This window comes from Sycon ciliatum, chromosome 13, assembly GCF_964019385.1.
Source record: "Sycon ciliatum chromosome 13, ocSycCili1.1, whole genome shotgun sequence".
Classification (NCBI taxonomy): domain Eukaryota; kingdom Metazoa; phylum Porifera; class Calcarea; order Leucosolenida; family Sycettidae; genus Sycon; species Sycon ciliatum.
Genome location: NC_088655.1, coordinates 3,785,999 through 3,858,087, shown reverse-complemented (window position 1 = coordinate 3,858,087; position 72,089 = coordinate 3,785,999). Strand labels below are relative to the sequence as shown.

General features: G+C 47.7%; 1 long non-coding RNA gene across 3 annotated transcripts; it reads right to left on the bottom strand.

Moving 5' to 3' along the window:
* Nucleotides 1-25,608: 25,608 nt before the first annotated feature.
* On the bottom strand, nucleotides 25,609-34,757 carry LOC135830153 (uncharacterized). 3 transcript variants are annotated; one of them, XR_010556002.1, is made up of 6 exons: nucleotides 34,500-34,757; nucleotides 33,118-33,261; nucleotides 31,943-32,070; nucleotides 31,245-31,302; nucleotides 29,067-29,120; nucleotides 25,609-27,370 (listed from the first exon to the last, which is right to left on the bottom strand). It is a non-coding gene; the product is annotated as an uncharacterized LOC135830153 (long non-coding RNA). The 3 variants fall into 3 exon arrangements; XR_010556003.1 differs by having other exon boundaries at nucleotides 31,976-32,070; XR_010556001.1 differs by lacking the exon at nucleotides 31,943-32,070.
* Nucleotides 34,758-72,089: the final 37,332 nt, after the last annotated feature.

Here is a 72,089-nt window from a genome sequence, read left to right as displayed (position 1 = left end):
CGAAGTACCAAAGTGAAGAGTGGGCTCCTGCTTCCGACTGCGTGCCGGGGAAAATCAAACGCTGCTGGTCTTGGGGAATACCCTCCCTTGATTCGTCGCAGGGAGCTGCAGCGGGTTGAGCCATGGGGGTCTGGGGTCGAATCACGTTGTTTTATTTAAAACTACACCGCTGCCACCAATGTAATAGGTAGCCGAGTGGTAGGCGCGGTGAAATCAACAATAATTACTTTTATTCTACTTTCAGGTACACACCTGAGATATAATCGTTCGTGAAAGAAGAAGCGGCAAAATAAATAACTTTCTCTCAGGTGCTCACCTAGAGGCTGAATCCTTATTCTTCGAATTAGCTTTCATTGCTATCCAATCTAATCTAATCTTCTCTTCATCAAAACAGAAATGCGCAGCCGCTTTTATGCAGCAGACGACGTACGCTTACATACGGAGATACACTAAATATACATCAGGCAAGCTCCGTATTAGTTCCGTACTGCTTCCGTATTGGTCGGGCAGGGATACTACAAATACACTCCTGGCAATATGGCGGTCAATACACTCCTGGCAATATGGCGGTAAGTACACTCCTGGCAATATGATGATAAGTACACTCCTGGCAATATGACGGTCAATACACTCCTGGCAATATGGCGGTAAATACACACCTGGCAATATGACGGTCAATACACTCCTGGCAATATGGCGGTAAATACACACCTGGCAATATGGTGGTAAGTACACTCCTGGCACTGTGGCGGTCAATACAGGCCTGCCCACACACGCTGTCTACGCTGCAAAGTAACTCTGGCACAGAGCTCTCCTTCTCACCACCAGCATCATGACCATCACCATCATATTAATCAACATAAGTACAGCCGAGCTAGGGGAGTCTTCAACCTCATTTTTCCTGACTACTGTCTGTGTATTGTAGTATGGCACCAGAACGCGGCTTCTGCCTGTAAAAACAGCTAGCTTGTAATGCACACCTTGAAACTTGAAGCCCGTAACACCCATCCACGATGAAGATGATAGCGGCCCCCCCCCCAACCGCACACCTTGAACCTTGCACCTTGAACACTCATCCACAATCAAGATGGTGTCAGACAGAAGATGCGGGAAGTTCTATTTATACCTCTAGAGCTGCGGACATCAGCCGCACAACTTGAACCTTGAAAACCATCCACACTCAGGATGATTGCGGTGTCAGACAGAGCAGAAGCGGGAAGTTCTCTTTAAACGTTCAGGTCTGAGGCCATCAGCCACACACCTTGAACACCTTGAATCTTGAACACCCATCCAAAATCAGGATAGTGTCCGACAGAAGATGCTAGACATTCTATTTTAAAAATCTCTAGAGCCGAGGACATCTGCCGTACAACTTGAACACCTTGCAACTTGAACCTTGAACATCCATCCACAATTAGGACCTCCTCACTACCCGTTCGCTCTGTTTTTCATCTCTCCAGCCTCCTGCTCACTGCACCTGTGGGGAAATCCCCCGATCTTTTCGTAGAATCCTTCGAGTTAGATGTACAACACTGTAATATGAGCTGGCCAGTGTCATGTACACGATCCATAATGGATGATGGATGAGTGCGTGTAAAGGCGTTTGGGCTATGGATGGGCGGAAAGACGTTTGGGCTATGGATGGGCGGAAAGGCGTTTGGGCTATGGATGGGCGGAAAGGCGGCCTTCTTCTACGTGTATGTCAACGAATTAGCCCTGGGTGGATAATGATCGAAAGATTAGCAAAATCTGCTCGAAAAGCAATGAAATTGCCAGAACCATCCGAACGTTATGGCACAGACTTCCTTGAATTCTGCTCCATTTGTCATCCACATAATAAACATGCAGGAAAAAGACCAGAGAAAGGTTCCTAATTCGGCTAATGTTTCTGCCGGTATTATCCTCAAGCGCTACACCAGATTCCAACCTGAAATCGTTTTCTACGTGTGCTATTGGTGGTTTTAAGTGCTCCGAAGCAGGACTGAAGTTGAACACATCGATGTAGCTGTACTTATGGTTGATAAATATGGTGGTAAACACACACCTGGCAATATGTATTAGTAGGGCTGTGTTTTTTAGTAAAATAAATAAATAAAAAATGGCGGTAAACACACGCCTGCTCACACATACTCTCTAGGCAGGAATGAAAGAATGAAAAAAGAAATTTAAACTCGGATCCTGGGCCAGTAATAAAATGTAGAAAAGAGAAGAAATACATGAGAACGAGTTATGCAGCAACTATCCATGACTGTAACAAGATGATAAACGGTCAGAAAGTGCGCTAATAGGGCACAAAACTGACAGGCTTGTGAGACATTCAGCGACCCGAGACCTAGCTCCAACACATCTCCAGTGCGCAAACCAACAGCCTTCCAACTTGGAAGGTTCATGGTTACGTAGGACCGAAGAGGGGAAGGTGAGCGCAGCAAAAATGTGCACAAGCTAAGTCCCGCGGCAACAAAGAATGCCGACTGTTACAGGACGATGATGAGACCAGTTAATAACATGACAATGCGGTCTGACTACAATTCGAAGCAGCAAAGCAACACACCACCCAACTTGGGTGGGTCAGCAACATCGAAGATAAAGCAAAGGGGAAGCTTTGCGAAAAACGAATTGTACAAAACCGGACGCCAATATCTAACGGTACTCCTCATGCATGACACTATTGTGGACGAGTTGACAACAATAACAAGTAGTTCCACACGACGTACGACTTAGCTTGTGCACATTTTCGCTGCGCTCACCTTCCCCTCTTCGTTCCTACGTAACCATGAACCTTCCAAGTTGGAAGGCTGTTGGTTTGCGCACTGGAGATGCGTTAGAGCTTGGTCTCGGGTCGCTGACAGCCCTTTCCCAAAGGTGCTCTTTTAATTCGCACTTAGTGTTTTTCGCGTCCCTCAAAATATGCTGAAAAAGTGCTCTTTTGTCAGTGAAAACAGGCAAAAAGTGCTCATTTTTCAGTGAAGCATAGCCATGATTCATGTTCAGATATGAACCCAAACTGAGAAATGAATACGCACTCTTCCATTTGTGGGTCCACGAAAGGCAAAACAGGAAGTAAAGTAAAAAAAAACCACTTTTTACAGCATTGTGTAGGGTACAAGTTTCACCAACTAACTTGTTGCCTGCAGAAAAGCGGCGTGCAAGGCCCATGGAGCACTCGGAAACTGAGATCGCATGCATGAGCAAACAGATTTTAGCACTTTTTCAGCTAAAATAGCTAAAAAAAGGCGATATTTCGCCAAAAAACGCAATAAAGAGCGAAAGAAACGGGCTTTTCCAAAAAGGGCCAAAAAGGGCGAAAAAAGGGCGAGCATCGTTGGGAAAGGGCTAGTCGCTGAATGTCTCAGTAGCCTGTCCGTTTTGTGCCTTATTATCGCACTTTCCGACCGTTTATCATCTTGTTACAGTCGTGGATAGTTGCTGCACAACTCGTTCTCATGTGTTTCTTCTCTTTTCTACATTTTGAAAAAAGAAACTTTAAATTTATTAGGAGAGTATTGTAAGCATAGGTTTACCACCATCAATTTGTGCCATGGCGGTTAAATGACACTAAGTAGAATCGTGTCATTATTATTAAAAATATTATTGAACCATCTCAAGACTCAGTGGAAACACCGGACAATATGAAGAGGATGGGTGATAGTCTTTCCCGGTGATAAAGATAAGTAGGGAAAACGAAAGATTCCCTTAATTAAGCAACAGCAAACCGATGAAGAAAGAGGATGGCTGTTGTGAAACCACAAGTTCTCGAGAGTGAAAGGCCTTCTCGCTTGTGACATTGTGTTCGTTCCAATGCAGTTGTATTCCGACTCCGCCGTACCGTTGATGTTTACGACGTAGTATACGCTACATGCGCTATGTGCGGTTTGCTGAGTGCGCTGTAGTTGTATGTTGTATGTGTATGCTTTTCTCATATACGCTGTCATTTTCACGCTATAACTACCTGGTGGTTTTAGTGTTAGTTATTCAGTTCATTCAGTTGTTCCATTCATTGTTCATTGTTATTAGTCGATGGAAGTGAAAGATATTGTTGAGAATAAATAGTTGTCCTCGTGCCGTGTGGGGTCGTTCGTTCCTGACACTTTAGAGAACCAGAGGGTTCACAACATTTGGCGACCACGCCAGGATACGAAGCGAGCATGGCACAGGAACTATGTATCATCGAAGCCAGCTTTATCGCCAACGGAATTCGGTATGGATTTGAAGGCGATAGGTTGAGAGAATACGTGGAGAAGAGGCTCCGACAGAGCGAGGAGTTTGAAGAGCGCAGTGCTAGACGGCAAGAGTGTGCGCTCCGCCCAGAGTTTAACGAAAAGCTCAAGAAGATGGCCGAGCGCATCGCCGTCAGTACATATTATGAGGAAGCAAAGCGAGATTTGCTTGCCTCGCCCGGAAGGACGCCGGACAAGGCGTGTAAGACTTTGCTTACAGACAAGCAGCGGTCAGAAGAGTGCTTGAAGCCAGTGGGAGGATCAGATCCAAGGCCCACTGCGTCGGTACAGAGCATGGCGACATCGGTCGGAGACGCTCAGAAGCAGCTGGAGTCTTGGCCGAACAACGTAGAGGCGCAAGACGTAGAGGCGCAAAACGTCGAGGCGCAAGACGTAGAGGCGCAAGACATAGAGGCGCAAGACGTAGAGGCGCAAGACGTAGAGGCGCAAGACGTAGAGGCGCAAGACGTAGAGGCGCAAGACGTAGAGGCGCAAGACGTCGAGGCGCAAGAGTTAGAGGCGCAAGAGTTAGCGCAAGAGTTGCAGGCGCAAGAGTTGGAGGCGCAAGAGTTGGAGGCGCAAGAGTTGGAGGCGCAAGAGTTGGAGGTGCAAGAGTTGGAGGCGCAAGAGTTAAAGGCGCAAGAGTTAAAGGCGGAAGAGTTAGAGGCGCAAGACTTAGAAACGCAAGGCGTAGAAGCCGAGAAAATGAGAAGGGCGATACTACTGGTTAGCACGGAAGAAGTAAGCGGCGAGACTGTGTGGATCACAGAGATCCGATGTGTGTCCTCGGATTCCGCGCCCGCCGCGGGTCGAAGCAGTGTACCGGTGACCATGTCGTGTGTGACAGCCCACATCGTCGAGCTTTATGACATTATCGGTTGTGTGTTGTCTGGTCCAGCGTCTACCCCATGTCGAAGTGGATCGGTGACAGTGTCGTGTGCGACAGTCCACAGCGGCAATCTTCGCAATGTCGAGTTTTCTGAATTGGTGGGCATTAGTGATATTCTACCATGGCCACCACCGCAGCAGAGGATGACGCGTTGTAAGCCCCAAATCGTTTGACTTGTGAGTTGTTGTACGGCGGTGAGAAGCCCTTTGGTGGGGAGAATGTTGTGAAACCACAAGTTCTCGAGAGTGAAAGGCCTTCTCGCTTGTGACATTGTGTTCGTTCCAATGCAGTTGTATTCCGACTCCGCCGTACCGTTGATGTTTACGACGTAGTATACGCTACATGCGCTATGTGCGGTTTGCTGAGTGCGCTGTAGTTGTATGTTGTATGTGTATGCTTTTCTCATATACGCTGTCATTTTCACGCTATAACTACCTGGTGGTTTTAGTGTTAGTTATTCAGTTCATTCAGTTGTTCCATTCATTGTTCATTGTTATTAGTCGATGGAAGTGAAAGATATTGTTGAGAATAAATAGTTGTCCTCGTGCCGTGTGGGGTCGTTCGTTCCTGACACTTTAGAGAACCAGAGGGTTCACAACAATGGCAGCAGCCAGTCTTGTTCAGGTATCGTGCAGCTTTCCTGCTGACAGGTAGTGGCTGGGGCTAACCTGGTACTTTTGCAGGGTAGGCTACATCTCTCTGGTAAGAAATGCCTGTACTCTGTGCGGCTTCCAATCTCGGTGGCGTGTACTACGTATGGCAAACGAGCGCTTCTCCGTTCCATCAACGGATAGTGAGCTGTCGTCCCCATTTCCGTTAAGTACATGCTATTTTCACTGATAAAGACTAGACCTTCGTCCTCCATCGCTGTTCAAATCGAAGTCACACGTGGAACTCGCACAATGAGGGTACGGGGAATGTACCTCCTGGAGTTAAGGACGCACGCAGGCATACTGCCTATATGCAGCGGCTACATTCCTACTTATTACGTGTAGTCTACTGCGGCCATACGCAAAAATCATATGACGCGCACGCTAGCGCAGAGATGCCACCTGCGATGTCATCATGGAGCCAGAAATCACGAGGGTGGCCCACATGTAGGCCTGGCGCATTGCTACTGGCACTGAGTACTGGGATGCTGCATCGCCCAAACCGGGGCAGGATGTGCTACACCCATGTGGCGTCAAACCCCGACTCCAACCATATGGTTGGTCTGACTCCGCAATGGCGATTACAGGCGTTGTTGCTAGACCTACACGTAAATGTAGCAGCGGATATCCGCTCCAGTAGAAATTTCTTTGTCAACATCTCGCATTTGTGGATTGTTGCGCAAGGACGGAAGCAGGGAACAACACGATATCATCGTTGGTCTAGAAGGAAATTTAGAGGCAAGCAAAACATATCCGAGTACTTTCTTTTCAAACCGTTTTCGAACGATATGATCACCCAACAAATCCGTACAAGCGCACGCAGGCACACACCAGTGCGAATTCAAATTGCTGGGCAAATCAACGCTTCATTAGGCGCTCATAAAGATAGTGCTTGGTGAATGATCTTTGGATACATATCTGGATCAAGTATAAATTACTGTGGCTTTGCTCAAGGCAATATTCAAAGGTCATATCAAGGCAGAACATGCTCAACTGAAGCAGCAGAGGAAACACAATATTCGCAATTGTGTTAAACGTGTATCTACTTTCGATTCTTCGCTCCTTTACAGAGTGAATGATAGGCAGATTGAACGGGGAAAGGAAATAATGATCATGATTGGTTGTTATAATATGATGATGCTCCAAATATCCAGTATAGTTTCTTACTTTGTGTCCGCAGGATGGGCATGCTCCCGCAATCCTCAGTAGAACATGATTGGATGGTGGGTGATAGTGATACGGCATTCTAATAGAAATGGTCACGATCTGCTATGCGCGCTATGCACTAAAAAATGCCCTCACAGTACATGGTTGTGACTCAATGATAGTTGCTGATGGAATATGGAATAAAGCAGTGAGATGTGGTTAGAAATTCTGTCTTCACTAACGATCAAATTCGCTAGTCATCAATAGACATCCGTGTTACCTTCTACGTCGAATACTTAGATGTCAATCCGAGACTCCTACTGGGTAGCTGGCCTTGAGACGGCCGAATTGGCACGTTGTGCTATCGAATTTCGCCTGGCGACCGTCTCCAAAGTCACTGGCATGGTAGACCACGAAAGGCGTTGGCTGGTCGCTGCCTCGATGCTGCACGTAAGGTCCCGGGTTTTTCATGCACGGGCCATTCATTTTGCTGCGCTTTCCTTGCGCCACGATGTGTAGCTTGGTGAGATTGCGATGGCTTTCAAAGCGACTGCCTGTGATATGCAGGAAGTGACCTGTTTTGGAGCTTTGAAGTCCGTGGCACGTTCTTTTGCAGCCGGCGCGCTTGGTAATATCTACTACTTTGAAGTAGGTGTCCACGAATTGATGAGTGTTGGACTTGTTGCGTAGTCTCTGCAGCGTTGCTTCTGGGTTGAGCTTGTTCGCTATGACCGTCTCCAGTGATCCGTTGTAGTCCATTCCCAGGAAGACGGGAGCCTTGTCACCTCCAAACGGCCGGGCATGCAGCGTACACAGGACTGTGCCCACCGTGTTGCAGCGCATCGTCAGCATTTGGCGAGGATGTACTCCAGATCCAACACGAATATCGCCTTCATCGCCAATGAACAACGCTGCGGATAGTCGGAAAAGCCAAAGCCACATTTGCCGCACATTCACTGCGTGACCCTGGGCAGACCCAGCAACGAACGGATCTACGGTTACTGGATCAACGAGAATATCCATGGTTGCCATCGTTCACAAAAGTTGTATCGTCTCTTCTCCTTCGGTTATTCAGCTAACTTGACTGCTGTTCGGAGTGAACTAATACCAAAGTACGTCTTGTAAACCTCATTTTATAGCCACCGGCTAGGCCAAATCACTTAGAATGGCATTTAGCACCGACCCGTGTCTCCTTGCCTTGACGTGCGTTGTCAAATTCTATGGGAATGTCACCCAGCTAAAGTGCCTGACTGCTCCGTAGGGCGCCTGTCATTGTACCCTGCGCACCGACCTCGTGCTGGAGACTAGAGTCCGCATCTCATACTGGACAAGCATTGAGCAGTACGCAGCCGTGATAGCGTCAAATCCAGTACGCAATGTCGCGTCGGCGCATCAAGAGGCCCATCCACCCACCCCAGCAAGGCTGGCATACACCGTTGCCAGCGAAGCAAATATTAATTGCTTAGGGGGTTTCTGTTCGATCCCCAGTATTTTGACAGGTGACAGCCTTACAAAATTCGTACCAATGCATGATTGCCTCAATTAGCGAAACACTGCCCCAGTTACACCGCTCAAGACATCTCTTCCCATGTTGACTATGTTGCTCATGGAGTACGATCAGAACCAGAGAAAGTCCCTAATGCTGGGGGAAATTTCTCCAACCCCAAACCAGGTGAATGTGATCATTGCGAACTACACTATATCGTGCTTAGCACCACATTCGGGCTCATTCAATTGCGGCTTGCAACCAGGCGCCCCAATGCCGTTTCCGTCCTAGTCCTACTCTATCTCGCGAGGTCGCTTGCGTAACTGCCTCACACCTGTGGGATGACCGTGCCTGGACATCTGAACTGCGTAATTCACGCACTTGCACCTGATGTACGTGCGGCGTTCTGTCCGTGTTTACAGTATCTATAGGGTACAATTAACGAGACGAACTGAACAGGACGGAATTGCATGCAGAAACCGTTTGGGGTAACCGATCCGACATGACTCATGCTACCCCATGATTTGTTTACATAAATCTCAGCACACGAATTGTGATACTGATAATAATCTGAAGTGTGTACAGATGATACACGGCCACGCGACAATCCAGGAAAGACCAGTTGAAGCAGAATGTCCTTTCCACCACCAGTAACCCCTGTGTCCAAGATTTGCATGCGTCTGTTGTATGACACATACCGGTACATGTAAGCCAGTCTGTAATTGCAGCTGTCGAGCACCGTTCTCAAACTTCCGTCAATCGAATGCAGAGGCAGTGTATCGGATGATTGGCGAGGTCGATGTTAATGCGATTACCAGAAGTTGGTAGGGTAACAGCATAGGAATGTGGTGCTGAAACGTCTATGATGCCTGGTGACGCAAGGGGGCGAGATGTGCAAATTATGCTTTTGGTGTTTGCATGGACTTGGCTCAATCGGATGTGGACTGGATGGAGGCAACACATAGGCTGATTGCATTACCACATTGAATTATCGCATGGCAAAGAATACCACACACAAATGTGTGACGCCTCAGTGATTACCATAGTCACGGTGTTACGTCATCACAGGGTTCATCTGGAGCTGCAACTGGACCTAAGTTACCCCTCCGTTGCTGCACGCTGTCGTCAAGGACAGAAAGTGCGAATTCTGATCCCACCGAATATGGTGGGGTGAATACCGATGCTACTACGGTACACACCAACGAAATGTCCAGCAACGGCAACGAAATATCCAGACGCCAACACACAACATCTGCATTCTTGCACTATGCAAAGCAATTTATAATAAAGTTTTCTACGTTCGACTACTGAACTAGGATGTCACACTTTGGATTAGCGCGCCTTGCGTGTGTCGCGAAGATTGCATAGGATCGTGCCCATGTAGACTGTACATGTTTTGTATATGAAATTTTAAGTTAAGTTCTAATACGGTACTGTACACTCGTGCCATTCCCTACCAAGAGTTATGTACTCTTGCCTACTCACGTCTCACAGAAGACACCTACCGACATGCACGAAGTTTCCAGAAATTCGACACCTCAAACGTAAGCAGATTAGTCGTATTTCCGTGTTTAGTATCACAATCTCCTGGCCAAGTTAGTCATGCCAATGTGTAACGTGTCTGATGTCCATTTGCTTACCGCAGCATACGTAACCTGTCAATGCATCCACCAAGGTAATTCACGTTTTACAAGACCTTGCGTAGGCCATTGTCATGATATAATATTATTGTCTGTAATCTGAGCACAATTCTCGCTCTCCTTCCTAGCGTCTCATGCCAGGCCAGCCATGTGGCAGCTCCTGTGAGTTGGTAGCTCAACCTTATCCGCATATCAGGTCCTTGGTAGCCGTGCTAATTCCGAGATGGCATTCCGTGCGAATGGCATAGAACAATGCCGCCATGTGAGTGGGTGTATGCATGACATGAGCATTTTACGATATTTTCTCAGCAGCTTGTGATGATAGTAATTTTCTAGGCAGTAATGCGCTTGACGTTCATGGGAAATTGCAGTCATGTCGCACTCCATAAATATACCGCAAGGAACACCTGGAAGAACCTGTACGGATGGGGGAGAGAGTGTGCCCGGCCGTGTGTGGCATGATCATAAAGACGGATTTGCAAGGATGAGACCATACGCAATACATGTACTTAACGGTCACGATATATTAAATTTTATTAATTGAACGAACGTGCTACGACCTACCCTGGTCTGAGCACTTGTCTTCCGATTTTTGTTCCTGATGATACATTTACAATTATCGTTCGTGCTCGTGGAGTTTCTTTCTGCATGATGAAGCTTAAAGGCGAAAGCTTCGGGACACGTATTTAGTAAATTTCAGAGAGTTCTGAAACATTTTGGTCCAAATTTTTTATGTGTTCAAATGCTCAGTCAGAATTGCCCATTGCAGCATGGATTCCATGTTACGGTTTGTTTTTGTATTTCACTGGACATGCATCGTCTTTCGGTGATGTTTACTCCACGTAGCCTCTATAACAGCAATCTCACACTGTGGCTGCACAGTGGAACAGTGGGACAAAGTTAATTGTCTGCTATCCTGAGTTTCGTGCTCGTGCATTGGCGAATAATGCTCGAAAAGCAGGGAAATTGGCAGAACCATACAAACTTTATGGCGAGCAATTCCTCGAATTCTGCTCCATTTCTTTATCCACATACAAAAAATCCATGAAACTTACCAGAAACCGAATTCTGCCAATTTTTCTGCCGGCATAATCCACAAGGGCCTAGTTCGTGCACGTTGATTCAGAGACCTTGGATCGGTAGATTACATCACACCTCACCAGCACATGTCAACTAGCTCCTAACAATCATTGTTTTAATTTTCAACGGTAATTTCTCGTTCTGTTTCCCTCTTTCCATAGATACATACACGTGCCAGCATATGCACTACACACACTTGAAAGAAGGAATCATTATTTTTTGCAGCTGCCTGATGATCAGTAACCTTGACTGTCCAGTTACCATAGTTACAGCAGAAGCGCTTTGATTCCTTCTTTCAAGTATGTGTACTAGGCTCCTCACCTACATGTACATGTAGGTGCATTGGGCACTGTCACAAAGCACCCACAACTCCCCCCGGAGTGTGTACATGTACATGTATGTTCACGGTACTCGAAAGTAAAGACTATCAGTGCAATCATCCGGCAATAGAAATGTTGTCGGCCACCCCAGGATATACTTGTAGGAGACTCTCATGATAAGCATGATAAGCATCTGTTTGCCTTTGGAAATCCATTAAAAAAGTAAACGTATAGAACAACAACACGATTGTATACAACGAAGAATGTGTCGGATGTGTTCATGGTATTCGGGTGTGATGCTATCCTTCGTGTGATGGGTTGGTAGTAAAAGAATTATAGGAGTTGAACTGAAAGCCGTGAGAAAGAATCAGTGTACATTCATGCTGGACTGCCACGGTGCTTATTGTTGTACTACAGTGTATCATTTTGATCATTTAGAGGTTACATCAGTCGTGTATCATAGCCAGACCAGGGTTATCCCCAGATTCCCCACCGACCAGAGTCTTCACTACAGATTACAGCCGTGTACACAATTTGCGGATGGATCATCATTGACATTTCGCGATACTCTAGCCCCCGAATCTAAGGCAACATGGTACCGTGTAACCCGTGCTGGCTTGCTTATCTTATGTTACTGCTCTAAATGTAACCCATCCGCGATCAACAACAACGTATTTGTGAAGTTTCTAAGCTGATACAATCTTGTGGAATGTGTATGACGTGAGATCCTGTCTTACTTGTTTTTCTACCGTTTAGGGCTGTACATACACATGTCACTGACCCCTGATGCGAGTGATGGAACGTGCGATAGATCATTCATGGCACGCAGAAGCCTGAGAAGGTGACGGTAGACTGTTCTCCGTGTCGAATGCTGTGAATCTACATGCCTGTATCGATCACCCAGGCAGCTCCAGGCAGCTCCAGGTAGGGTTTGACGGGAAATCCGTTGTAACTTGTAGTCTTGACATGCGGGAAATCCGTTGTAACTTGTAGTCTTGACATGCGATGCTAGATACCTGCCAATGAGTTGGACATGTTAGCTACAAGTACATTGCTACCAAGCCATCCACTTCATGTAGTCTCATGCAGTAGTAGATAATGACTGTGTGAGATGAGCACGGCGCGGCGCTCGGATCCTACCAACTGTGTCATGCACATGTAGAACAATAAAATGTGTTTGTTTCAGATGATTGATTACAATGTAGTACATGTGCTGCTGTAGCAGTGAGTCAACAATAACGTAGCAGACTGCCTGGGGAGGGAGACAATCACGAGGTATGATGTAACTCTGCCCCGGCTTGTGCGTTTTGGTAACCTGGCAGCGGTCTGGGACTGGGAGTGGCCTGCCCGTGATGGATCTGCACGGGAACCATAGCGTATGATCGCTAGATCAATGCATCAACAATACAATAATTTGAACAGGCATGTAATGAATGAAGAAAGCAAACATTGCAACATCCATCCGTAATCACGATTGAACTATGAATATTCATGTATAGAATTACTAAACTGCTGAACGGTACCTATAATATTATCAGTATCACCTTCTCTGACGAGCCTTTGATAGGCGAAACAGCTGTCAGAAGGAAATGTTTTACCCGTGACCCCTTCGTTGTTTGAAGTTATTGGTGTGAGTATTGCTACCGAGGGTAGCAATGGTCGGCTTTAGAGCGCATGGAGGAGGAGAGTTAGTTTCTTGTAGAATTACTCAATATTCATGTAGAAAATTAAAAATATATTGTGGTCATGATCCCCCCCCCGGACAATTGATTTCACTTTGACCACTTTCTCCAGTACAGGGACAGTCGAGGGCCAGCGGTCGAAAAGGACTTATAGTTATGGTTCTCGGTAGACCGAGGTGTCCGTATCTTCGCGGTGCATGGCATAACAACGATAGAGAACACACCATGCAGATACCATTATTGTTGCGCGAGAAATCATTCCTCACCTAATGGATTTTGCTGAATGCATGCGCTCGTGTACGCTCATGTGCGCTTGTGTACGATACCAAGGTCGAACTAGGTTAACCGGTGCCGCCCGGAGATGGAACCGAAGAATGCAGCCGCTGTGGCCCGGTTCCTCCTGAAACACCCACAGGCATTCGTTTGCCACAGCATGTGCGACCGGAACTGCAAGAACTTCCCGATATTCGAGCGCACCGCCACCCTTTACCCTGACGGCAGGGGACATTTTTTATTGATAACACAGCATGGCGCTGTAACTGTTATTCCCAAAAAACGTCAATTAATAAGTTCAAGAAAATGGAAAAAATTTGAATACAAACAAAACACGATAAGCAACAAACGCACACTCGCACAGGAGGGAAGCGAGAAATGGCAACTAATCTCGCGAGATGTGGGCTTCCGACACTGCCAGAGGGTGGGATGCCTCATTACCAGCAGCACGATGCCTAACACGAGAGCCACGCAAACAAGCAATGCAAGAACGCAGCAGGGCAAGCGAAATCCTACACCGAATGAAAGCAATGGCATGGCTTTTGTGTGTGTAAGGCTCGGACTGTTTTTCTGAGCGCAGGTTAGCTCTACGTTTGTACAAAGCCGCCGCCGCCGCACGGCTGAAGCCTCCGGATGCGGACATCACCTCCGGAACAAATGACGCCTGCCCGACGTGCCTCACGCGCTCTCCATAACGCCTTTTCTTTTCATTCTCATGATTTCGATAGACAGGGGAGAGGCGCAGCATGGTTTGACAACGCACGTGGGTTAAATACCCGTACTTCAATTGCGAGGCGAAGTTCGTCAAACTCCAGCGCAGCGGACGCGCAGCGTTCAGCCAGGCGTACCTGGAGCAGTGGAGGAGAATGGCGAAACGTCATCACGAGGTATCACCCGCTACCTGAAACAAGGACTCAAAGTTATCTTCACCATTGCCGAGATTGACCTGCTGCACGACAGTAGTCCACCACCGCCAGACCCGTCGTCGGAAGAGCACAGCGAGGGCAGTGAAGGCAGCCAGGGAAATAGTCCATTGCCCAGCGAGTCAGTGACACGGATCACAGCTTCGACGAAACACCGCTGTGATTTAATTTTGTTTTCTGGATGTGATTGACTGAACTGTACCAGACTGGGTAACCTGAGCTGGGCTAGGTGACCTGAGCTGGCCTAGGTGACCTGAGGCTGAGAGGACGGCAACGGTTCATCCGTAGATCATGTGACCTGTGCCAAAGAATCAAGGAGTGGGGGCCAAGTCGGGTTTGCTGCAACTCCTACCTGTGCCAACACAACCCTGGGCAGACATTAGCATGGACTTCCGGGGTAATAGTGCCATTCTAACCTTCGTTGATCGTTTGACCAAATATGTTCATAACATTCCCACTACGGTCAACATTAGGCATAATTATGCGGATAATTCCGGCAAAAAAATTGGCAGAATTCGGTACTTTTTCTGGTACGTTTCATGCATGTTTGGTATGTGGATAAAGAAATGGAGCAGAATTCGAGGAATTGCCCGGCATAAGGTTTGTATGGTTCTGCCAATTTCACTGCTTTTCGAGCAGAATCTGCCCCCTTTTCGGGCATCATCCGCCAATGCCTAGTCAACATTGATTCCAAAGAAGCAGCCCGCCATTACGTTGACCATATTTTCTCGGCACACGGCCTGAGTGCTAGCTATCGGTCTGTTTTTCTTGACCCTTGTCGTGTTGTCTATTGTTGGCTGTCCCTTTGGCCTTTCCCATCTCCATTCAGCATATGCGAATCTGTTGGCATTTATCTTTTGGAAATTGCTACTGACTCTGATAGTTTGTGATCAGATTAGAAAACGACTCGGACTTCATGAGACATTGTGAATCCACGTAGGTGTGAAAGCTATCATGTCACCAAAGTCAAAGGCAAAGGAAATATCCAGTGCATGGCGTGCGTGCCGTTTTCATCACATCGAAAAACGGCGTGCTGTGAGCAGAACCGTGGCGTTCCTTTCCATTTTTGAAAGACACTCAGTGTAGGAAGAGCTGTTCCAATTATTTGTTTTTTTTCTAAATCTTGCGAACAAAGCCTGTGTTCGCGAGGTTTCTGGGGAAATTGCCTACAGAAAATGGAAGAGCACTGTGTGGTGTGTAGTATTCTTAGTGAAGGGACAAGACTACTTGTAGAGTGTACGGGGGAGTGAGTTGTCAGTACAGACGGTATTACCTAGGTCAGAAGCAGGGACTTCGGCTGGGTTCTGCTCATCCTGAATTCCAAGCTGCCCATTCGAGTTGCCCTGCTACTGTGTTTGAGCAGGACATCATTTGCCTACTACTGCTCGTGAAGTTCTACTCTAAGGTATCGGTAAGCTTTATGTATAGCTGGGTGTATTGCATTGTAACATACTTGTATCATTAGGGAGGTTTCGCTCTACGGAATTACGTATGAAAATAACGTACGAACTCCACGGAATTTTTATACGTAAAAATCAGAGCTGTTGGGCTTCGCTCTACGTGATTTCTCCACGACGGCTAAACATGCGTTGTTGCTTTGGAGAAGCGTTGGTTGCATGCGCCCACCGCATGCATCATGAACCGAAACCGCGTTTTCCATTAATTAATTATTTATTCTGCACGTGGTGTACAGTGTGTGTACCTTGTGTTTATCGCGGCCTGAACATTGCGCTTCTTCTTTAGTGATCAGTGTGCAATTGAACTGTCTTTTTTCTTTTCTCTGTTTATTCTTTTTACCAGGCGTGGGCCATCCCCTGGACTATAAAAATGGGTGCCTTATTATTTTTCTCTTTTGTCATCATGCATTCATCAAGAAGGATTATGTATGATTTCTATACTAAAATAATAAACATTGCGATGGACAAATGCGTAAAATGCGAAAAATATTTCGACAAGTCCAACGGAGGACCCAACGTAGGAACAAGCTTTCCTACGGAAATCCGTAGAGAGATTTACGTATGAAAGTTGCCCTCGCTCCCCAGCGCGTACGACATACAGATTTTCATGCGTAATTACGTAGAGCGAAACCTCCCCATTTTAAGGTGGCAGACTACCAAAAAATTCGCTGAAAATCGAATTTGTAATTTCATATTGAGTGCTACGTTAGTTGAAAGAGCATGAATAGCTGCAAATTCTCTGAAAATTGTGTCCCGATCTGACCAGCCGTTCAAGAGTTATGGCCGAAAATGTGCCCTTGCAAAGAAAGATTTTTTGTTGCACGCTGTCATTTGTTGGCAGCACTGTATTTGAATGTGAGCAGACCGTGCACAACTTGTCGTATCATGGAAACACGCGAAAGTGTGCAAAATTTTGCTCCAAGTCCAAAAAAGTGAAGAAAAAACAGTTAAAAAACTACGTATTGGGCTGCACGGCGGCGGGCGAAGCCCGTCGCCGTGCAGCAGGACTTCTGCCAGCACCCTCGTGACGTTGCAGATATGTGGCTTGATTATTGTAGTTGACGTTGATTTAGTGACTTTGGCAAGTTTGAGTCGTGTCAAGAAGTCAGGTAGGATTCAGTACTAGGCAGTAGTGGAACGTGAGTGGTAGTCTTTGCCGGTTTCTGAGGGTATCCTGGATTTGGTGTGCAGCGCTGTAGAAATGGCTTGCTGTGGACGTCCCAGCACTGGATGTTGTATCAAAGGTACGACCTCGTAGCACGTGCTAAACCTAAACAAATTCAAACATTGACTTGGGTCGGTGGGAATCTGTGAGAGAACGCCCACTCGTTCCGTTGTGACAGATTGCAGGGCCACGTTGAGGGGCCCTACCCCACCACCCACGGCTGCTTCTGGGGTAAAGGTATAGTTAAGGGTCCCAAATTATTTTAGTGGGCCAGCATGCTCTACAGAGTCCCAGGCATGCACATTACACATAGGCCTTGGCCACAACTGACATCGAATACGATGTGGATGGAAAACCACTGGTGTATGCAAAATCACCTTACGATGCGAGCGAAGACGGCGCAAAGGACCATGAAAATCGCCTGAGTTTGAAGCTCGGTGATGCCGTGCGTGTCTTGAACATCTCCATGGGCAAGGGATGGTGGTGGGTAGAAGTCGATGGCGAGTCTGACTACGTTCCATCATCATTCCTTGGCACTGAGGATGACCTGCGCGGCGCGGAGGAAGCCTCCTGGCAGAACGACGAATATCTTGACTTCTACCCACCACCTTCCCTTGCCCATGGAGGTGTTCAAGACACGCACGGCATCACCGAGCTTCAAACTCAGGCAATTTCCATGGTCCTTTGCGCCGTCTTCGTTCGCATCGTTAGGTGATTTTGCATACACCAGTGGTTGTCCATCCACATCGCATTCGATGTCAGTTGTGGCCAAGGCCTATGTGTAATGTGCATGCCTGGGACTCTGTAGAGCATGCTGACCCACTAAAATAATTTGGGACCCTAAACTATACCTTTACCGCTTCTGGACTTGTTTTAGGTTTGGGTCCCGCGCACGGACAGAATGGGCACGAAAATGTGAAAAAATTGTAAATGCATTTGTTTGGCTCCTGGGTGGCTCGCACACCGTGGCACTATGTCGGAAATTGGAATTTTTCCGGCCTGGAAAGCCTGTCAGTGAGGCGCACGATACTTGTAAATCATGTCCTGAGGGCCAGCATAGTGGCAGGAGTGTGTGGTCAACATTTCACTCAAATCCATTGAGAAACACCAAAGTTACGGTCGATTGAATGCCATATGAAATTTATGGGTAGGCTGCCCCCTAAAAATATTTTGTTCTTAGTTTCCCCCCGTTTCAATAACAGATCAATCTCTCTCTCTCTCTCTCTCTCTCTCTCTCTCTCTCTCTCTCTCTCTCTCTCTCTCTTTCTCTCTCCTTCTCTCTCCCTCCCTCTCTCTATCTCTCTCTCTCTCTCTCTCTCTCTCTCGCTCTCGCTCTCTCTCGCTCTCTGTTGTAAACCACCGGTTCTCAATTGGGAAAGGCCTTCGCGCTTATGGCATTGTATTCGTTGAAATGTTGTATTTCGACTCCGCCGTACCGCTGATGTTGCTGCATGGCACACGCTATATGCGTTGTGTGCGTTTTGCTGTATACGCTGTTATGTCCAGTTTTATATGCTTATGTTTTGCATGTACGCTGTTTTTGCATGCTATAAATAGCTGGTGTTGTTAGTGTTCATTGTTAATTATTCGATGAAGTGAAATATACTGTTTAAAGGAAAAGAGTTGTCCTCGTGCCGTATGGTCGTACGATCCTGACAATTTAGAGAATCTTAGAGGGTTCATAACATTTGGCGACCACGCCAGGATAGGAGCGAGCATGGCAGAGGAACTATGGAACAATTTGGAAGCCAGCTTTATCGACAATGGAGAGCGGTTAGGATTAGAAGGCGAGTTGTTGAAGGTACATGTGGAGCAGAGGCTCCAACAGTACGCGGAGCGTGAGGAGCGCAGTGCCAGACGGCGAGAGGAGGCGCTCCGCACCGAGTTTGCCAAAACACTAAAGGAGATTAACGAGCGCATCGCCAATGCGCAGGAGGGTGAGGGTAAAGCCACGATGGGAGGTACAGAGGAATCTCCCAGTCACAGCGGTGGGCGTCAACCGGTGATGAAAATCCCCTCATATGATGGAACGCAGCCATTGGAGCGTTATCTTGACCTGTTCGAGGACATCTGTTCCAAGAACGAGTTCGAAGAAAGCGAATGGCTGCTGCGACTGCGCATCGCGCTAGCGGGTAGCAAAGCGGAGAGGATATGTATTGGATGCAATAATTACGAGGAAGCAAAACGAGAGTTGCTTGCCTCGCTCGGAAAGACTCCGGATAAAGCGTGGAAGACATTGCTGACAGGCAAGCAGCGGTCAGATGAGTCGTTTCATCAATACGTTGTCCGTGTTTGCCGAGAGGTAGAGGTGTGGGCCACACTCGCTATGACAGAAGATGGCGAGGTGGACACCAAGTATAGCGCCGATATAGGAAAAATGTCCCCGGTGCTGCAAGCCATGGCAAAGCAGGTCATCTTGGAGCAATGCGGACCTGAGATGAAGACGTACCTGGTCGAACGGCAGTGCTACGGGATGTCACTGCGCCAGGTACAGGAGCACGGCGCGTCTTACCAGGTCGCGCACGGACGACAGGGTGATACTGCCAGGAAGCCAGTAGAACGATCCGTGCCAAGGCCCACAGCGTCGGCACAGTGCATGGCGATATCGGTCGCAGATGCAGAGAAGCAGCTAAAGTCGCTGCCACAGGAAGGGAGAAAGGGTTTTCTGCAGCGAGAGAGACTCTGCTGGAACTGCCTTAAGTATGGCCATATGGCCAGAGAATGTCGGTCAGGCTCGAGATGCACGAAATGCCAGAGGAAACACCACCTGCTAATACATGATGTGTTGGATAGAGCAGGTTACAGCCGGGAGAAACCGACTGAGATAGTTACGGAGAAGAATGTTGGGTCGTGCTGTCTACACTCGCCAAGTGTGCGGCTGATGACCGGAGTGGCACGAGTTGAGGGAAGAACTCGAAACGCGAAGGTTCGCGTGTTCCTGGACTCGGGTGCTGAGGCGTCATTCGTGACTGCAGCGTTGGTGTCAGCAATCGATGCAGAACACGTTGGGGTTGAAAATGTAGAGGTGAAGCCGTTCGGCGCGGAACCAACCCAACAGCGCATGGATAAGTACGCCATCACGATCCAGGGTAGCTCCGCTAGCATTCGGGTACGCGCGTTCGTGAAACCAACGCTTGAGCTGGACCTGAAGTGCGCAAGTCCGCAGACCATTGCGCAGTGGCACAGTTGGGGAGTAGAGCTGAGTGACAAGCCTCAACAAGGGACATCAGACGAAATACATATGCTGATTGGTGCAGACTATATCAACGCGGTACTGCACAGCAAGAAGGAAGTTAATGGTGAGACGGTGTGGAACACAGAGATAGGTAATGTATTATCTGGTCCAGCGTCTGCACCAAGTCGAAACAGTCAGCCGGTGACCGTGTCATGTGTCACAGCCCACATCGACAAACTATGGCAATTGGATGAACCTCCAGAACAACATCAGCACCTGCCATCTTTCCCGCTATGTCGCCAGGGCAGCGGGTACCAAGTGGGTCTCTTGTGGCGAAATGAGCGTCGGCCAACGGATAACTTTGCTCAAGCTAGAGTCATCGCAACGCGGCTTCTTGAAAGGCTGAAGAGGAATGGGAAGCGTGCGCTCTATGATGATGTGCTGATCAGGGAGTACCGCGAGCTTGGAGCAATTGAGCTGGAGCCATGTGAGAGCGATGCCGGGTACTATGTACCGCATCATGGTGTATTCCGCGAGCACGCTGCAACCACGAAGTTAAGAGTGGTGTTCAATGCCTCGGCGACGGCTCCAGATGGCAAGTCGTTGAACGACATGGTTGACCCTGGACCGTCGCTATTGCCGAGTCTCGCAGGTATGCTATTACGGTTCCGTGAATATAAGAGCGCGCTGCAAGCGGACATCCGCAAGGCTTTCTTCATGGTCGCGGTTAATCCCGAAGACCGACCGTACCTGCGTTTCTTGTGGCCCGGTCGAAGCGACAGCGATGAACTGTTAACCTGGAGGCTAACGAAACTGCCATTTGGCGTAAACTGCTCGCCGTACATGCTTACTGCGGTGATTCAGCATCACTTGAAGGAGCTACGGGCGTTGTCTGCACCCAAAGAGCGAGATCGTATTGATCTCTTGCTCACGAGTTTCTACGTCGACGATTTGGTCTCTAGTGTCTCAAATGCCTCGGAAGCTAAGGAGATGCAAGAGTTCAGCGTGCGTGTGCTTACGGATGCTGGCATGGAGTTACGCAAGTGGCGAGGCAACGAAATCCCGTGCGATCCAGAGGCCGGAGATAAAGTTCTCGGTCTGAAATGGAAAACCAGTGAGGACTTGCTCAGCATAGCAGCGCTAGGCGAGTCCGATAGGCCGTCTGTTTGGACCCGGCGATCCCTCCTCAAGTGTGTTGCGTCAGTGTTTGATCCGCTAGGTCTAGCAGCACCGGCAGTTGTGCCGGGAAAGATACTGCTACAGCAAGCCTCGGAGGCGACTGGGATGATAAGTTGCCTGATGGCATCGCAGCCGCATGTGCGCAATGGTGGGGAGAGTTGGCCGAAGTGGTGAGCATTGACATACCACGTTGGATTTGTTGCACTCTTGAGACGCCGATTGCGCTTCATGCCTTCGCCGATGCCAGTGACAAAGCGTTTGGATGTTGTTTGTATGCAGTCGTCAATGGACAGTCGCACTTGGTATTTGCCAAAGCCAAAGTGGTACCCGTGTCTCCACCCACGTTAGCCCGCCTAGAGTTACAAGCAGTATGTCTAGCGGCTCGCTACGCTGAGTTTGTGGTGAAGGAGCTGCGTGTGACCGTCACGCAAGTCTATGGCTGGACTGACAGTCTCACTACCGTTCATTGGATCAGTAATCCATCGTACAAATGGAAAACATTTGTGGCTAACCGCGTCAGTCAAGTCCAGGAGATATCGAAGAAGGTCGGCATTGTGTGGAACCATTGCCCGGGCCTTCACAACCCAGCAGATTTACCGTCGCGTGGGAGTAGTGCACAGCAGATCCGTAGTCCGTTCTGGAGGGGCGGACCAACCTGGATCACGGAGCCCAATGACTGGCCCACCGCATCCTCAACCGCAGCTACAGATGAGTCCAGTGTAGAAGTACGAGTGTCAGCCACCACCTGTAGTCGAGAATCTGATAAGGAATGGTGGCTCCGATTCAGTAAATGGTCGAGGGCACAGGGCATGGTGACTCGGATGTTGCAGTGGAAGCACACTGAGCCTCGTGCTGAACTCTATTTTGCAGCAGACAACGTATTGTACCGCATCGTTCAAGCCGCATGTTTCGCTGAGGATCTTGAGCTGATCAAGCAAGGTCAACCAGTGAAGCCTGGGTCGAAGGTGTATCAGCTTGCACCGTTTCTGGATGAGCATGGAGTGCTCAGAGCCGGGGGACGACTTCAGCACAGCGAGTTGGCGTATGGAACCAAGCACCCAGTCCTGTTAGGCACACATCATCTGACCGAGTTGCTGTTGGAGAAAAAGCATGTTGAAAGGATGCACCAAGGTGTAGAAGGAGTCTTGTCGTTCATCCGTCAGAAATTCTGGATTATCGGTGGTCGACGAGCGCTACGCAACATTACTCAGCGATGTGTTACATGCCGCCGCTACAAGGCTAAGGCTGCCTCAGAAGTCTGCCCGCCGCTGCCAGAAGACCGAGTCGTTCACGAGAGGCCGTTCGCAACTACCTGCATCGACTATGCTGGTCCGTTGTACGTGCGCCGTGGTGAGTCATCTCCAAAGGTATGGATAGCATTGTTTGTGTGTGCCACCACCAGAGCAGTTCACTTGGAGGTGGTCGATAGTTTAAGTACCGAGTCATTCTTGATGGCATTTCGGAAGTTTGTCGCGAGACGTAGTTTGCCGTCTCGGATCAGGTCGGACAACGCTACAACGTTCAAGGCGGCATCTGACAAACTGAGTGTGCCATGGATGTTCAATCCTCCAGCTGCACCATGGCATGGAGGCTTCTATGAGAGAATGGTTGGTACAGTGAAGAGTGCCTTGAAAAAGGTAATGGGAACAGCGTTTCTGAAGGTCCAGGAGCTTGAGACCCTCTTGTATGAGGTTGAAGCAGTGCTGAATAGTCGTCCGCTAACTTATGTGTCTGATAGCCTGGATGAGCCACCAGTAACCCCTGCAATGATGATGGGTGACATCTGGATGTCGTCAGAGAAGCCAGCAGGTACCCTAGACGCTGCGCAGATGTCATCGAGATTGCGTTACCTCAGTCGGACACTGGAGCATGTCAAGAATCGTTGGGAGGTGGAGTACCTAAGTCAGCTGAACAAACACCAACAGACCATGTCGCGCCCTTTAGCTGTGGGTGATGTTGTCTTTGTTCTCGATGATACCAAGCGCAAACAGTTCTGGCGTTTGGGACGGATCATCGAGTTATTCCCTGGTCGAGATGGTAAGCGTCGTGTTGCCAAGGTTAAGTTGAGTACCAGTACCCTGTTGAGGCCGATCCAAAGGTTAGTGCCATTAGAAGTATCGTCACAGGACGTGGCTCCTGGGCTTGCAGATACCGCTCAACCTGCTATCGTCCCTCAGCAGCCAGCGTATGAACCGTCAGCACCGTTACCACTACCACGGCAGCAGGAGATGACACGTTCTGGGCGCATAGTCAGAGCCCCGGATCGTTTTTGACTTGTGTGCATTGTTGTACGGCGGTGAGAAGCCCTTTGGTGGGGAGAATGTTGTAAACCACCAGTTCTCAATTGGGAAAGGCCTTCGCGCTTATGGCATTGTATTCGTTGAAATGTTGTATTTCGACTCCGCCGTACCGCTGATGTTGCTGCATGGCACACGCTATATGCGTTGTGTGCGTTTTGCTGTATACGCTGTTATGTCCAGTTTTATATGCTTATGTTTTGCATGTACGCTGTTTTTGCATGCTATAAATAGCTGGTGTTGTTAGTGTTCATTGTTAATTATTCGATGAAGTGAAATATACTGTTTAAAGGAAAAGAGTTGTCCTCGTGCCGTGTGGTCGTACGATCCTGACAATTTAGAGAATCTTAGAGGGTTCTCTCTCTCTCTTTACATTTTGTGCATGCTTCGCACTCTCATGTAAATGGTCATCCAAATTAGTTGCAGTTGCCACCAGTTTCGCTTTGTAGGGTGTAACATGTGATATGCAAGACATTACCCTTGTAGCTCTGGCTATACCAAGGCTCATTTAAAACATTGTAGCGTTCTCGTTTTGTATGAGCTACGGTGTAACCCCGATACTCTAAACCAATAATCATCAAGGAACTGGGGATAAAAATAATACTCATCTGAGGGTAGCCAGACTGATGCATCACCTAAACAATACTCAATACCATGTCTAGCTAGCTCAACAACAAGGAAAGAAAAGGAAAAGGGATTGCATGCAGGGAAATTAAAATCCCGGCCATGCTATGCTATCTGTACGGTACACGGGCCGCATGCGCTGCCACTAGTTCACTACACATGCAATGACTATGTCCCTGAGTACACTCACTATGGTGGTGAACTGCTGGAAGATCTACAATAAAATATGCACACATGCATACTACCATTACTGTAAAACCGGAAAGTCTAACGAGTCACAAAGTCTAACGTTTTAACGACAAATTGATTTTCGTTATTTGAAAAAACGTTATCGCTAGATGTTTGTGTGTAGATGCACATCCGGATGGGCGGCCAGGTAGCCATCGTTAAACTTTCTGCATGTTATCATGCCAAAATTACAAAAAAACGTTAAACTGTTTGGTCGTTAGACTTCCGGTTTTACAGTACATGCCACCATGAAGCACTGAAGAAGTGCTCAGAAACTACCGGGGGGGGGGGGGAGTTGCCAACAGCAGAAACACAAAAACATGCTCCCCACAAGTTCATTCTCATACACACCGCATGCCTACATGCTCACAAACACACACATACACACCGCATTTGAGATCTTTGAAAGCAATAGTTGGCTGCATGATGTGTGATACTCCCCGCCTGTTGCTCTCGTTATGCAGGTCTGAGTATTGCCGCGATGGTTACCATGGTTACAGGGAAACTGTACCCAAGCAAGCGTCCAATGTCTACTGCAAGACCAGCCTCGTAATAGCAACACAATCATAAACTTCCAATACTAGCAGTAAAGCACGACAAGGCCTATTGGCAAGTTGGGGCAAGGCAGAGCGCTGGTACCAGAGCTAAGTACAGTACTAGAGTCTGTTCAGACACTAGCAGCGGAATGCAGCAGCTTTAAAAGCGGTTTGCAATAGCATGCGGGGGGGGGGGGGGACAAGTGCCACACTCTCCGTAAACACAGCAAAGACACACATATGCCTGATAGTGATAGCATGTTCCATGAAGTCAACGACTGGACAGTTCACACATACCACTCCACATGCATAGGACATACATAGGAGATACGGCGAGAACAGCCGTCAGTGGTGATAATAATATTGTCGTTAACCTAATACCGACCAGCTAACGCATGAAACTGACGAGAGACTCCATCCTGGAATCACACTCACAAGGCGCACAAGGCCTGCTGTTGCAATGATGAGCACAAACAGCTGACCAGCGACCCACATGCTCCTTGCGCTTCATGCCTGTGATGTATGACATGCAAATACTGAACAAACCAGCCGCCTACACATGTAGCCACGCATGGGCAATGGTACAAACACACGCACACGCCCACACACACACACACACCCATCATGTCCTCTGCCCATCATCATGTCCCCATCTATGGCATACTGAGACGAGGCCTCAGCGCATTTAGTGCTGAACACCGGTTACGGGGCAACACTCGGTCAATACATACAGGGGAGGGGGGACAAGAATCGGCATCACAGAAATCAAGAGCAGATGCACATGTGATCAGGGTGGTCAACAGCAGGTCCAAGATCTAAGGGCATACCAGAAGTAGACGTGAACAGAGCGCGCAACAGAGCTTCATGAAAGGCATAATCATCGTCCATCTCATCATGCGCACCCTCACACCAGGTTTCAACTTGGTAAACATGCATAATAAGAGCACTGTACAGTACAGGAGCGAAGTCAGATGCATGGGGTGGGGGGGGGGGGGGGGCAGCCGTTGGAAGATTCAACGGGTGTAGAGCGTCATACTCTGCAAGAAGTTCTGGGTCTGCAGGCACGGACGCGTCGTCGGCACACCACGAGTGCCAGTAATAGTTCCGACACTCAGTTGCGCGTGCCATTATTCTGGTCCCTGATAGTCGCGTCACGTTGGTCATTGCCGCAATACCAATCATTGGGATGGAGTGCTGCCGTGATGAACACACAACCCACAAAACCACCCTTGATCGCATCCCATTTCCATCCAGGACCCTGAGCAACATTCCAGGGGAGAGGTCTTGGCCATCGAACAGAGCGGCAGGTTGGCCCACATATCCATCAAACCACTGCCTGCAACCAGAGCCCCAGTAGAAGACAATGCGCGGCTGGGAGCCGGTTCTGGCCAGAAATGGGAGCATCTGGAGCAAAAAGATTGCTTATCACCGGCCGCAACACACGACCTCCGACGACCTCCGCGTCCATCTTTTGGTTATCCAGTGTCGCTAGGTAGCTGAACCACTGCTGCTCGCCAGACCCGTGATCTTGTGCTCCATGGCCTCGCACCACCGACGCTGTATGCTGAGGATTAGGATGCGGTCTTCCTGGTAACAAATCCTGGCGTTCTCCCGAGCGGCGAGCAGAGAGAAGTTCTTGTACAAATACGGATGGATTATGTAGGACCACAGGTCGACGAGACACTCAAGGTCCGTCCATGCTAACCAGGGACTCCCGGCGAGGTGATAGCAGCCAGGCTTGGCTACTCAGTCCGGTGCGTTGCAAGCATACTCTGTGCCCTAATAATACGCAGACCGTGGTCGCGTCCAGTACTAGACCAACTACTAGACCAAACACCGTCAAGCAGCTCGTTGAGGCGATCTGGATCTCCCTCTGGCAACTGCGTTACTGAGGGCTCCGGCGAACGATCCAGCCCCGCATACACTGTCTTGGGCAAGCCTCCTAGCACGCCAAACGCCGGTCGCTTCGGTGTCGTTGACATGGGGAAAATCCTGACTCGGATACCGTCGGACTCTCCGGCGTCAGACTAAGCAACAGAGTCTCGTCGATCGATAGATCATGTCCGCCAGTTGACTCATTCCCAATGGTGGCGAGCATGGCAATCAATAAATTCTCGCGGTCAACAAACGAACGCTCAGCCTCGCTCCGGCGCACATGCAGAGACCAACAGCCAGGCGCAGGATCCACCCCTCAAAGTCGGTGACACGGCTCTCGTACCTGCACACAACGTCCGGGATCGGCTTGCCATTGTATGAGCACTCCGATGCAATTTCTTTAGCAGCCGCTCCAATCTCCTTACGCTCTTCTTGAGCATCCGTATCGACCTGCCCAGGATTGGGATTCGCCTCGTACGTGAACCTCTCAGAGTAGACCTTAATTCCTGAGTCGTCACACTCCGCGACCTAGTTACAGACATATGCATGCACGAGCACAGAAAAACACATACGCAAAACACACCCGCAAACAAACACACAGATCCAATCAAGCCCCGAGATATCATTCCGTATTGGAAACTGATTCAAAATGTTCCCAGAAAGATTCAACATCTTCATGTATAATAGAATGCAGCCATGACAAAGGACCTAGAAGAGTAAACCAATCTGGACTGGCAATTATTCTCATGAGAATTACAGTTTGGCTAGTTGCACCATCCGAATCTTCGACATGCCACATCACTCTATTTTGATCTCATTTTTTTGCTTCAGCAGTACGCCCATGTTGAGCGTGTGTTCCTTATTTTCGGCATTGGTACAAGTATTTCTCTACTCTTTGGTCAACCTTTCTTTGTCCACTACTAAGAATATAAACGCTTGATCAAATATCTAGTATCCTTCTTCATCCTTCACTCACATTATTCTAAAAAAACGAGCATGTGGATGCTTCCTATGTGTTGCCATCTAACTAGACAAGATTGTGAGAAGTTGTCTAATAGGGATGCAGTCAGGAACATGCATTGCGAGTTGTGAATCGGGCAAGATGGGAAAAATAGCAGCAGGGTAGACCCACACATCTTAACCCTTTAAGAGCCGCCCCATACTTGAATGCGTCGTAAACGACGCATTCAAATGCAAAACTTCAAAAGATCGTAACTCAGTCTAATCTCGCTCAAATCCATCGATCGAAATATCCAGGGCGAAGAGAAAACTCTCACCTGTCGGGAGAAACAATCCGCAAAGCGCTGCGAGCAACGGTTCCCGAGATAAATCACTCGTAAGTTGAGCCGCGATCGCGGCAATTTCAAAAGCGCGCAGTGCAACTTTAGTATTGAGATTTTTGAGACTTTTCGTCACGCTGGTTTACTCGAATTTGCACGGGTTTCACTGTTGATATTGTCAAGGGTACACAGCAAAAAAATTGGAACTCCACGATCGAGTAGAATGAAATATCTGGAGCGGGACGCAATTGGACGCATTTGGGGCATTTTTCGTACTGTCGCTGCGATCTAGCGCTGGATAGACGGTGTGCTGGCTATCATGATCGACCTCATTCTCTTCCTCTCGCGGATACCTTTCCAGGAAGCCCTAGATTGTGAGGATTGAGTGAGTAGAACTGAAGCTATGATCCGAGGAACATGAAAAAATGCAGATTTTTGAAAATTTCCTGTGGCTCTTAAAGGGTTAAAAAGATGTTCATGATAATACCGGCACGGTTTCAGAGTAACATTGCAAGAAGCTGCACCGTCCGTTCCGTGTGGAAACAGCTGCGAATCAAGCTACCGGGTCTAGATTCCCGCTTGGCCCAGCACCGCCTGCGTGGAAAATTCTGCAGATCACGCTATGGGCACTAATGTCACGCCTGGCCCAGCTGCGTACATGGTGGGAAAAGAGGGTAAGCTTTTGCAGGAGGGGAAAGTAATGGGGGGAAAAATGCAGGGGGTTTTCAGGCAGCCAAACATAATCTCCCCCAGAATAATTTAGAGGGGGGAGGGGGGGGGAGAGAGGAGAGGATATTGAGTAAGCCTCCAAACCCACCCTCCACCGTTCGATGGTTTGCTTATATACATTACTCTGAGTCAAGGGTGCGAACCAATAACCAATCAGAAGTGACTTGTCGCATGAGGTGCGGACACAGGAAAAGGTTATTAGCGATCACACTTACATTGCTGCTCCAGTAGCTGGATCGCGCAGTACTTGCAATCAGCTATGCCGTGACCTGTGAATTGGCACATACAGGTAAAACATTGCACAGAAAACACCAAGGATGAGGACAGCAGGTGAGATACGTACCACCGCTTTTGCCAGCAAAGATAGCTGGCGGCACACACATATATATACACACACGCACATATACCTGTCCTGTCCTGTCCTGTTGAGCCACTGCCATGAAGGTTACGTGGACCCCGGAGGGGCAGCTGAGAGAGAGGAGGAGCACACAGCCCTGTGACGATCCAGGTGATGCGGTAAGCGAAATCGGCGGGAGCAGACGCAAACACACGTGAAACCCTGACGGTCCTGAACGGTCGGACGACTACAAGTCCGCGAGCAGCGATGACGAGCGCGGCCACGTGTAGACGCAAAGCAGCGGTCACAAGCCTGGCAGTGAGCGACGCAGCACAGCGGAGAGGCAGGCAGCGGCAGGGGCGCACCGACTGCTGACTGGGGGTAAGTACTTGTACACTTGTGCCTTGCCAGACCTCCACGGGACTTCAGCCAACGGCCACACTCTCCACACTGGCATGCAACTTTCTGCTCCGCAACCGGCTTCGCACGCTCAGCCTTACACTTGTGGCGTGCGCGATCACTGGGGCGTGTAAACTATCGGTCGCAGGTGTAGCAGGTGACGGGAGGGGTATGCTGGGCATCTACCGGTGCTGAGTACGCCGAGCGCCAGGTGGAACGCGACTCGCATTCAGCTCGCCATTCCCCCTCGGGGCCGCGAGAACGAAGGTCAGACATGATACAATCCTTCCAGCGCCGACGAGGGCCATGAGCTGGGCGACGCGATGGAAGCGTGCCAAAGAGAACTTGCTTCGGCAGCCGGTGGTCCTCCATCCGAGCAACATGCCCGAGCCATTCAAGGCGGCGGTGCTCCACCTTCGTGCGGATGGTGTCGGGATCACCCCACCGCACATATACACACACACACACACACACACACATACTTGCTCAGTACTTGTACTTCTTCTTCTTTCTCTCACTGCCAAAACTGGTCACGTGGGTCTCCCCGGGAGAGGGGAGAGAGACTCAAAAGGAATCTTGGAAAGATGACTCAATTGGCCATTGAACCACCCAACGGCCGACACCCCCTGAAATCCCCAAACTAGGGTGGACTTGAAATGATCCCACTTATGGGCTCACCACACCTCAGTAAGTGGGTGACAAGGCGCAGAAAAGGATTGACAGCATCAGGGTATCCGTCCCGGGATCCAACTGCAGGTACCCTGCCCCCAGTGAAGGTAATACTTGGCACTAGTGTCGGTGGCTAAATCAGAGTGGATCTGATATAAGCTTCACTAGCACCATTGATTACACAAGAGTTAATCTAGCCAGAAGCAGTCCATGGTTAACAGGTATGTATACTTCAAACAGAAAGTATATGAACCCTGAAACCAACAAAGGTGGTAGGTACAACAATACACCTTCAAGCAGCCGAGCCCGTTGGCAACAGGCCCAACACTATCTGGCACAAGTGCACCCAACAACCGAACTAGCTGGCACACACACATACACACACACACACACACACTAGCTGGCTGTCACTCACATGAAACACTGAGAAACAGCACTGCATAGAAGAAACAGCCCTCCTTGCATTGAAATCCAGTCGCGTCACTCTAGTTTGCGCCTTGTATCCCTTCACACCCCAGTGTTCCCAGTGGTCTATGGCTGCGCAACGCCCGGCGCCTACTTGAGTGATGTGACTGGATTTCATTGAGCAGTGATGAAGTATACGCACGCCTCGAATTTAACACCACGTTTTTTTCGGATTTAAAGCACCGGCATAAGAAGTTTGGTGTTGGTAGTGCACACAAACATTAAAGAGTGACAAAACCAGAGTTTGTGTGTGGGGAGGGGGACCAAGATGGAGCGGGCAGTGTGAAAATAGGAGATGTTTCAGCTAACTGTACTGGTGTACTTAAAATGAGGAATGGGCTGATAAATACATGGATGGCTCCAATAGTTACGAACCATCCATTTGTTTTCACACACTTGCAGCCCAGCAAACACTGCTCACATACCATCATCCGTGTCATGGAGGGGAAAACAGGATGTTGCACCTGCAGAATTCGGGAAACTGAGACAAGCATTCAATAACACCTCAAGCAATGACACTCACCTCAACTTGGTACTGATTAGAGATTATTTGACCATGGCACACATGTGAACATATCCACCTGTGGAGAAAACAAGATATGAGAATCATTACACAAGATATCACTACACACCGACAAGACAACACATAGTTGTCGCTAAGATACTCGTCGTCATTCCTGTGGAGAAAACAAGATATGAGAATCATCACACAAGATATCACTACACACCGACAAGACAACACATAGGTGTCGCTAAGATACTCGTCGCCATTCCCTTGCCAAAACACAAAGTTCAATTTCAAATACCAACGGGTTTTGCAGAACGAATTTGGGAGGGGGGGGGTGGGTGGGGGGGAGTCCGCGAATTGACAGCAATGCAATAAGTTTCTGATATCAAAACCAAGACGGTAAGCAGTGGAAGATATTTTCCTCTACCAAGAGGCACCTGGAACAACTATGTCACTGTGCCACCAGAAATGACAGAGCGTGACGCAAGGTTACGAGGGAAAAAAGTATCCTCAACTTAAAAATTGAAGAACAAGAAGGTTGAGTTGCTACCTTCCTTTCGCCAAACAACTCGCCAACATACTCTGCCCCCCCCCCCCCCCCCCCCCCCCACACACACACATATACAAAACAGTAAAACCTGTCAAGGAGACCACTCAGATAAGGCGACCACCTGTCCCAGGGGACCACTACAACCCGGACCAAGGCATGCTACCTGCAATCACATGACCCTGGATAAGAAGACCACCTGTATACAGCGAGCACGTTTTGAAGGTCCCTGGAGTGGTCACCTTAGACTGGTTTCACTGTACATGTGCAGACACACATGCTCCCGCATGTGGGCTCCCATGCACAAATGCACACACACACACACACGCACACACACACACACCTCAGACCTCAGACCTGCCCATCGCGGAAGCGATGATAGCGAACAGCTATGTTAGACATAGCAACTTGTGCTGGGATTACACCATTCAACAGCTTGCAAGGCACACACACGCACACACATACACACATGCACACACACACATACACACATATACACGCACGTACACACCCAGGCCCACTCCCCAGAATCTGTGGATCATATGTTGCCATCACAACTGGGGACAGTGTGAAGGTCAATCAGCTGCGGCACTTTAAAATCACTAACAGACGAAGCATGTCAGCCATAATATAGTTTCGACTAGGCCTTAGTTACATTACTATCGGGTACACCATTTACGGCTTCAAATGCATAATGTATCTGCGTACTAATCCTTGATGGCAGAGGAAGACATTCCTGCGCATGTGAAAAGTCAGTCTCACTTCTACAAGGAGTTTGGAATTTCTTTTCGCTTATCTTCATGGAAAATCGAAGAACACGGCCAATATTACAAATAGGTTGAATTCATAGTGGTGATTCATTGAAGGAGCAAGACTTGAACCGTGCATGTATCACATTACACCCTAATTACCAGTCATAAAGCAGAGGGATTCTAGGCTGTCCAGTACAGTTATCAATGCCGAATGGCAGAGAAACTTCCAACAAGATGAAGAGGACGAAAAATGTGTTGTTACTCCGAGTTTCACAAACTACGCAGACACTGTTGTCCAGGGGCGTCGGACACGGTGCGGTCACTACGGTATTGACCGCAGCACCATTTGCCCCAAATAAACTGTGAATCGATAAAATGCACTGATTTGGGCTCTAAATCTCCACCCTCCCCCACGAGAAAATTGTACTTCAGATGGCTGACCGTATCACACTAAGTTACCTTCCGACACCCCTGTTGTCTGGTGATCTCCTAGTGTGTGAAACTCGGAGTACCAACACATCTTCATGCTCTTATTCTTGTACTTTCAGTCATTCGTTGATCTTCTAACACACACGAGAAAGAGACTTACCAGGTTATTGGGCGATGGGCTGTATACAGAGGCGACGCGGCTGTGACAGCAGTGGGACCCGCTTTAACCCTCCACTATCATGTGGTGTGCACCACCGATAAGGTCCGATATCCATTCCTCTTCCAAGGAAATCTTCTACCGTTCCTGAATGATCCCGTACCACACACAACACAAATACACACATTATCCTATCACTCAGCATTCCTTTTAGAGCCCTAACTCTAATACAGTAAACCCTGTGACTAAAGACCACCCCTTGGGACCAGAGAAAGTGGTCTTTAGTGGCAGGTGGTCCTTAGTTAGAGGCTTGCACCGCACAACCATATATGAATGTTAGACCGTCCGTGCCTGGCAAAGTGGTCTGTAGTACCAGGCTGGTCGCTAGTCACGGTGGTCTTTAGCTACAAGTTTTCCTGTACTAATAACCGATGATGCAGAGGAACTCAGGTGGTGAGCCAATCGTATCCAGGTATAACAGGAATGACAACATAATTATTACGAGCTATGACAAAAGGTTCACCGATGTAACAAGATATACACAGTCCGATACGGTGAGAACAACGCACACAACACTGAACAGGGGCACTGCGACATTCAACGACCTTACGTCTAGCTTCAATACATCTACAAACCCTTATCCAGCCATCCATACAAAAAATCGACCACTCTAGGTCGATGAGTTTGCGATGTTGTAATTCAACCATTTGCTATCCAGCTTGCACATAATATATTTTAGCAGGCAGGCATAGTTGGATGGTCTAAGACCACGATTGAGAAACAGAGGGTTACAGGTTCAAGTCCTGCTTGGAAGCGGAAGGATTTTTTCCAGCCGTGCTGTGACGAACAGTTAATTGGGAACTCGTGGTCTGGCACGAGGAAAATATGGATGCAGTGAATGGGATTTTCGGTCTTTGACCACTTTGTGGTGGGTCTGATCTACTCGCCTCGCAACACTTTAGGAGCTTCATCTGCGCCTTGATCCAAGAGAGTGGTGGCGTTCCTGCGGATGCGGAAAACTCGGCGTCCAGCCGAGTCTCAAGCGAACCGTGAATTTCTTTTTTTGCCCATAAAAATAAAAATTTCACGGTTCGCGTGAGACTCGGCTTCCAGCCACCACCCTTTTTTTGCCCATATTTTGCGTCAAAAGAAGCAAGAAAGAGTCCTGTTGTCGCTCCGCGTTCAAAGCGACAACCGAACCTGTGGCATTTGTACGGATGGAGATCATCCCTCTACAACACTTGACGAGGTGTCGTTAGCAGCAAACTCCCTATCTATAACCATTTGAGGTGAGCATTTCACACAGAAAAGAAATGGCAGTGGTCTGAGTCCAGCAGACGTCAGAAATATGGTGTCTTGAAGATTAAAGTCAAACCCATTCTCACCTGGGACTTCAATGGTGGCTTCCATCGTTCCTACTACGTTCAAAGTCCATCCAGTCAGGGGTGAGTGGAGGTTCTACGATGAATCTAATAGGTGTTGGTTCTCGTTGGCTCACGTCGCACACCGCTTGTCAGTGTTGAGTTATCATAGATCATGCCCACGCAAGTTCTTTGCACAGAACCGGTGGCCTGCCTCGTTCTCGCCACGATACGCTCGATGCTGGGTACGTGCAATTTGCAAATCCGTCCGGAGAGGGGGGGGGGGGGGGGGGGAGCTGCATGCTGCGCTGCCTGGGACAACACTTAAGCCGGTGATAAAGTTTGTTAGGTTAGCCATCCACCGTGTGTCCATCTGAACAAGATAAGTGCCAGAAACAGAACAAAAACAATTTCCGGTCCGCGTGAGGCATTAGACTGAAATTTCCGCATACAAATGAGCAGATTCAGCAACTAAGTGTGGGAAGGTAAGGTAGATCAGACCCTTCACCAAGTGGTCAAATACCGAAAATACCATTCGCCGTGTCCATGTTTCTCTCATACCACAGCCCAAAACCAAAGTAAATTATGCTTGCCATTGCCTGCCTGATTATTTGCCCGGAGACGACTTTTGAATTTCGCCGAGCGAGCGCTGATGACGTAATGAGGGATCAGCTTGCCAGTGGAAATGCACCTGGGCAAATACATTTCATATACTTTTTGGCCAATTTTGAATCGAAGAGGAGGTTGTTTGCTATGTTCTTCCACCGTCGTGAGCGATCCCGAAATTCAAAAGCCGTCTTCCCGCTCGACTCGATCGCTTCTGGAGACTCGTTCTTGTTCGAGGGGTTTTCTTTTTCACCTACCTTCGTCTAACGATCGAAAATTCGGCGTCGAAAATGAAGCCGGAGTGCCCCTTTAATCTCCCCGGACACCACGCTTGCTTCTCAACCATTTCTGATTGATCCACAGATTAAAAAAATTGGCCTGAGCATTCGAGGCCTAAAAATCTGTTACGGTTGAAATATTATTACTTTGCAAGGTAAAGTATGACAGAGTGTGCAGGCAACGGCAGTGCAGGCTAATTTGAATGCGGCCGAAACTCGATTTTATAATCGCCCTCGGAAATGTAGCATAGTTCGTCTGATTTACACGAAAACAGGCATTCCCTTGTAGATTCTGTGGGGGGGGGGGGGGGATTTCCACATGCCTAAGGTCCAGCCATTGTAAGACTGGATTCATCAGACTCAAAGTTCAAACTCGCAGAAACAACTAACACTTGCCATTTTAAATTTCTCATAGCAATTCATTTCTCTTTTAACCTTTTGCGCCCTGGTGCTAAATCCACAGATTCCTGCCACCGCACGGGATCTCAGCATGCATACGAAAATGATATAATTTCACTCACCAGTTCCGTATTGTTTTCATATTGGTCTCATTGGAAAACTACATGCACATATCTCCTCCCTCTCTCTCTCTCTCTCTCTCTCTCTCTGAATATCGCCACTAGGCACCCACAGGAGAGACAGAATCGCCTTCAAGCCTGTTGAGAGCTGCCTTATTGCGCCAGAGCGAGATTCTGTACCAGCCTTCTCAAATTATATCATCGTTGCTCAAGTTTTTCTCAACGTAGGACAATCATTCAAACTCCTGCGCTAGCGCGCGCTGCAGATTCATGAAGTAACACTAGTAAGTAAGTTTAGTTAGTTTCGAAGCTCAAGCGAATCATTTTTGATCTCTAATACTTCGCATGCGCATAATTATTATTATGCACTGTGCAGCGATGAGTCACAAGGAAAGTCCCCTCTTGACTCGAGGCACGCTAGTAGTAGTACTCAGTACTACATTGTAGTACTGTACAATCGCTGCAGCTGATGCACGCCAAATCGCGAAGAGCTCTGCGCATGAAATTTTCAAAACAATTATTTCAAGCCGCGCGGCGTTAGCCGGCGTACTCGCGTTTCGTTCATCGACGCTCAGTGTGTTTCCACGTCGTTGCGCTATATCAAACGACACACCACTGGAGAGCCTATTCTCACATATTTCCAATGAGCCCTTATTTGTGTTAGATTAGATGAGTATGACATGTACAGTGTACATGTACATAACTGTATTACAGTCATCTGTAGTACATGTGTAGTACATCTGTAGTACATCTGTAGTATATTCCCTGACTGTCACTGTACAGTAGTCACACAACCTCCTGTACCAGTACTTTTTTTGTTGGTGAAGAATCAACACAATTACATATTAAAAACGAATCATCAGATACAGTAATGATTATAGAGTCTGTCACTCAGTAGGTTCACTGGATGCGTGCCTCCGTCGCCACTAGCACAGCAGGGGACTCAGGCACCGCAGGAGCAAACATGCTCCTTGAGCCACGCAGGCACATAGCACCACAACGCACCAGGGCAAACCCGAGGCGGCAGCGCAGCAAGGAGATAATCTGCCCGTATGGCTTCTTACTCTTCTCAGCCAGGAGAGAGGCGATCCGCGTGAAAAGAGCATTGGCATGCTTGCCATAGCCACCAGAGGCAGAAAGCACAACGGGCACGAAGGAGGCATGCTCAACTTCGCGTACTCGCTCTTCGTCCAAGTAACCACATTCACAACAAAAACGTATACCTACATGAACGGTGAGCAGTATACTAATGTACACATGTTCCAGGGAGTTGAGAACAATAATATTATTACATTGTAGTTCTTGAACAGTACGCATGCAGTCACCGACCCAGCGCCATGGGCTTTCTCATAACGAGAACTAACGTTGTTACTTGTAACATTGGGGGCAACCACATGACTGACATCGGATATGTCTGTCCTCACATCAGCACCCATGTACCGTACTTTCATAACCAGCTCATCCATGTCCTTCTTCTCGCCAGAGCGAAAGCCCATGAAGCAGATGAATAAACGGGCCTCCTGTTGAATGGTTCGGAAGTTGGTAACAGTCAGTGCATGATATGCATGGCTGTTTGGTTAGGATGGAGTCACGCATCACCAAAGTCGTAACAAAGGTTAGCTACAGATACACGGACGACGTGCTGGTGGGTGAAAACGGAGTGAGACTGAATTTGGTGCGTATCAAGACCACCAAACAACAATTTGTTCAGTGATGGGCACTCAACAGTGACAACACACACGCCGAACAAGAAAATACCATGTCCAAAACCCAGAAGATGTGGACCAGATAGTGGCAGTGCCTGGACAGCAACACACGCGCACAGAATGGACGAACCGCTGAGCAATGTAGACGTTGAGTAGTGCAAACAAGGTGGACCCAGAATCCTGACGTGGTTACTCCTAGAAACCTGACCTTGCTCCACAGCTTATCGAACAGAGTTCCATCGAAGTTTGACATGACGAAGGCCAGGTCACAGCCACTGGGTACTTCATCAGGAGTCTTGGCCTCGTTGGAAAATGCCCCCTGCAGCTCCAGGACCTTGGCACTTTCCGCAATGGCACTGTCATTGCGAAGGTCTTCGCCGACTACACACAGCCAAGCTTCACCACCGACTTCGTGGAAAGTGTCCTCGTTCAGTGGTGATGCGAAAGGAGCTGGGGGAAGACGGTGTGGTGAGGGTAACTACATTTACCACGAAAACGTTTATGTGTTGTCAAGCTGTACCTAGAGTGATTGACAGATCCTGTCGACACCCTGAGCCTAGCACTGCGCCTCTCCATGACTTTACCTTTCAGGAACTAACACCGTCACTGGTACAGCTAGCTCGTATGCGCAGGCAGCACTCGACTTTGCTCACAAACTGTTAGTTGACTAGTGGGAAGTCTGTGGTTCTCTCAGTACTCCATTGGAGACAAGAATTACCCTCTACATTTAAGGTATTATTCTCCATCTAATCACAAAGGCCTGGAAGAGGCCTTGCCACAAAGATTCTCACTTCGACCATGGTCACCACTGTCAGCTACATGGAAATCGCCACCTCCCGAGGATGAGGATCAGTCTTCCGTCGCTCCGCCGGAATCACTACCTCGCCCAGATCAGTCGGCCGTCTCTGATGTCGCGCCTGCTGATGTATCCCTTGATGAACATGTATCTACTGATGTCGCGCCTACTGTCTCTCCTGCTGTCTCTCCGGATGTCGCATGGCTACTTCCCCTTGTCTAGCCCCCAAGACGAAAATGATAGTAGCCGACTGGCCGAAATTAAAAAAAAAAAAAAATGTCGCTACGACCCAGCTCGACCTAATCGACCTCCACTTTAGGCCGCGGTCACACCGAGCTCGATTCAGCCGTTCAGCCGAAACAAGCGCTTGTTTACGTCACTATTACCATGGAAATGGCTGAAAAATGTCCTACAAGCGACTTTCAGCTGTGGCTGACTCTCAGCCGTTTTTTTCCGGCTTGTTTCAGCCACAGCTTGTACAAGCGGCTGAAAGCCGAAATTCAAAAAATAATTTGAGTGCGCTTGGAGCTCCGGAGCACACCATGTAGCTACATGTAGTTGACATGATGAACTGATATTGATGTTCTTTCTTGTGTCCGTGGAACCGTGCTATCCCTGTGCCTTTGGTTTTGACCGTGAGTCTGTCTACCCCAACTACACTGTATTCAGTTTGATTCGGATTTTGTCCGACGACCATGGATTTCTGCCGCTGTGCCTCTAGACTGCTGCGTAGATTGTTGGAGCTGTGGTTTGAGGCCAAGACAAGGCACCACACTCACGACAGAATTCATGAAGAAAGCCGGGTACGAAGAAGAGAGTGGATTGCAACTGAGTTCAATAACGGCAACCGGCGGGGCAGAAAGCTCGACATCAGGAAACACCACCCGAACCATCGCGTCCATGCACACCGAACAAATAAAAAGAGCACGACTTCGCAATTCAGAATCCGGGCTTCCTTTGCTTCTTCATTAAAACTGAACACTAGAACAAGTTAGGTCGCGAACGTTCTGCTCTCCAGTTTCTTGCAAACATTGGTGTGTTTCGAGATATTCAAAATTTGGCGGGTAAGAAAAACAAGCCATTCAAGCTTTGCACTCAAGGTCTGGTGTGACCGCGTCACAGGGATCACGCAAGCCAGCTGAGCGCCAGCGATAACAAGCCAAAAGTGGCTTGTTTCGGTGTGACCGGGGCCTTAGTGACTCGATGAGGACCTGTTGACGGATGTACATGTACAGTAGTTTAAAACAGGTTTTTTTCTTCTTTTCTTCTTTCATGGATTCGCGTCCAGCACGCGGAGACGCAGATCTGCCTCCAAGGAGTCAATGAATGCGTCCTTGGCAAGCTCCTGGATTATGTCATCTGCGGCGTCGGGGTAAGCCCGACAGGCAGTGATGTGAATTATCATCTGCAAGAGAGTGCAGGGTTTCCGTCGGTTTCCGTCGGTTGACGGCGCCGCGTTCTTAGCTGGGCTGGCTTTACCGACCGAAATTCTGGCGGCAAACATAGTGGTAGCAGTTCCGTCCGTAGGCGCTCGTAACTGGACAAAATGCCGTCCGGAAGTGTTAACAGAATGCGTGCCGCCTACATGTACATGTACCTTAGAACTACCGGAGGCATCATATGATGCATTTGCGAATTTCAAAAATGGGATTGCTGTTATATGGGGACTTAGAATCTCCCCAAATTTTGTGACTTTTATTTATTTTGTATTTTGCTAATGGCAGTGGGTTGTGTTTTCAAAAATTTAGTACAGTTCCGAAATGCCAGGGGGTGCTACGTACTTGTAGAACTACCGCGCGGCATCATAATATATATGACTCCACATACCATAGGCATTAATAAAAGGGCGAATTTGGCTTATAAACACACGTGAATAACGTGAAGAGGAATACATTTGGGAGCAAGGAGATTGGTGACCATGAAGGTGTTGATTTGTACATATGGACATGCTAATATGCACATTTCACGTGTCGTTATGGTCAATATCGTAATCCCGAATCCTCCCGAAACAGACAAATTTGTTTGTCCTAAGTTTGGAAAGTGATTCACTATGTCATCTGCAGCATAGAACGATATGAAGTGCCAGGGCAGTTATAATATTCTAGGACCGTCTTCTGAGTTTACGGTGGTTTGGCGGAAGCCATGTTCAGTAGGCGCAGTGTCGCTGCCGATAAAGCATTTCATTTGAATTTGAAAATTTGTGGGCAGGAGTTTCGGGATGAATGCGAGGAGAGTGCCTGGAGCATTGTGCGCGAGCAATTAGAAGTGACCGAACACAGAGACACATAGTTATATGCTCCAGATGAAGATGAGTGAATACTAATTGCTCCGGCTTCTCGATCAGTCTGATACGGGACCGGAGTCGAGGGAGCAAGCGGATAATGGTGGTGATAAAGCTATGGAGCCATACACATAACAGAACATCAATCTCCAAAACTCGGGCAGGATTTCCTTCATGAAGATGGGTTCTCTGGCAAAGTAGGTAGATAATGGGAAATGTGTTGCACCAAGCAAGCGCAAACGCACGCAAACGGTTGTTGCTTCCGAAGTTTGCGAGCTTTTCCGAGATATTCACAATTTTGAAGATGGGGAAAATGCACTATTTGCATTTATTGACCAGAGTATGATCCATGCCATGATCAAGTGGCCAAGGCAGGGAGGAAAACAGGAAACTGGAGAGGACTCTACATTGAGTGAAGGCAATATCACGGCATTGGTTTCGCAAATTTACGCAAGAGGCGTCCTCTGTACCCGCAATAATCTGCCGACGGCCCTTTGGCTGGATAGGAATGGACGCCACATGATCAAGTAAAATACTGAAATAAAGTTTCCAGGAACTACTCTGCTACTTGAGGTTTGATCACGAAGATGGTCTCCGGACACGACGTCGAACGGAAATTATTCGTTTCCTATGATTCGCGACACCATGTTCTCCTTTCGCTCGGAAATGTATTTATCACAGCAGTCAAAGAATGACCAACCTGACTGAGAAAAATCCATCCAGTTGGCCTAGCAGCAGCCATTTCCAGGGTAATGGACTGAAATGTAGAGTTTGCAGGATGAGCATGGCAAGCAAATGCTCTTTTATTTTTCCGTAAACTGACGAGAGGTCGCCCTTTCGCTGCGCGCAGTGCCAGCTGCTGGTCTCCAAGATAGTGCACCTGTCATTGGTTCTTCCTTTTAAAAGGTACCTTTTACCCCAAGGACTTCTGTTTCTACATATATTGCCGAAAATAATTCCAAGCAGGTATGTATAAGTCCGGTGGAGTCATATGATGCCTCCGGTAATTCTAGGGTAGTTGAAATGTTGGTAGTTCTAGGGTTAATGCGCGCTGGAGCATGAGGTGGCGCATGTTTTTGCGTTTATCTTCCCCGTACTCCTGGTCCGGTTCGGGCCAATCGTTCGCCGCACAGGCCGAATCGAACTCGAAAAGAAATTGGCCCATGTCCTCATCCGGGTCCCCGAAAACGTCGGCGGTTTGACTAGTGAAATACCTCGGAGTTATGCTGGACAGCTCCCTCAACTGGCAGCAACACGTGGACAGCATTGCCAAGAAGGAATCTCAGAAGATCCGGGCGCTCTGGCGATCTAGGCGAGCAGTCTGAAGGCCCGTATACAGTTCATGAAGTCCATCATCATGCCTGACCTGCTGTACGGGCCGACAGCATTCTTCGCCTGCCTGCGACAGGAGCAAGTCTCTCGCTTGCAAGTTCTATAGAACCGAGCTGGCAAGGCAGTGTTTGGCCAGCCACCCTGCTCTCATGTGCAACCCCTCCTGACTAGCTTGCAGCTCTACAGCGTTCAGGAGCTGCCCAAGCAGAAGATGCTGAGGTTTGTGTAGCGTTGCCAGCACAATCGCGCCAGCCCAGCCCTCCAGGACAAGTTTTCTGAGGTTGCGTTTGGTTGGGCATTTTCAGAATGTAAATGACAACCATTCTGGAATGGGAATGGGCAAAAATCACCTGACTAAACAAACACGCCAGAATCAACTAGGAATCACTTGACATAGCAATTTCATGATGTCGTTGTGGAAGGGCGGCTCTCTTCTCTTTTACCCGACACTAGTTTCCTTGAGAGAGTCAAGGTGCTTCTGAGTGCATGATTTAAGGCACTTGAACCTGATGCTACAAAAAGAAACATTCTGGGCGATTCCCATTCTGGAATGTGACCAACCTAACTAACTTTTTTGACCAACCAAACGGGCGAGAATGATTCCGAGTGATTCCCATTTGGGAATGTGACCAACCAAACGTAACCTGAAGTGCTCCTGGAAACACCACCCGCCTCCAGCAAGGACAGGGTTTGCGCCTCCCGCTATCCCGGTCAGCAGCAGGGACATTCCGTCCATCGCACTGTGGTGCCCTCCTCTGGAACACCCTCTCCAGTGACGTTCGCCTACTCAACCGTCTCAGTGAATTTGCCATAGCAGCATCGCCCTTCACGCTGGCAGGATAGATCTGCAAACTCCATGCATTCTCCCGCTTTCTATGTTCGCAGTCCCATACTCCTTGGAGTAGTCTGCACGGCGCTGCTGCTGCTGTTGTTGTTGTTGCTGCTGCCACTGCCGTGGCTGTAGTTACAGTCCCTCTCGTTGTCAGGAAATATTTGCTTGTGCTACTTTTCATCCAGTTAAATTCTTATTATGACTTTGTATGTTATAATTTCCTTGAGCTCCGGTTTTTTTTCCCTTCATTAAACTCAAGCGCTATTTAGCGCATATTGGCTTTTGAGTTCTTTCTTCGGTTTGCTTGTAGCATTAATTTTTATCGCTCCACAGGCACCCTCAATCTCAGACACTCTCATATTTGTGCAATTGTTTATTTTTCTCCTGAATTGTCCTCCCTGTTGCTTTGCTACCGTCTTCCTCCTTCCTCCACCCATTTTCCTTTATGAACCCCATTATCACATTCGCTTCCATGGGGCTTGTAGCCCGTGTGTACTTGCGAATTCAGATAAGAATATACATACATACAAGCAATGATGCAAAGTCCATCACCCCATTTCTTGAGCGGAGGCTTTCTCTGCTGCACAACGTAGCCAATACTGGGTCATATTGCTAGTGCTTGTAGCGCTAGCGTGCTTAACGTACCGTGCAGGCAGGCGACCACTGTAAATTCACGTGGCCAGAATGGCATTCCGCTACGAATTGAAACTACTCGCTCCACCTTCGTTGAACGCCATCAATTCATACTTGAACATCATCCACAGCACAACTACAGTCTTCACGCTGGCACTACAGATTGCGTCTACAATGCCAGAGGTTACAGAGGAACTGCTAGCAAATGAACACTAGGTCAGTAGGTGAGCGACTGAAAGGCCTTGAAGTAACTCACACGTTAGTTAGTTGAAAAGCCATAATCTATTTTGGCTTCAAAGTGCTAAATATAGCAATGAAAACTGCTTTAAGGCAGCTTTCTAAAAAAAGGTTATTGTGTTCTAGTCCTGGGTTCTTCACCTATACTATAAACAATTTATAAAATTGCTTTCCAAACTGCCTTGCACTCTGTCTAAAAAGTGAGAAATTAACGAAATGTGATTGCCGAAAATTAAAATTTCACACAAAACCTCACAATAATCACAACACTTGAGAATCAAATACTGCTTTCAACACTTGTTTAATCTGACACTTGTACTGCACCAACATGCATGCATGGGAAAGAGGATCACGAGAGGAAAAGGTCTTCTCGCTTTTCATCCTGTGTGTGATTATTGTGAGGTTTTGTGTGAAATTTTAATTTTCGGCAATCACATTTCGTTAATTTCTTACTCTTTAGACGGTGTATGTTTGGAAAACAATTTTATAAATTATCTACAGGGGAAGAACCCAGGACTAGAACACAATAACTGTTTTAGAAAGCTGCCATAAAGCAGTTTTTATAGCTACAATTTCTTTTGTTTTTTTATGTCAACAATGGAATGCCCGAAATGATGGCCTCTCCTACATGTACATCATATCAATACCATTATACACATTGATTTGCAAGCCTTTTCTTGCAGCAAATGATCATGGTCTTCTGCTGGGGAAACATGTGGGTAGTGGTGGTGATACTGTTTTACACGCAGGTCATATTGTGGATGTAACTGTTGCAAACATTTCATGACTGTCGTAAAATTGTCTTCCCTTTCAGATATCCACACCCTCAATCAGATTTACTTAAGAAATGTAACCAGGTGCGTGTCGTAGATGTTTTTGCTGTTTCTGTGTTTATAATTGTAGTCATGGGTTGTCGTGATACTGTCATCCTGCATCATATTGCACTGAAATAGTAATCCTGTTGATGTCGATACAACGTTTGGAAGTAGTTCAATGACTTCAAAGTGTTAGTCCACGATTGTCTAAAACAACACAGCAAAGTAGGAACAATAAACATGTAAAATGTAAACAAATACTTTGAAGTACGTTGTTGAGTCCTACACCTCGTTCCAACAACTACATTGATCCTGGGGATATAAGGAGCAAGGCTATGGTTGGAGGTTGAGAGATAAACAAGGCATTCCATAATAATAAAATGTTACACATCTTTTGGTAAGTATGAATGATATCCAGTCGAACCTCTTTAGGACGAACATCAAGGGACTGATGGTATTTGTTCTGTGAGTTGGTCTTAACCCTATTTTATATCCATTGAATACAATTATTTCTCCAATAGAGATACGAATAGATTTCTTCTACAGCGAAAGATTCTAAGCCAGACCGACTCATTGACTCATCTTGTATGAAACAAATGAGTCACTGAACCTTCCTTTAGCAACATGACGGCAACTGAAACAGCAACAGAGAACATACGATACAATCATGTACAGCACATTCTTGCTGGTACTACAAACAGGTCGCAGATCGTAATTCTTGCTTTGCCGGCACGCAACTTTATTTGGGGCAGTGCAATCTCGGCGCTACTCACAAATCAAACAGCCCAGACTCGAGTAAACAAATGCACGAGATTTTCACGAGATCAGCCTGCACCTATTGGCTTTTTTCGTATGAAGCAAACAAGTCACTGAACCTCTCCATAATGCAGATTTTCCCTGACATGCGAATTTATCTTGCATACTCGGTCAATGCATAATAATAATAATAATAATACCACAGCACGCGTAATAATATAATTATGTGGGTATAATTATACGTTCCGCTTCTGTCCTATCTCCTATGATCAAATTCCATTATCAAGGTAATTATTAACACGGCGCACTGATGACCTGTGACGCCAGATCATGGATTGTCGGCCAGATTTCTCCATGTAGGCTTGTCCAGAGCGATGGCCCTCACATTCCCCAGCTGACTGCTGCGCTTCAAGTCGATGTTCCTCCTCTGTAAGTCGCTTGTGATGCGCGTCGCAATGGATGTCCTTGGACGTCCACGCCCAGCCTTGGCAATGCATCCTTGAACCTTTTTCCTCCAGATTGGGAACTGCCAACGATATTATGCGCCTGCAAAATTCAGATTCTACCCAATGATCGGGGCACGGAATGCCGGAAGCAATACCAGTGCCTTTTAAAAGACTTTACTTGTAACGTACCAATGTACAATGAACATAAGTATTTCGACACCACATCTAAGCCTCAGCAGCAACATAAGCCTTAATTAATTAAGTTAAGGCCGATTCACAATACAACTTCTTGCGACGCGACATGCGACACATGCGCTGTGCACTGCACGTGCACCCAGGGTCGAAACTGTACTCCATTTGTGTATGTCGAGTGTTGCATGTCGCAAAAGTTGAACTTTCTTCAACTTCTGCGACAGGTGCCTTGCGACAGCTTGCGACAGCTTGCCACAGCACACGACAGGCATTTGTCGCGACTGTCGCAAATCGCGTGTCGCGTCGCAGAAAGTTGTATTGTGATTCGCCCTTAAATTGGGATTCACAGAAGATTGTTTGCGATGCGACACGCGATGCGACATGATCTGCGACGGACGCGTGCGATGTGAACTCGCGAAATACCATTCACAGAAGAAGTCAGCGATACGACAACTCCTTGCCGATTTGTCGCGAAATTCAATGCAGGTGGGTATGTCAACATGGTATTCGCGCGGTTTGGTACAACTTATACAAAGAAGGTGAACTTCCGCTCTTCGCACACTGTGGGCAAGGGCAAAGACTCCAAAGAGGTACGAATTGATCGAAATCCGAATAAAATCAGCACAGGTTTCCATAAATGAAAGGGTAAGCCTAAGCAAATGAATCCAAGGAAACTGGTCAACTCAGAGATCACCTGTCATTGAGTATTCCGTAAAAGGAGGCCTCGACAGCGGAAAAGCTAATTTAGAAAAGATATCTGTCAGCTTTTCCATTATTTATTGCATTCAAAAAAAATGAACACACCTTTCGTAAATGAAAGAGTCAACACAAGCAAATGAATCAAGGGGAACTGGTCAACTCACCTATCATTGGGTAATATTGCAGGGCTCAGGAGCGCTTAAAGGGGAAGTTAAGGCAAAAATTAAAATTTCACCAGTTGTGTTCTTCGGGGTGCTGAGTCGAATGGTCGTGGTCCGAGGAAGAATCCCAATCGAACTCGCGCACTTCCACCGAAAATGGGTGACTGCGCCCTACTAGATGGGGATTTGTATGCAAAATGTCACTAAAAGCGCCATTTCGTTCTTATAAAAGCACGGATGACCGCGATTGGCCCATATGTTGTAGTCTTTTGGACGCTGAGTCGATTGGTTTTGGTCCGAAAAGGCTGCGATGCAGCGTTCCTCCTTTATTCCCAATCGAACATGGTTGAAGAAGCGGTCACGTGCTCCTGGGTGCCCAAATCACCTGGTCACCACGCCAGCAGGCGACAAATTTCACACCAAGGTTCAACTCGAGTGACAGGAGTGCACCCAAAAAAGGTCAAACAGGCTAGTAAGTTGTACCCTGCAGGCACGGTGACCAGGTGACTGGTGTACGCAGGAGCACGTGACCGCTTGTTCAACCATGTTCGATTGGGAATAAAGGAGGAACGCTGCATCGCAGCCTTTTCGGACCAAAACCAGTCGACTCAGCGTCCAAAAGATTACAACATATGGGCCAATCGCGGTCACCCGTGCTTTTATAAGAACGAAATGGCGCTTTTAGTGACATTTTGCATACAAATCCCCATCTCGTAGGGCGCAGTCACCCAGTTTCAGTGGAAGTGCGCGAGTTCGATTGGGATTCAAGTAGGAAGGGAGCGTCTCAGCTTTCTCGGACCAAGACCATTCGACTCAGCACCCCGAAGACTACAACTGGTGAAATTTTAATTTTTGCCTCAACTTCCCCTTTAAGGGGGCACATCACCCAAAAATTTCATATGGCATTCAATTGACCGTAACTTTGGTGTTTCTCAGTGGATTTGAGTGAAATTTTGACCACACACTCCTGCCACTATACTGGCCCTCAGGACATGATTTACAAGTTCTTGCGCCTCACTGACAGGCTTTCCAGGCCGGAAAAACTCAAATTTCCGGCATAGTGCCTCGGTGTGCGAGCCACCCAGGAGCCAAACAAATGCATTTACATTTTTTTCACATTTTCGTGCCCATTCTGTCCGTGCGCGGGACCCAAACCTAAAACAAGTCCAGAAGCAGCCATGGGTGGTGGGGTAGGGCCCCTCAACGTGGCCCTGGAATCTGTCACAACGGAACGAGTGGGCGTTGTCTCACGGACTCCCACAGACCCAAGTCAATTTTTGAATTTTTTTAGGTTTGGCACGTGCTACGAGGTCGTACCTTTGATACAACATCCAGTGCTGGGACCTCCACAGCAAGCCATTTCCACAGCGCTGCACACCAAATCCAGGATGCCCTCAGAAACCGGCAAAGACTGCCACTCACGTTTCACTACTGCCTAGTACTGAATCCTACCTGACTTCTTGACACGACTCAAACTTGCCAAAGTCACTAAATCAACGTCAACTACAATAATCAAGCCACATATCTGCAACGTCACGAGGGTGCTGGCAAAAGTCCTGCTGCACGGCGGCCCAATACGTGGTTTTTTAACGTGATTTTTTGTATTTTTTGGACTTGGGGCAAAATTCTGCACACTTTCGCGTGTTTCCATAATACGACAAGTTGCGCACGGTCTGCTCACATTCAAATACAGTGCTGCCAACAAATGACAGCATGCAACAAAAAAATCTTTCCTTGCAAGGGCACATTTTCGGCCATAACTCTTGAACGGCTGGTCAGATAGGGACACAATTTTCAGAGAATTTGCAGCTATTCATGCTCTTTCAACTGACGTAGCACTCAATATGAATTTACAAATTCGATTTTTCAGCGAATTTTTGGGTAGTCTGCCACCTTAAGCGAAATAAGCCAGGCGGCCCAGGCCAGGAGACTGAATATCTGAAACAGCTCATGCAAGAAGCAGTTCCAAAGAAGGAAGTTTCTCGTGCATGCACATCCGAAAAGGCTGCAACAAAATGTCTCCATGCCTTGCCCACGCACGCGGCCGGTCATGCGATGGTAGGAGCCATGGACCATGGAGTAGGAAATACAATCGTACAAGTCGTAGTAGACCTAGTTAGGACTGTCCCTGGTGACCTGGTCCAGGTACGGAGCACCTTACATAGAAACTTACTTAGACAAAGTGTCTCGATAGCGGTGTCGCTAGCTCTTACATTGTGAACACAATAATAGAAAAGCTGACAGGATCGCTTTTCCAAACTAGCGCTATCATGCTACAAATGATTTTTGACGTAAATCACGATTGCTAAAAATCAACACCAAAAAAACTGTACATGTGACATAATTACATGCACAGCAGTACAGCAGCAGTGCAGTGCATGCAGGTCTTGTTACTCGTTGGTAACCATGTTAGTATTGTTACTAGCACTTACACAATAATACACAGCACTAGCACTTACATGTTCATGTTCATGTACTACCGCAGGGACGATCCAGGTTTGTGGTTTGCCAGGCCGGCCGGACCACCTTTCATTTTGTCCCGGATTTGCCATTTTTATCTTGTCGTCAGTACAGTTTGTTTTGTCTGTGGGCACGATATGTGCATGCTGAAGCCGTGGAGGTCTCAAGACGACTTCCGCTTCATCATCATGTGGATGCTGTAGGCGGCTTGTGCTTGTGCGCAGGTTCTCACCTCTCCTTGAATTGTTCAATTAATTGTGCACGTAGAAAGGGAAAGGACATTATGGATACGAGTTAACGCTTTTAAAGAGTAACTGTCCACCACCGCACCTAGATACTAATGTACATGTACATGTATAATACAGTCAGAAAGTGCAGCAACTATCTAGTATCTAGTAACTTGTTACAGTGGGGGGACAGTTATTATTATTACCTCGTGATGCAGCCATTTACAGTTTGCTTTGTAGGTATATATAAACCAATACGGATCCAGATTTACTCATTACCTCGTATCCATTATGTCCTTTTCCTTTCCACATTTATTTTTGGCTCAACATCCGAGTTTCAAATTGTACATGTACATGTATTTTGAACTGTGGAGAGGACAGAAATGGTTCAGGCGATACTGCCTTTCCCATCGTCCAACAGTGGCCGTCCAATGCGACCTTTCACATCATGTGGGCAGTGGGAGAGCTATCTCCTCCTGGTTTAGGTGGCATCAGGGCTACTCCGAGTGACTGACCGAACCGCTCTTACACAAGTTCAGTCAGTGGGGCCTGTTCGTCACACTACAGAAGTAAGAGATAATAATACATGTAGCATTAAAATCTTTTTTTGACTGCCATAGGTGATTGCCGCTTGTAATTTGTCATTTTGCATTCTTTCTATTAACTACTGCCATGGCTGGCTATAGTCCCTCTCTCCATATTGGCCTCTATTCTCGTGTAGCTGTCAACCCAGCCGATCACTAATTCCATGCCAGAATCAGCGTCATGAAGTTGGCAGGCTAAGGCAGGATTGGCAGGAATTAAGGTGCACTCGAAGCCCGTCTGCTAGAGAGAACTACAGCTTTGAACGTGTCTGCAGTGCACTGAGCCCCACGCTATAATACTCTACAATGTATATGCACGGTACACCCATTTTGGAGACTCATCACCCACTAGCTAAACCACCCGCCATTGTTTAGGGTCGGGGCATGGCGATGTCAAGTCTGAATCGATTTTCATTGTCACTGTGATCCTTATCTGTAGCGTGTGACTGTTCATCATGACATCATGCAAACACTGTACATTATCATTGTGCAACTGCAGAGCTGACGTGTGCGAAAATGACAACATTGCTTGTTATTCAATGCATACGGAAACGAAAATGAATGCAGTCATGTTACATGCATGACACTTCTCGCCCTGGGAAAACTACTTTGAAACCTGCTTATTCAAGCGATGCCAACGCGAATCCCGCGAATTATTATTATTATTAAACCTGCTTATACCAGCAAAGGGTAGGACCTCAGAATTAACGTACATATACATGACGGTATGTCTGCTCAATGTTCTTCCAAGTACTAGCAGTTGGACTTGGAGGCAGAAATTCGCGTGGGTTCACTAATACTGAAGAGACTAAAGAGGGGTATGCTCTTACATCATCACTTTAAGTCGTGAGAAGCCTTGCAGGGAGTGGACACTGGACAACCCGTTGCGCCCCTAGTAGTCTTGGTTGTTTGAACGCAAAATGATCAGCATTCGTCCCGGGGTTGTCTGGACACGTGGCAATAGCCTTTATTCCAATTTGAATATTCCGCGATTCTACGCTTCCTTCCTGTTCTCACATTGGGCTTGAGCGTGAAAAACGATGTGCTCGCTCGGTACAGGTTTGTGCCTCTCTACCTCAGTATGCCAGCTCGCAGCAGAAGTGTGGGACCACTGGCTCGACTACGCACATATGATGGATAGTGTAAGCCACATAGCGTGATTCGTATGGCTTTTGAAGAAAGTTTTAGACGACCCATGCTATTGTGAACAGCTTGGGTTTTCGGCCCCACGCCGTATTCACTTCTTATTGGGGGTTAGACATGGGAAGTTGCTTTACTGGGGTGTAAGCCCGCCTCACGTCCCCGAAATTACAGCTATTACTAATAGCAATAGGCTTCCTAATGCGTGTTATGAAAACACATCCATGACTCTGCGGCGGCCAGTGATGCAGCCCTACACAAAATCCCTGACATCATGCACTGGTACATGGTTAGTATTGTATGACTGTGACTAGTAACCGCAATGACTGTTGCTTGATAGATAGTGTCCATTGTCTGTTTGCCAATCCTCACGTCGCAGTAGAATTGTGGAAATCATCAAAGTTCTATTTCATGAAGGAGCAAACACTATCTCAATCCACCATGAATACACGTACATGTGCAAGATTGTACAGCAGCTTGACGTGACGGAGACATGAAAAGGACACATGCCTGTGAACTAATGGCGGGTGAAGAGAGAATCCAGTCCTGATGTGACGTGAAGGAGCTTTGTTTGCAGCTTTATAGAGCGTGTGCTGACCGCTATTGAGTATTGTACAGACTATACGTGGCATTGAAACCAAGACCTTTTGCCGGTGGAGCCCCTGGTACGTCACCATCACTGCTGCCCAGTGCAGCCCCTACTCAGTAAATGTTTTGTTTTTGTCCACATAATTATTTATTTTACGAGTTGGGTTTGTGAATAATAGTAAAAAAATAATAATAATAATAATAAACGAAGTACAGTGTATAGCGTTAGAGCGCTGCATCTACTAGGATCTAGGATAGCCTTCAACCAAGAGTACAAACCTGGTCATGACTTATGTACTCTTGCTTCAACCAATACATTGCATTTCTACCAATGCAATTCTAGGGATAATAATGAAAATCGGGAATTGTACACATTATTACCATCAGATCTCTTTTACATTACAGCTAATACTGGACGCGACATACCTGTACAATGTAGTAGTATGTCAACTGTGAGGCAGTTTACGTCATTCAATTGATGGAATTGTAATTGAAACGAGCAATACATGCTCCGCAAAGCAAACAATGCGCTATCGATACTGGTTCTAACCAGCGTTGAATAGTCTACATGGTCAATCCAGTGTATTGCACAGCTGAGTCAACACTGCTTTGGTCACTGATATGTGATGGGTAATGTCTCTGTACTGACAGGACAGCGTCTGTCGTTTTTGACAGGTCCTTTCTTCTTGAATGAATCCTGCGATGACTGACTGGATAGTCTTTCCCCTGCTCGTCTACACAACATCACGAGGTCAAGGGCTTGCCAGCATTATCTACATCTACAATCAGGTACATGCCAGGACTGGCGTATCCCATGTGCAACCACTAGGCACTACGCCGTGGATATCATTGATAATGGCCAGCCATCGAAGAAAATGTGATGCTTGTGTCACGCATCAGCGCTATTGTCTGACTCTGGAGCGAGTTTTGTTATGAAGTACTGCAGGGAAGAGTACTATGGCTCGAAGGCCAGAGAGTAAACGCATGCATTACGCTAGTGCTCTGATCGACGAATGTGCGTGACTGCTGTGGACTGCTTTGATTTCCCCTGCAATGACCTGAAGATGTTTTATGACAGATTGGTATGCATGCTTTGATGTCGAAGCTCGGTTACCCTTGGTAACTGAGGACATTTCACTGTCTTTAGATTCGGGAGACAGCAATGGATGACAACTCAGCTATGACCGCAGGGTCGTGGCTCAAGACACAAGTAGCCCAAGCATAAAGCCATGTGGCTGGCACTTCACACGCTCAGAGAGGTAGTTCCATTATGGGGATGGTACATGGTCCCCTTACACCTGGCACTGTCATGTGCCCCGCTGGGGGCCTGAGAAAGAATGATACTGGCGAAGCATTATGTCACTGCAGTGTAGTGTGTATAGTGACACCCAGCCAGAATGTGAGACCTACTGTACCTGTAAGGAACGACCATTACTTTGTGAGGTACGCCGAGTTCAAATAGTATGCTATCAGGACTCAGGCTTGAATAACACGAGTAGAATTAGAAGACCATGCCTATCTGGGTGCGATGCAGCGCTGTGTAACTACATGCATTGCTAAGTTACTTCCACTACAGTAGTTGCAGTACATGTGAAACGACCCTAGTAACTAAATACATACATGTACATAATACTACCACATACTCAATCTACCCATACTGCCACATACTCAATCTACCCATACTACCACATACTCAATCTACCAATACTGCCACATACAAAGGCACACAATGAAACTCTGAGTCACAGCGGAATTTGGCAAAGTTCTCTCATTGTGTGCCTTTATGTACACCGCTCTGCCTGACTCAGGTATTGAGCACATTCGCAGAACCTAAGCTCACTGCCTCTATACTAACACATGCATGTAGACAATCATTATCACACATCACATACTTGTACTTGTGAACAACTCTCACGTAGCAACATACTTGGTAGTATGGGTAGGTGCCGAGAGCCGCCAATATCGCCACCAGGACTCGAACCAGAACTTACCGGTCCAGCTATGCTCTACCAATACACCTATGGTGCTGTCGTCATCGGAGCAGAATCCGTTCAGCATTCTTCTTCACACATGATATATTCCAATTATTGACATTACGCACTTGCTCGCATGCACATGTACATGCATGGCAGTATTGTATGAGGGTATTGTATGAGGGTATTGTATGAAGGTATTGTATGAGGGTATTGTATGAGGGTATTGTATGAGGGTTGTTGTTGTAGAAGTTTATTTTAACGTCGCACCACAAACAGGCGATTTCGCCTCCTTTGATACATGTGGAGGGTATTGTATGAGGTTATTGTATGAGGGTGCTGCCATAGGTGACCAGGCGAGAAGTCGAATGTTCGTTTATGACGCACGAATGGAAGGTTCTTCCACCTCAAGGCAAAGAGATAACGGCAAGGCCTCTGAGGGGGTTTCCCGCCAGTGTTCATGCTCCGGTTGTACGGGTGTTTCCTGAAGAATGAGTGACTTTCACTTTGGGCGATATGACGCAGCTGAGCTAGACCATAATTGTCTCCACGGTGTTCGTGGTGGGTTTGGATTGGCTTGATCGAACAGCTTCTAGATGTGTGGTGTGTCCGTGGTTCAGCCAACGTGTGCGTCAGCGTAGAGGATCAATACAGGCCAAAACCAACGTGTCTTACATTATTCTACTCAGCTACGACCTTTTCAGCATTCCTGTCTTGGAAAAAGGTTTTTTCCCGCAAACACACACTACAACGTGAAGAGTAAACAACTAGATGAAGTACATCTATGGGAACGGAATAGTGCACATCACACGCCAGACTCTGATTCACATAACTTTTTAATGCTACCAATGCAATTTTGGGCGGACCATGGGGCGGCAGAAGAAGAACTGGTAATCGTAACAAGACGCAGCGCCCAGACGCTCATGTACCTGTACATGTACGTAATACCTTGTGTTGCGGAGGTCCGCATTCCAGCCATCAAGGAATAACAGGAAACGCTGTGTGTGCTTTACAGTCCCCGTAGTCCTGAACCTACTGTGACAAATTCTCATTCTAAGTTACTCCCATTTTTTAGAAAGGGCAGTACGCCCTAATTCAAACGCCTCCTCAATATACTCTCTATTGAATGATACGTTCGGCATGAGTCTTATGCCAACAACTCTGGAAGAGTGGAAGGTAGTGTGCGTTCATGTGTTTCTCTTCCAAATCCAAGTCTATCCTAACCAACAGTGCAGTGCCTGTATTTGGTGTTAGTCATTTCTCCGTTCACAAACACAGCGTGCACGGACAGTGCATGTACAATGCAGCCGGGCACATGCACAGTGGCCAAAACGCTGTTTTCCGAGTTTCAAAGGCCCAATAATGGACTGTGCCACAATCTCCGTAAGCACGGTCCAGCAAGCTGTGCACAGGCTGATGAAGCTGTACCAATATATGGAACTGTGGCCTCGGCAGGGTGAAATTTACTCCGTCCCAGCAATGACACTGGCCAACGCTTACTACTATGCGTGAAATCCATTCAGTCCAGTCCACGGAGGCTGCTCTGTTTACTGGCAGGCCGTCAAAGTCGAGAAATCACCTATCAGACGTGTTTCTAACCTGCTTCTCTGCATGCTGTCATTTTGACAACCGTACTGCGTACGTACAAATGTTGAAATAATCGTTGTATCCATATCCATACGTGCTATAACGCACCACCCTTTTTTGAACTGTGTACGTATCCGCTAAAAGCTGTTGTGCGCGATGTGAAAGATGAACTGAACTGGACTCAAGGTAGTCCTGAGTCACAGGTGGGGATTTCGAATTTCCCTAGTCTAACATCTGTGTTAATTTCTCTGATCAATTGGTGATTTGCAGTCTTTTTGCATGGGAGCTGGGATTGCAGTGCGTAGTTCCTGGTTGCATGACCTCAGCTTCGGTCACCGGGTATACCATGCCGTCCGTCTACCTGGTAGATCCGTCCCCATTTGTCCAAAACCCTGCAATACAGATTATAAAATGGAAGCCACTCGATGTACTGCCTTCAGTTGAGTTCATTCAGCCAAAACACTATAAAAGCTCTTCGTCTTGTTTTAAAGCAGCTCATAGAGTGATTGTGCTACTGAGAGTCATTCAGCAACTTAGCCTTCGTTTTCTGTTGCGATTCTCTCAATCAAACCTGTAATACGTTTCAGACATCACTCCCCACACTCTCTAGTGTTGAGAGTGTTGATACAGTCTTTCTAACTGCATTTACGCGCATACCGGCGGGATGAAGCCAAGCGCCATTGACAGTGTATCCATTGCTGCTGTACGTGCGGCCAACACGACTCCAGCCCGTCCAAACCCTGCAGACAGTCGGTGCATATCACAGGGTGGCAGCTATGCTCAGTTCGTCTCTGTGTCTGTAAGAATACTGGTGCTGCTGGTAGCCACATGTTTATCAGGTGGTGCAGATGCGACACCCGGCACTCCGCTGCGATCAGGCCGATCCTCTTCCAATGATATGGTTATAATAGTAGATCCCAACGAAAATCTGGCGGATTCCAATGGAAAGCTTCGTGGATCAGCTTCAGCGCAGCGCGTGCAGACTGAGCTACTGGTTCCCCCAGGCCGTGATCACCGTAAGAAAAGACACGAAGGCGTCCCAGTTGTTTTGAATGCTCCGGATATGCCGTGCGTTCTTGGAATAAACAAGAAAGGGAACGTTACGTTTTCTCCAGGCTGCTCGCCTCTAGAGCGTAGTCAGCTGTATATCCTGAAATTACCTGAACATAATGATATGGTCAATAGATATGAAGCTGTTGCAATCTATGCGAAGACTGGACGAAAAGCGTATAAGTTTCTTCAGATGAAGTCCGATTTTAATGTGAAAACAGCCAATGCGAGAAGCGTGCCCCATTTTCTGGGTAAGCTTGCCTCCACTGACAACCCGTGCATCAATGGCACAATATTCCTGAAGGTGCCCGCTGGCCCATGCACAGTCTCAGGCAGCACGGGCACTTGCCACTGTCGCTATCGTCTGGTCTCCAAGCCATTCCATTACCCGCTAGCCTTCTCGGCAGGAAAGCATAACAGTCCATCCGTGCCAGATCTTCGTGCGAGAAACTGGCGAGCAAACAGTTCCACATCAACGGAAGAGCTGCGCAAGGTGTGTAAGGAGAAGGAGCCGAGAATTCACTACAGGCAGATGACTCACGCGCCACAGCGTGCAACTGAGTTCCACATCATCGAAGGAATGCCTACATCGTGGTGGACCCCCGAGAATCAGCTGGCATACCTGAACTGCCCCGGCCAACCGCTTCGTCGCATGTGCAAGTCAGTGTGTGCCAACTCGAAGCGCTGCGGCAATCACACAACGTACTTACTGCGATCCAAGGCAACCGCTGCGCATCAATGCGGCTGAAAAGTAAGATTGATACTGGCCTTCACCTAACATTTTAGTGTACATCTTAGGCAGGTTCACTATTCACTGTCTGATTCACACGTGAATTTTTTGAAATTCTGGTCCATCTGAGGCTCGTGCCATGCCAGCCGCTATAACGGGTGACTGACTTGAATAATTCACGGGCCTCATTCACTCATCATTAATTTTTATCCTGTATTCCGGAGCGTGAGAAGTTCCGTTGACTTTCTCTCGTCTGCGTTTGCCATGTGCGTCTTTTCCGTCTTAGCCTTGATCTTGAAACTTGAATGCACTGAATATCGTCGTTTTCCTTGAGGCATATACAATGTACCTGAGTTCTGCACCATACACGATCTACTGATTGTATTTTTGAACACCTTGGATTTAGAAAAGGCTAGTCACATTGTGGACACACATTCACTCCACTGAAGTGCTACGTATGCAATGCAAATAATATCATTCGAATTTCCATCACGTTTTATCCTGGTGCAATCACCGTCGTATACCATCATTGCATATTATTAATATTGATAATATTTGTAAGAAAGGTTTGCTCCCCACACCGGAGCTCGCGCTATACTTGACACTTGACTGACTCACGACTGCCATCCAGAGCACACGAGAAGTCCATCGAACCTTCGACTCGGCAAACCTGCAAGAAAGCACCACTCCCTGCTCAATACACAGTGTTTCGGGGAATTCACCCCTCATCAGTTGAGCTTGAGTAGGCTGAGGAAACCTTTCTTACAAATCATCTTACAAATCATCGCCGAAGTCGCAACCACTACTTCGTATTGATAATATTTTATAATATTTTATTATATTAGCAGATTCGGCTACTAAGTCATGTGTTGAAATCCGGTATTCCAAGCAAAAGTTCATCGTCTTTAAAACTCATCCAGTCGAGGTACGGGTTGATTGTCTTGGCGTGCGTCACACTTACAAGTTGCATGCGAGGAAGTGCGTCCGAGTGTGTGTGTGGGGGGTTACTAGTACAATGATTGTGCGCTAGCTATGGCTCTGTGGTGTACCATGGCAACTGCGTGTGCGTACCGTAAAGTACCATTGATCCGCCCCCACGCCATGTCGCTTCCCAGCTGGGTTTTCGGCAGGGGGCGGGAATTAGATCAAGGCTGTCAAGTGCAGTACGATGTACAACAACGTAGAGGATCAGACTCAATGTGCTGGATTGTGCACATTTTCATCCTGGATTGGCAAGTATTGTGTACAGCAGTGCATGCGTCGGTTCAACATCATATTTTGTTGTATACGCCGAAGTCGCTTCACAAGGAGAAAATCGACAGGGGGCGGGAATTAGAGAGGGGGCGGATCAATGGTACTTTACGGTATCAGTGTTATTGTGAGGGAGTGCGTGCCAGTGCATATGCGTATGTTCCCGCGTTGACACACGTGTACACACGTTGTGTGTCAGCCGGCACAGGCTTTTTTCCGTGCATGCGAGCCTGCCAATGGTGATGTCCCTCCCGAATACGATTATTTATCAGTGCTCTGAAATTTCCGAATATCCGTTATCAATACACTGACACTGTACATGTACATGTAGCCACCCTGCTCTGTATTCGTCATGAGATATTCCCGTCCTGGTTCTTTCTGAGCACCATGGACTTACATGTACATGTATACCTTTTGTGTTCTGCATTGGGTTTGTTGGTATCACGGCATCTCAGGCCACTGGTGCGCACGTGTGGCACAGCCCCCCCCCCCCCCCCCCCCCCCCCCGCTGGCTTCAGGGATGCTGTAAACTGCTGCTGTCTCCAGTCGTGGCAGCAGCTGTTACTTCCAGTTCTGACATGATCAAGCAGGGGAACCTGGCAAGCTCCTGTGCAAGAATAATAATTACATGACTATAATTATTAAACGTACTACGTGCCGCACTCATTATGATACCTGTGTTTCACACCTGGCTGGAGTCGTGACTGTACTATACGGGGCTACTCTAGGCTCCAGCGGATTATGCTCGTGAAATCATGGAATTATGCTTTCATTGATTCTCGCATTACGCTCGTCAAATCTTCATAATTATTATGCTTTGGCACCCGGGGATATACATGTATATTCACTTTGTTGTACCAAGGTGTCCATGTATGTTAGAGATCAACATGGAAAAGAGAAAACAGTAGAAAGGAAAAGGACATAATTATGGAAACGAGTTAAGAGTAACTATATGTCCATATGTCCTTTTCCTTTCTACTTTTATTATTGGCTCAATACCCGAGTTTAAAAGAGAAAACATTAATTCTTCTATTCATTACTTGATTTCTTTTCCACTTCAGTAAAAATATTATTTCATTGCCAAATTAGTTTGAGTTACCTTTGAAAATATTCATGTTCAACTGTCTTCGTAATCATCATACTCGTCCAACCGATGTCACCCTCACCCTGCGAATGATCAGCTCATCTCTCCCGTAGCTCCACTTCTCCTTCCATCATGACCGAGCATCAACTATACATCGATTTAGAGCATTATCCATAGCCTGCAGTCATATCATTGCTGCTAAAATCCAGAGGTCATGACTTCGTAACATGCATAATGTTCAAATGTAATGTACATGCACACGGAGTTTTGCGGACTACCCGCCACTATCTCGTCCACCCCGGGATACCTGATGAAGGCTGATTCACTCGCATCTTCTGCTGCATGATTTTACTGTGTCAGTGTGAGAAAGAACTTTGAAGAAGACGAGTTCGAGCATACAATACTGTATTGCCATGATTAATTTTCTACCCTGCTTTTCATTGAAAACACTATCTGCATGACCTCCGAACCCTTTACCATACAGACCACCAGCACTGATCAGGTGCATTGTACACAATTGTATAGCCTACATACTAGAACTGTGGTATAGTCGTGTAGTTATGCTCCTACCTCCGAGAGGATGCCAAATTATGCTCCAAATTTTCAACCACCAAATTATGCCAATAATTATGCCGGCATAATCCGCTGGTGTCTAGGCTACTCATAACGCCTCTGGTCCCAGATGAACTCATCACGACACGCTGCCGCAGTCATCTGTCGCACTACACAGATACACGTTGGGTAACCTTGAAACATGATTGTACTTCAAGGGCAACATATTAATTTTATTTTGAAGAACATCGATGACGATTTATTCCTGTCAGCTGCTAGTCCAGCACTAGCGCTGCAGTACGAACCTAGCTACTGTAAACCGTGAAATTATTGCGATGGTCTAATTTCTGCGAAATTCGCGACCACGTGGAAATCGCGAAATTTAGACAGCGCGAAAAGGAGATCCATGAAAGGTTTAGCATGAATGCAAACCTGTCCGGATTCTGAAAACGCGAACTAAAAACGCCGCGAAAATTTCACGCTTTACAGTACAATTATTTTAGTATAATACGTGAACATGAAAATACCATCACAATGCAGTGAACACACTGCCAATAGGGCTTGAAAGTGATGACGTCAAAAACGGCCAGGGAGTAGTAAGTTGACATGAGATTTCTATTTTTGGATCCACTAAGGTGTGACTTTGCTATTGCTTCAGTATGTGGGTGCATAGCAACCCACTCATGTCGTATGCAGGCATGACTTTCACTTCGCCACCAGTTGTCACCCCGCCCCCAGTAGCCAAATCAGTCAGTTTCACTGGCTACATGATAGGCACCAGCGGATTATGCCGGCATAATTATTAGCATAATTTGGTGGTAGAAAATTTGGAGCATAATTTGGCATCCTCTCGGAGGTAGGAGCATAACTACACGATTATACCACAGTTCTAGTATGTAGGCTATACAATTGTGTTCAATGCACCTGATCAGTGCTGGTGGTCTGTATGGTAAAGGGTTCGGAGGTCATGCAGATAGTGTTTTCAATGAAAAGCAGGGTAGAAATTAATCATGGCAATACAGTATTGTATGCTCGAACTCGTCTTCTTCAAAGTTCTTTCTCACACTGACACAGTAAAATCATGTAGCAGAAGATGCGAGTGAATCAGCCTTCATCAGGTATCCCGGGGTGGACGAGATAGTGGCGGGTAGTCCGCAAAACTCCGTGTGCATGTACATTACATTTGAACATTATGCATGTTACGAAGTCATGACCTCTGGATTTTAGCAGGCATGATATGACTGCAGGCTATGGATAATGCTCTAAATCGATGTATAGTTGATGCTCGGTCATGATGGAAGGAGAAGTGGAGCTATGGGAGAGATGAGCTGATCATTCGCAGGGTGAGGGTGACATCGGTTGGACGAGTATGATGATTACGAAGACAGTTGAACATGAATATTTTCAAAGGTAACTCAAACTAATTTGGCAATGAAATAATATTTTTACTGAAGTGGAAAAGAAATCAAGTAATGAATAGAAGAAATAATGTTTTCTCTTTTAAACTCGGGTATTGAGCCAATAATAAAAGTAGAAAGGAAAAGGACATATGGACATAATTATAGTTACTCTTAAAGGGGAAGTGCATCGATTTTTCAAGTAGGGCTCAGATGAAAGACAATTGGATATCGGTTCCGATGGTATATCTCTCGCTTGCGTACGGCAAGGGAAACTTGCCATATCGCCGATTTCCTGATCCCGTTTCCATGGCGACTACAGGTGATGACGCACATTCTGCTTAGCTCCGTGAGAGAGAAGGTCGATCACTGCAGAATCACGGTGTCATTTTCAGTTGTCTTCTTGTATTCACGAAGTGAAAGAAGTACTGTGTTCAATGCTGTTAGTGCCGTGAACTGTTTATTAGTAGTCCTCTCCGTTGTGTACTGGGACGTGACACCGACAGGGGAAAGCTGGAGTGCGGAGACGTTAGCTGGCACGCGAAAATCGTGACGAACCAAGTGCTGAAATCTTGGTTGGGACAAATCAAACGTTCAGCATTTACCTCAACCAAGGACCATGCCGTTTGCTCTTTCCACTTCCTGAAGATGGATGCGCTGCCTGCTGGAGACTCTCCTATCTCTCGTAACATCTTCTGAAGCCAGGTGAGACGACGAGTAGCGGAGATTAGCGAACGAAATAATGTCGTATGTTTTGAAATTTCGCTGCTCAGGAGAGATGGCATTATGAACTTAGTCCATGTGAACTCAATCAGCCCATGAACTAACCCATGAACAAATGCTTTCCTTGCAGACGTGCATGTGTCTATCCAATCTACACGTAGAGATTATTCCATGCCCTCAGTGAATGGCCTATTTATATATTATTTGTCCATACACTTCATCTGCATGTTGTCTCTATGGAGAAGGGTATTGTTCATTTCATATGAAGAAGTTCGGGCAATAGATGCTTTCCTCTGGTACAATTCTGTTGACCCGATGTTCTTTCTAGCTTCATGGGTAGCTTAGGTGAGGTACCATCACCATCATGTTTACATGAGGGTCAAACACTGCACCGTTCTTTGTTGTGACATGACGTAAGTTATTGTAAGTGCTCGCAGACTCCATACATTCCAGCAACACCTAGCATGGTTTTCCGTCAACGTTGTGGGTGAACAAATTCCTCTCCAACATATTTATACAGACATGCCAGCACACACCATGCGCCATACACACACTTGCCCTGCCCTGTCGAGTCACAGCCACGTGGGCCCGGAGGGGCAGTGGAGAGAGAATGGGAGAACGCCGCCCCATGGCGCCCGGGACACAAAAACAAGAGTTTGTCCGGCTACGTAGGGAACAACACACATACATATACATACATATACATACACCACACACACACACACACACACACACACACACACACACACACACACACAAAATGAGAGTTCGGGTCATCTGCCACGAGACTGACGTACGGCCGGGGAGAGCTTCAGCAGCGGTGTCTATTTCTGCCCTGGACCGAACGGAAGCAGCGGTCGCGGGACACACTGTATTCATCACAACACGGCTCCACTGTCGTTGGGGGCTGAGCCACACACTTGTGACGGGCAAGAACGCCACAGCTAAGAAAGCAACGGCCACAGCGATCACACTGGCATGCTCCACGCTGCTCCTGCAAACACACTCTCTCTCTCTCTCTCTCTCTCTCTCACACACACACACACACACACACACACACACACACACACACACACACGTGCGCACATACTGCAAGAAAGAAAGAGAGCATGAGTGTCATTCTTGCATAGGAAGTGTTTATCAGCACACACTTATACATGCACATGCAGGCACTCAACGACCAACTATGCACCATGCCGTATGTTCGTCAAACAGAACATTGCAATACCAAAGAACAACATAAACAAGATCACTTACTTCGTTCTCCTCCAAGTGTGTCCTCCCCAGCCATTTCCCTAGGCGGAATGTAGCCTACGAAATGGTTTCTCTAGACTAGGAGAAGATGCTTGGTATTCGCCATCTCTCCTGAGAAATGTTCAGCAAATTCAAAACATACGACATTATTTCGTTCGCTAATCTCCACTACTCGTCGTCTCACCTGGCTTCAGAAGATGTTACGAGAGATAGGAGAGTCTCCAGCAGGCAGCGCATCCATCTTCAGGAAGTGGAAAGAGCAAACGACATGGTCCTTGGTTGAGGTAAATGCTGAACGTTTGATTTGTCCCAACCAAGATTTCAGCACTTGGTTCGTCACGATTTTCGCGTGCCAGCTAACGTCTCCGCACTCCAGCTTTCCCCTGTCGGTGTCACGTCCCAGTACACAACGGAGAGGACTACTAATAAACAGTTCACGGCACTAACAGCATTGAACACAGTACTTCTTTCACTTCGTGAATACAAGAAGACAACTGAAAATGACACCGTGATTCTGCAGTGATCGACCTTCTCTCTCACGGAGCTAAGCAGAATGTGCGTCATCACCTGTAGTCGCCATGGAAACGGGATCAGGAAATCGGCGATATGGCAAGTTTCCCTTGCCGTACGCAAGCGAGAGATATACCATCGGAACCGATATCCAATTGTCTTTCATCTGAGCCCTACTTGAAAAATCGATGCACTTCCCCTTTAACTCGTTTTCATTATGTCCTTTTCTTTTCTACTGTTTTCTCTTTTCCATGTTGATCTCTAACATACATGGACACCTTGGTACAACAAAGTGAATATACATGTATATCCCCGGGTGCCAAAGCATAATAATTATGAGGATTTGACGAGCATAATGCGAGAATCAATGAAAGCATAATTCCATGATTTCACGAGCATAATCCGCCGGAGCCTACTACATGACCTTGCTGTGAGTAAGACCGCTTGAAATGTGCTTGGATCCATACAAAAACTGGATCCAAGTGGATCCAGTTTTTGAATTTTTGAAATTGTTGCTATGCTGTGACGTAGCACTTTCAAGCCCTATCGCATCACTTGCCCGTTGCCATAGGTGATACGCCTTCGCTAGGTGATACACCTGTCAGCAGACCTGTTGTTTGGGTACATGCACATGTACATACGATGTACAATGTATCTGACTGCATGCGCTGGAACCATGCAGAGTAGCAGAAGATGATCTCACAGACCCTTCCACCACCACCACGTTATCATTGAATCTTATGACACCAGTACATTGGCCGTCACCCATCAGCAAACCAAGTAGCTCCGCGGTACATCCTGCGCTTGAATTATGGTATTACACTGCACATACATGACAGTACCGTAAAGTACCGTTGATCCGCCCCCACGCCATGTCGCTTCCCAGCTGGGTTTTCGGCAGGGGGCGGGAATTAGATCAAGGCTGTCAAGTGCAGTACGATGTACAACAACGTAGAGGATCAGACTCGATGTGCTGGATTGTGCACATTTTGATCCTGGATTGGCAAGTATTGTGTACAGCAGTGCATGCGTCGGTTCAACATCGTATTTTCGTTGTATACGCCGAAGTCGCTTCACAAGGAGAAAATCGACAGGGGGCGGGAATTAGAGAGGGGGCGGATCAACGGTACTTTACGGTACATGTACTTATGTAGCATTAGCCCGTGTTCATGACACAGCTCCACCGGCCTCTCCGTATGCGTCCATGGAACGGGTTTCTAGAGAATGGCCCTACATGTCCTGTGTGCTGGAAGGGGTACTGCGAACTTTCGCGTTGAAATCCCCGTGAATCAGGATTTCGTCACTCCTTGGAACTTGAGAGACAATTGACCAAATACTCGAGTAGAAGCTGAACGGAATGCTTGTGACCAACTTAGAAACAATTTTACTTTACACCTCGTACCTGCCAGGTCCTTGACAAAAAAAATGTTAGTGCATGCACAATGTACATTATAGCGATAAAAACTGCTTTATGGCAGCTTTCTAAAAAATGTTACGGTGTTCTAGTCCTGGGTCCATTTTTTACTGAATACAAGAAGTAATGTTTTCCCCTCTCCATCTTCATCTCTAGCATGAATGGTCACCATTGTATGGGGATAACCATGTATTTTGGTGTACTTTTGGCCACTTGCAAGTACGAAAAAAGCACAATTTTCCGAACTCTTGAGGCTCCGTCAGTACAACAAAGTGAATATGTATCCCCACGTGCCAAGGGACCAATAATATTTGTTCTGTGAGTTTGTCTTAACCCTATTTTATAACCAGTGAATACAATTATTTCTCCAATAGAGATACGAATAGATTTCTTCTACAGCGAAAGATTCTAAGCCAGACCGACTCATTGACTCGTCTCGTATGAAACAAATGAGTCGCTAAACCTTTCTTTTAGCAACATGACGGCAACTGCAACAGCAACAGAGAACATAGGATACATGTACAGCACATTCTTGCAGGTACTACAAACAGATTACAGATCGAAATTCTTGCTTTGCCGGCACGCAACTTTATTTGGGGGAGTGCAATCTCGGCGCTACTCACAAATCAAACAGCCCAGCCTCGAGTAAAGCCTAGTTCACATTCGACGGGCGCGACGGGACGCGACAAAAGGATCGACGGGAAACGACGGGACAGTCTGACGGCGTCCAATGTGAACACCAGGAACGGAAACGCAACCGTAGTGCCGTACAGATCGGGAAGCGACGGGAAGAGTTGGATCAATCCAACTTTTCATACCGTAGACGGGAGTAAACAGGGACGCAAGCGTACAAAACAGCTGCATTTTAAGTGTGAACAGGAGACGGCGTAGTGTGCGGGCTACTCCCGATTCGTACTTGGTCATTTTTAGCATTTCGAACACTGCGCTTCCCATGATAACTCGCAGAATGGCTAACACGACTTGAGTTGAATTTGAGCAAGATAAGACCTGTTGTCACTTATGGTATTCACGGATAGTTCAGGGGCGTGACAGACGAACTGTTTTATCATTTCCTGGAGCTATTATTTGAATGGGACACCTTTCGAAGCTACTTTTTTTGTGTTCATGAAAAACTGGTATTGTGAACTTGATTCCGCTCCATTCAAGGAGAAATAATTGAACGGAAGTCCCAGAAAACAAGACATTACTTTGAAGTAGGTCCAAAGGTCACCCTGTCACGGACCGTGCCTTATGACTGGTGCCGTTCGCTGTTGAACGACGCAACGACTGCAGCATGTTATGTCGTACGAATCGTACAATATTTTAAGCCTAGTTCACATTCGACGGTACAGGACGTAAGGGCCTGTCGAGAAGGCTGGGGTGAGCTGTAAAGCTTCTCCGCCGTCTACGCTCGTCTACGGTATGCAAAGTTGGATCGATCCGACTCTTTCCGATCTGTACGACAGTACGGTTGCGTTACCGTTCCTGGTGTTCACATTGGATGCCGTCAGACTGTCCCATTGCTTCCCGTCGATCCTTACGTCGCGTCCCGCCGTGCCCCGTCGAATGTAAACTAGGCTTCACAGCTCACCCCAGCCTTCCCGACAGGCCCTTACGTCCCGTACCATCAGCGTTGCGTCGAATGTGAACTAGGCTTTAACAAATCCAATCGTACGAGATTTTCACGAGACGAGACTGCAGTCATTGGCTTGTTTCATATGAAGCAAACAAGTCACTGACCCTCTCCATAACGGAGATTTTCCCTGATATGCGAATTTATTTTGCATACTCGGTCAATGCGTGTCCTTGCACCTTTCCCTCCAGATTGGGAACTGCCAACGATATTATGCCACTGCAAAATCCAGATTCTACCCTATGATCGGGACATGGAATGCCGGAAGCAATACAATGAACACGAGTATTTCGACAAAACATCTAAGCCTCAGCAGCAACATAAGCCTTACCGTCAAGAAGGTGAACTCGCGTTCTTCGCCGAATCGAAGGAAACTAGTCAACTCAGAGTTCACCTGTCATTGAGTAATCCGTAAAAGGAGGCCTCGACAGCGGAAAAGTTAAATTTAGAAGCCGGCATCAGGCCGGACTGGAAGTAGACTAGATCAGTGATTAGAAGTAGAGTAGTGTCGGAAACTTGCCATGCCCGGAGCCACCACGAGAACTAACTCTCGTGTATCAGCCTTGACTGAATCTGAGACGAAAATGTTGGGCTCCCTGCCTAGTATCGAGTCGGATGTATCGGCAGTGCTAAAAAGTCTGGCCGCACTTGTCTCCGAGGCCGCCGATCGCGAGGATCGCCTGAACAATAGGTTCGATGAGCTATCCAGACAAGTATCTGAGCTGAAGGAGGAGGTAGCTTCTCTCAAAGAATCCGCCATTGCCGCGGCGAAAGCTCCTCAGCCATGCCAGCCAGGACGTACTACGAACCCTGACCGTACCCGTACTGACCCCCGCACAGCCTGCAGGCAGTGTAGCATGAGTGCGAGTACGAGCAGATCTACCAGCTACAGCAGCGCGCTGAACCAAGGTCCAGCATCCGATGCGCCCCGTAGACCCAGGTGCTCGAAGTCCGTACATGGTATCCTAAGTTCGTACGCCCATAATTGCATGTTCTGTTATTGTATTCGACTCAAATATTTTATCGAGGGGACAGTGTGGTATGTTCTCCTCGCGTAGCAATTTTCAGGGATCTACGATAAGCAGAAGTCCCATACCACGCGAGTGGGTTTTCGAGTGCCCATACGAAATACAAATTGGGTTACATTTCATGCAAAAATCAACTTTGCCAAGACCGATTTCGAACGGACACAGCGTCAAACAGACCTTCACTCAATCATCAAGAGCCAGCTTAGAGCTGACAATGGCCAGAGGAGAAGAATTTACAGAGAACCACCAATTCTTGCAGAAAGGTTGACACTCCTGGCATCTCCACCACTGTTTTCCCGCGGTTTTCACAGCGCAGCTGCTTCTTCTCTGAGCCGACTAAAACAGCTTGCAGTTCGGCAACAAACTACGCTTTTGCAAGAAATACTGGTGGAGGCACATGCCAAACATATCCCTTCGGTGCTTTCGTCGTAACCGAGGGATTGCAAGTTAGCAATTAGCAGAAATATGTGTGTATTTCGAGTCACCTCTGATCAGTACGGACTTAGAGTACCCTCCGCGACACAAAAATTTGATATGAAAAATCAGCGAACTCCAGAGAAACAGATCGGATCGAAAGATGGCCTGGTTCAATCGAGCCTGGCCTCAGAACAAACTTGGACAAGATACCTTCCATCCACGAGCAGGATTCTGGCAAGTGATCATTGCTAGTGTGAGTTTCAGCTCGACAAACACACACTGTAAAAGTGTACGGACTTCGAGTACCTGGGTCTACTGAATTTGAAAATGATGCTCGCCCAGCAGCCAGCCCTGGCCACAATGTGGACAGCGTGAGCGAGAGTGACGCGGATGACGGTTTTCAGCAGCCACGGAGACGAAAGCGCAACAAGAGCACAAAGGTGTTGCAGCCCATCTCCGACGATGCATGGAAACTAATTGCAGATGAGCCCCACAGAGCGAAGAGAGCTGTCGTATATGTTGGTAACCTCAGCAGGGAGACAACTGAAGACCGGTTACGCGAATTTGTTGATTTGCGTAGCAGGGCCGTCAACTCCGACACACCAGTAGTGCTCCACACCTGTAGCATGCATGTCAATGCTAGCGGCTGCATGTCTGCAAGAGCGTTTGTGGATGCCAGCTCCCTGCATATCCTGCTGGCTGCCAACTTCTGGCCAAGGCCACTTTATTGCAGGAGGTGGACCTTCCACACATCCGACACTCACAAGACAGTACCAGGGTCAGCTCAGCCTGGCTGCCCACCAACTGACATGCCAGAGACATCCCCATCCCTGCCCAATCCACTGCAAAGCGTAGGTAGCAACAAAAGCAGCAGCGCAGATACTGCAAGCAACAACAAAAGCAGCAGCGCAGATACTGCAAGCAAGCAACAATGAAAATCCTCCTTACAAATGCTGGTGGAATCATGTCCAAATTTGGAGAGTTTCAACACGCGCTTGTATCCTCCAAAGCTGATATCGCTGTTGTTACTGAAACCAAGATCACCGCAGAGAAATTCTCCCTTCACGAGTCAGCCATCCCAGGGTACTCCGGCCCACTCCGGCGTGACAGGACTGAACATGGTGGTGGCATAGCAATCTGGATACGCAGCCCATTGGCGTACCATCATCTAGATCAGTACGACTCATCTGTTCACGAAGTAACTTGGCTCACAGTGCAGTCTGCCCATCATGGTAAGATAGTGCTGGGTGCTGTATACAGGCCAGGATCCGCCTCAGACACTGATATCTCAACACTTGAGCACCTCGATGGCATCCTGGATAGCGTCAGAAAACACGGCACCCACACCATGCTGGTCGGAGACTTCAATGTCCACAACACGGCTTGGCTCGGCAGCTCTAAGACCACCCGTGCAGGGGAGTACATGGAGGAACTAAGCGCTGCCCACAGCCTCATGCAGCATGTCCAAGAACCAACCCGAGGTCTCAACACCCTGGACTTAGTGCTCTCTGACTTCACTGGTACTGTGACCACCGGTATCTCGCCGCCGATAGGAAGGTCAGACCATTGTGTTGTCCACGCTGTGCTCGCTCAAGCCCCGCTAGAAAATGAGCCCAGCACACGGAGGCGTGTGTGGCGATATGGCCAAGCCGACTGGAACAGACTGCGTGCCCACTACCGTCGCATTGCCTGGGCAGCTGAGTTTCCGGAGGACCCAGAGGAAGCATGCAGCCTTGTTACTAGGCACATCGTGTCTGGGATGCTGCAGTTTATTCCCCACAAGATGCTGGAAACAAGGCCGTCCGATCCGAGCTGGTGGACACCAGAATGCACTGAGGCTCAACGTGCCAAAGAGAAAGCATGGAAGGCCTGGCGTCACCAGGGGCCCAGCGAATGCCTGAAGCAGTCGTTCATGACAACTGTCACTCAATCTATTACAACCCAACATCGTGCACAACAAGCTGAAGAGCAGACAGTCCGCGAGCGTCTCACACGTGGTTCCATGAGAGACAAGGACTGGTGGAGGAATGTCAAGCGCGCCGCCGGTCTGGGTAGGACTACAGACGTGCCAACACTCACTGATGCTGACGGGCACGAGCACAGTACATCGAAAGCCAAGAGCGAGTGCCTTGCTAGATTCTTTGCTGAAAAATGTAGCCTTGGGGATAATGACATCGACAATGCTGAGTTACCAGCAACACCCCGCACTACCACTCCGGGCCTGCAGCGCATCCGCTTCCGCGTCTCTGAAGTCCAACAGTGCCTGAAGCGTCTCAACACATCCAAATCCACTGGTCCAGATGAGATCCCAGGACGAGTACTCAAGGAGTGTGCAGCTGAACTAGCACATCCGCTGGCTAGATTGTTTCGCCTGTGTTTTGCAAATGGAGTCCAGCCACAATCATGGAAAATTGCCCGTGTCGTTCCAGTGCACAAGAAAGGACCCAAATCCATGATGAAGAACTACCGGCCTATATCTCTCCTGACGATCATCTCTAAGATCATGGAAGGTATCATCAATCGGCAGCTTGTGAACCACCTGGAAACCCATCAACTCTTCTCCTCGTCCCAGTTTGGCTTCCGACGTGGACTGGGCACAAGTGACCTACTGACGGCTCTCCAGCATTCCTGGGCCACCACCCTGGCTGGCGGCGGTCTTGTGCATGCCCTGGCAGTTGATATTGCCGGGGCATTCGACAAGGTTTCCCACCCAGGTGTCCTTGCGAAGGCACAGCAATGTGGCATCCACGGCCAACTCCTGGCTTGGCTAAGGTCGTATCTCCATGACCGAAAACTGACTGTAGTTGTTGGCGGTCAGTCCTCCCCACTGTTCCCGATCAAGGCTGGAGTGCCCCAGGGTAGCCTCCTAGGTCCCACTCTTTTCCTGTTATATGTAAACGATGCAGAACAGTGTTTAGCCCCAGGCTCCAGTCTAGCTGTCTATGCGGACGATACAACACTCTATGCCCTAATCAGAAACCCAGATACCATCGCTGCTGCTTGCAATAGCCTCCAAGCATCTATTGACCGCCTGCAGACTTGGGGTGCCCAATGGAAGATAAAGTTCGAGCCATCAAAATCTCAGGCAATACTCCTTGACCGCCACAGACCATCCCTGGATGTCCCACAGCTCACATTTGATGGCATGCAGGTGCCTGAGAGCCCTCAGCTCAAGCTGCTAGGAGTGTTATTTGACAGTACTCTCTCCTTCCGGGCCCACATCCGTTCCCTTGCCGTTAGAGCCAACCAGCGACTCGGCCTGCTCCGAAAGGCATCTCGGATCCTGGACAGTGCAGGGCGCCTAACTGTGTACAAAGGATTTGTACGGCCTATAATGGAGTACGCCCCTCTCGTCTGGGCAAGTGCGGCACATTGTCACCTCCATCAGCTGGACCTGGTCCAGCGTCGAGCCATGAAGGTTATTGGCCCCTCATTGCTCCCCAGCCTGGCAATCCGAAGGCATGTTTACGGGCTGTGCTACCTGTATAAGCTGCAATGCATACCAGGTCCAGCTCTGCTCACCAACATGGTACCTCCCCCAGCAAGAGTTAACGCTGCACCCCGGACGCGCCGGCAACGCCAGTCCCTCGGTGGCCACTCTTTCCAACTCGCAACTCCTCTGCCAGCCTCCAGTCCAGAGTTCATCCGCCGCTCCTTCCCATACTTTGTCCTGGAGAGCTGGAACACACTGCCTGCCCCAATCCTCGCCGAACGCCCAACTCTC